The sequence below is a fragment of the Erpetoichthys calabaricus genome, chromosome 2 (genome assembly GCF_900747795.2).
Source record: "Erpetoichthys calabaricus chromosome 2, fErpCal1.3, whole genome shotgun sequence".
NCBI classification, from domain to species: Eukaryota; Metazoa; Chordata; class Cladistia; order Polypteriformes; family Polypteridae; genus Erpetoichthys; species Erpetoichthys calabaricus.
This window is the reverse complement of record NC_041395.2, coordinates 299487704-299559792: the sequence shown is the minus strand read 5'-3', so window position 1 is coordinate 299559792 and position 72089 is coordinate 299487704.

The following is a 72089-nucleotide window of genomic DNA, read 5'->3' as shown; positions in this document are numbered from 1 at the left end:
TTGACATGTAGTAAGTTCCTCATTAATGAATCATCAAATTAAAATGCTTATTACTGTTTGTATGGCTCTCATAGTAGTAGCAGAGCTCCTATTAATGTTACAACCTACAAAAAAACTAGTTTAAAAATCCTACAGTTATTTCCAAAAGAAAAAGGAAATTTACAGTGGACTGAGAAATTCTTCAGACCCCTTCACTATCTGCACACTTTATTGTGTTTTAGATTTATTTTAACTTAGCTGTCCCCCGGGGCTCTGCCCGAGAAGTAGTGAAACAGGACAAATTTTATAAATTAATAAACAAACAGGTATTGCAAGCTAAGTGGAGGCAAGGTACGCTCCAAAACGTGGAGAGAGGTAGACTGACTTGAACAGAGTCTGGCGCGTGAGTCAGGAGGGCCCTGCCTGGCTCCCAACTCCTGACGTCACACCTCCCCCTCCCCTCAGCCCGCAGCATCTGTCTTGGATTGGCAAGAATAAATCACTGAACTATAATACTTAGCATGATGAAAGAAGTCACAAAATCAACTAGAACGTTCAAGCAAGTTATAGAAAAAAACCTGATCTAAATCCGTTAGTAGTTCTCTTGTGAAAAGCGGACAGACATAGATTCAGATAGACAGGCAGACGTTGGATTTTATATACGAGGTGAGACACAAAAATAACCGGATTGGTAAAAAAAAATATTTATTGATGAACTACAGCATTCTAAACATTGTCACCTTCTATATACTCCCCTCTCCCGATCTCTACACCACTCCATACGTATCTTCCATTGATTGAAACAGTGCTGGAAGTCTTCTTGCTTGAGGCTCTTCAACAGGCTTGTCATTTCTGTCTTCACTTCAGGTCACTTTGATTTTCGGGAACAAGTAAAAATCAAAGGGAGCTAAATTGGGTGAATAAGGAGGACGATCAAGGACAGGAATGTTTTTGTCAGTCAAAGCATTGTGCACGGGAGCATTGTCTTGTCTTGTCTCACTGTTCGATTTTTTCACTTAACATTGTCGCAGCAACTTGTCTAGCGATTGTTGTGCAAATACTAACTTGGCTATTCACAGGATATACCTAGCTGGTCGGCGGTTTGAAAGGGCATGTAGGAGGGGAAATAGTTCTATGTTTCATGTCCAGCCAACCTCCAGATGGTTTTCCAGGATAGCCCCAAGCCCGGTCCAGTTATTTTTGTGTCTCACCTCGTATATATTATAATATGACGCTATATAGCGCCCGACCCGGCACAGACTGACGCAGAGGTACGTGTAAAATCACAAGTCTTTTTATTTTCTCTTCAGCCATGGGGCACGTCTTCCCCGTGTCCCACAGGCCCAACACAGTCCCAAAGCACTTACTCAACACAGCACAAACAAATCCTTCCTCTGGCACCACCACCACTCCTCCCAGGCAACCTTGTCCTCTTAATCCCGATTCTGGCTCCTGAGTGGTGGATGCTGGCCCTTTTTATAGCCCACTCGGAAGTGCTCCAGCTGCCTGATCACCTGTGGCTAATTGCACTTCCGGGTGGGGCAGCAGAGATATCCAGGTGGGTTCTGGGCTCCATACAGCACCCCCTGGAGGCCAACCCAGATCCCCACAGGGTTGTGGAGAACTCCATCTCCTATGAAACCCTGCGGGAAACTGAGGCACCATCGTCAGCCAGGGAGGCTGCCACCAAGCATCCCGGGGGAGGTAGTGAGATGCCTATGGCTGCTCCCCTGGAACATATGTAGAAGGGGCGTCCCGGCCAGGCATGGGATCCGGCCACCCTCTACAATATATATATATATATATATTTTATTAAAAATCAAAACCTGATATCCACTGTAGATGGTAAATAACTACAAGATCACTCATCTTGTTCATTCTGATGTTTGATTAGACTTCCTGACCGTGTCTGCATGGCTGCTTGGAGGAGTTGTCTATTTGGATTAAGGCATAGCTGTGCATAATAAAATGCTCACAGATTGTATTTGTAACCTTTGAATTAGCAGAGCATAATGGCACAGAAGGTAACTCAGCTGCCACACTGCTTCAAGGACTTGGGTTCAGATTCCAGCATGTCACAAGCTATGAGGAATTTTAACATTCTCCTCACATTTTATGTGTTTTACCCATATACTATGGATTCTTCTCAGATCTCAATGTGTGTGTAATTGTCAAGTTAATCAGAGGCTCTATGTCCATCTAATGGGTGTCTTTGTGCTATGCTTATTAAGAAAAAGGCTGAAAGAGGTTTCAGAGGCATCTTAAAGGGTAACTCAGTGGTTATGGACGAGAAGAGGACATCTTGAGTACGTTCCCCAGGAATAATTTATGGTTGGAATTACCGTCATATGTTTTGAACCAGTGTTACTGAGTGTGCATTGACATTGGAAGTGAGGTTCAATACAGCTTTTCTCACCAATGAGATTTCTTGGGCACTACAGTATGCTTTGTTTTTTGGTTAGAATCCTATCAGGACCAGTGGCAATGAGTATAAATTAATGGTGTCAGTGGGGTTAGTTGCAACTCTAGTTGTTAGATATAGTTGGTATTATTTAGAGTGTGTCAGTTTTGGGTATGGAGGTGTGTGTGTTTGGGACATCAGAGTACCTTCCTGAGCTTGACAGAGGTGTTGTGGGCCAAACTCAACGAAACACAGAGGTAGGAAAGTGCCCATTTGAAATTCTTGTGGTACAAGCAATCTTGTGATCTCATTCTTTCGGTCATTACCCACAACTTATGACCATATTGAGATTGTTGCTGTAGATCAACCAGTAAGCTGAGAGCTTTGTCTTTAGACTCAGCTACCACTTCACCATCATGGAGTGGTACGGTGTCTGCAGTACAGCTGGCATTTTCTCATGTTTCATTTTTTCATCCTGAGATATTTGAACTCCTCGAATAAGAGCAGTTCATGTGGAGAGAGCAGTCCACTCATGCACCTAACTCAACAAAACATAGAGGAAGGATGGTGCCCACTTAATAACCTCTTAGAAATAGTCAGAGCAGCACTAGTGATCTCATTCTTTATGACATTACCCACAACCTATGACCATATTGAACACAGGGATGTAGAGCATCCAGTAAACTGAGAGCTTTGTCTTTAGACTCAGATGCCAATTCAACACCATGGACAGGTCCAGTATCAGCAGTATAGCTGCCACCAAGATCTCATGTTTCATTCTTCCATCACTCATAAACAAGATTCCAAGACACTTGAGTCATCAAAAAAGAGCAGCTGTCACCCCACTCATGTGAAGAGAGCAGTCCACTCTTTTACAAGAAAGAACCATGACCTCTGACTTGGAGGTGCCGATCTTCACCCCTGCCGCTTCACACTTGACAGTGAATTGCTTGATTCACAGTCAGATGAGGCAAAGATGACAACATCAGCTGGTTAAAGCAATGATTCCACCCCTAGCTGCCCAAATGGACACCCTCAGATCCTTGGATATTCTGTCCATGATAACCTCAAACAAAAGCATTGACAAGACACGTTCCACAATGAATGACTTAACACCAAGCATTCATTCAAAGAAGGAGGCTCAAAAATAAGGTCACACATTCCAAACTTGGAGTTTTCAAAGAAAAAATGTGCATGGCTTTGGTTTAGGAGGGCATGGTTACATTGTTGAGCCTGACTCAGGTGTCATGGGCTTAATGCAATGAAACGCAGACAAAGGAAGATGCCCATTTGATAACCATTGAGAAAATACTCACTCTGTAAATTAATGAGGAGAAAGGTCATAATTCTCTTGGTACCATGTTTAGGAAGGTCTATGATGGCAATTCCTTATGTTCGCCCCTTGTGCAAAGGTATAAGGCATTGAGTAGCCCCCTGACTGTATGCATGAAGGAGTTAGTGTCATACCTTGTTTAATATAAAATGTTGTGTGATGGATGGTCCACTGTGAAGGATAGGACTGGTTTCTGCCTTCAAACCACAGAGAAACCCAATAAACTTGCAAAGTTATTAAAGAAATGTGATGTTGTTAGCTAACAATCATAAAGTAAACAATGATGATAAACAATAAAAATAGGAATTAGTGCAACAAAACTAAAATACCAGTGAGTCTGAGTGAGTACAGTGATAGACTGGTGCCTTGCCCAGAGATGATGCTTGCCTTGCATTGAATGCTGCTAGAGAAGCCTCTGCCATGGCCAAACAGCCGGATGGATGGGTGGATGGATAAAATCACACACAGCAAGTTCAATACTTTGACATGCAAGACTGAGTCTGGACATCCAGGAAACCTCAAAAGACCAAGATTACCTGTGACACAAGTGGCCCCTCTAACCTGTAGTTTTCCATACATCTTTGATCACCGTGAAGCACATCCTCATTTTCCTTTTTGATATAATCTTCTAATCTCTAAACAAATGGCCACAGCTTGTGCTTTTCTCACACACCAGAGTACACCGTTCTCTCTTTACTTCTGCATCTCTCATCAGCTCCATTCACTTCTCTCTAGAATAAATGATTCAATTAATCAAACTTTACATTTCAGGCACTGTGGGGAAGGGCGACTTGGTTCATTAGATGTTAAAATAAGAGACAAGTGGCATAAATAAATGAACATTTCTGTTCTCAAGCATTTAAAAGAATAACCTCAAGCTGCTGCAAAAAATTTGAAACTGTAGAAAATCAATGTTCATTACTTCAGCACTATGAATTCCTCACCAGTCACTGGAGTGCTGCTTAATTAAAAATCACAAAAATGGGCTCTGTTTTTGAAAAGTATTTTGGTAAAAAAGACATTTCGAAAGTAAAGACCAAGATCAAAAATACCTTGCGCATGCATTTTTTGCTAAATCAGAATTAAACAGCACATTTGTGTTTGTATTACTCAATAAAAATCATTTTCTTAATGGAGAGGGAGACCTACACTGTGATTAGCTTCGGTCTTGTGCCTGTTGATCTCTGGCCATTAATTGTAGGCTAAGAAAGGGTTAGGTGATCGCCACCAAGAGAATTACACCTCAGGAAAGATGCAGTACCAGTAGACTGAAATTACTGCTGTGAAGGGACCAACTTAGAAAATTGTTATCTTGATTTAGTAATGACCATTCTGAAATATATGTCTGGCAACATTCATGTATTGTTCTTTAGCATTACATTTTTTCTCAAAAAAACATGTAAAAGTGTTGCATTATATGGCTTGAAAAATGACATTTTTATTAAATCTCATCCTTCTTCTGTCATAAGTGTAAAAAGTATAATAATGATACAAATAATAATAATAATAAAACCATTGTCACACACGTGCTCATGGGAGACAGCTAAAGAGCCTGAAAGAGAGTAATCCCACGCCAGACCAGGGGGAGGTGGAGTGCGCTGACTTATTTTCTCACTTTCATGCAGACCGTTCACGGGAAATTCTGGCCCTGATGACGTCATTTCCAGTTCCGGCCCTTTTGAGGACATCACTTCCAGGTCTGGCCTCTTTGATGACATCATTTCTGGTCCCGAACCCATGGAGGAGGGCCCATACAGTTCTGGCCCCTTTGATGATGTCACGTCCGGGTCCGAGCCTATAGAGAGAAGAGCCTTCTGGTTCCGGACCCTTTTGATGACATCATATCCTGTTTTTGCCTTTAAAGCCGCCATCTCACCACCAGTAAATCAGTTCTGTGTTGGATTCTGAATTGTGCACATCAGTGCAAACTTACCATAATCCATTTGCAGCCAGGGAGAATACACGGGTGGCTGCCCCAAAACTTTTTATGACTTTGTGGACTATTTCTTGTGACACCATATATAGTATACTGTCAAAAGATGTCTTTTGTGTTGTATATCTTAGAATGTGAAAACTGCTTAGGTGTATGGTCATTTACCCGACACTGTTCAATATAACGGTTCATCTTAACAACAGTTCTTTCAGTTTCAATAGCTTCAAGTGGGAAGTAAGTGGATCTTGGCTGTCAACATTCACTTTTATTCCTGGCTGCCCCACAAGATCAAAACAAGGTGGTGCTGGTTTATTTGAAGCGGGGTCAAAAGAAATCCAAATACAAGCATCACTTTTATATTTATCAGAACCACTTTCAGTTTCACTGTCCATTTCAATTACACTGTATGAAGACAGATTCACTTCATCATCACTGCTGATGAGAGGCTTCTCAACATCAATGTCAAGAGAATGCAACACCTGGGATGCTGAAGTATGTTTCTTAGAAGACGCCATTATGAGGCTAGGAGAAGATGTGTCTACACCGTTGCCTGGGTTATGCGCAGGCCTGACACTTACATAAGACCCGCATATACAGTTGCCCGAGTAATGCTTGAGACTAACGCTGTTAGCACTTTTACAGCCCGAGTAATCCTCTACTTCTAATGCTTACACAAGATGTGTCTATACAGATTGGACAAGATCTTTAGGAGTTTGCAACCTGAAGGAATATAATGAATTGATGGGAGCAGACAACATCTTGTGAGTTTAGATGTAGTGCCACATTAAAAAAACTCTTGAGAAGGTCAAAATACATTCAAAAACTCACCAGTAGAAAATGGCTTATATGACATTTAGAGGTTCTGTCTCGATCTTAGATAGGGCAATCTCTGATGAGCTTTCTTCACTAGAGCAGCTGTTCACCTTTAGCTTTGCAGAGGAACCTAACATTCTTACACAGCCATTATGACATAACTAGTGATGAATTGATAGATATTAAATGGTAGGAGTTGTAGCAAGGTGCACAGTTGGTACTAGGATTGAAGGCTAAAGTAGATGCTACAAAAGCCTTTCAATGTCCTGACTGTAGGAAAAAGGAAGGCTCTGGCAGGAACAGTGCACAATTCAAGCCAACACTGCTGAAGTGGCAGGCCCTACATGCAAAGAAAGCACCCTGGAAGAAGTAGTAAAATAGAAGCAAGGGTATGCCAATAGAGTATATGGAGAAATCTATCAGAAATCTTTACTTCTTTGTGTAAGTTATTGCTTTATGAAAGTTCTTTCTTCTGTACCCCAACCCTGGATTTATCAAAACATCAATATTTGGTATTTTAATAGTGCTAAAAGTACCTGAGGGTTCACTTAAACAACAAACTGGACTGGTCTGACACCACTGTGGCATGTTACAAGAAGAGTCAGAACAGACTGTACCTCCTAAGGAGACTCCAGTCTTTTGTTGTATGTAGCAAGTTGCCGGAAATGTTGTAATAGTCCATAGTAGCCAGTGTGGCATTCTATGCCGAAGCCTCCTGGGGAGGCAACTTGAGTTCAAAAGAAGCACAATGCCTAAACAAATTTATTAGGAAAGCCTGCTCCATCACAGGGTGAACACTGGACACACTGGAAGCTGTTGTGGTAAAGAGGATGGTGGCAAGATTGGATATAATCGTGAAAAATGCCCTCCATCCCCTTCAGGAGGTGCTCTCTTGGAACACTCTAAGCCACAGGCTCATTCCACCACAGTATGGTAAGATGCATCTCTGGTGGTCTTTTTGCCTAATGCTATCGGGCAATTCAATGCTTCCTCCTTAAATTCCTTACTTAAATTCATTTTGAAATATCGGCACAATATACATTTATTTATTTGTCAATTGAGTAATTGATTAATTAGCTGTATTATTTGGCCTGTGAGCCTTATCCTTGTTTTTTATGTTTTTGCTGCTGTATGCATCTGAGTTTCCCCATGAGGTTAATAACATTGATCTAATCTAATCTAATCTAATCTAATCTAATCTAATCTAATCTAATCTAATCTAATCTAATCTAATCTAATCTAATCTAATCACATCACATAATGCATTCATTATCAAATCGCCTCAGTCAAGTTCATGACCATGGAGACAGAGCCCATCTTGCCAGGATCAGGTACAAAGTAAGAGCACATTTAGACATTTAGTCACAGGTTATGCTTATGCATGCACTCATTCTCACCAACCCAATGAGACTAACATGCACCTGACTTTTTCTTGAAGCCAGTATACCGCAGGGTGGGAGTTTGTGAATGTGTCGAGTGATATGCAGACATAATACCAAGTGTGTCCCCTACTTTGAGGGATTAGTTAATTTAAAGAGCATGTTGTTATGATGATGAATACTCTGGAGAAAGCCATATAGAGACTGGGAGAATGTTCAAATTCTACTCTGCTAGTAACAGAGTGAGGTAATTGAAACCAGGACACAGAATTTGTGAGGCAGCATCACTAACTACGCTGCTATCATACTGTGAATCAATTGAAATGAAATCTGAGCCTTCTTATTACATTAAAACTCCTAGTTCCCGGTTCCTATCCCTGGGCTAAGAGACGGAGCTGATCCTGGGTATCCTACTGTGGGAGACACTCACAAACACAGCCCTGCACCAATTTGTGCAAGGCAAAATTCAAAATTTATCAAGCAATTCAAGACTGTGTACATCCTTTGGGATGTGCAAGGCATCTGATGTACTTACATGTTCACATAACATGTAAAAGAGTGCACCATCACACACACACACACACTCACTTAACCAGCACATCTTTGAGCTGATGTAGCAAATCTGAGAATCCACAGAAAACCCACTCAAACACAGAAAGAACTCTCACACATACAGGGAGGGAACAAGCTGTAAAGTGAAGCCAAGACCCTGAAGCTTTGAGGTAGCACACAGGAGTTGGATTAACGCCAGCTGATGCCCTAAGTGCAGCCCACCAAAGGTGCCCCCTCGGCCCTGCCAACAGCTTAACTGACATTAAGACTCAATAAGTGCTGAAGGTGAAAAAGAGATTCAAAATTCTGTTACTTCCAGGCCAACCAGGCCAGAGCTGTCAACTATACTAAAAATAAATTTAAAAAATATTGAAGACTTAATAGCACCATAAGCACATTTTTAACTTATACTTTACTGTACTTAAAACTAGGCCAACAGAAAAAATACAATTTTTTCAGAAAGTTTTTAAAATAATTTTGCTTTTAATTACATTGCTCTAAGACAAAAATGAAAATACAAAAACTATTTTACTTGATCACTCTCCCAAAGAGAGTAAGGCAAAAAAAGGTCAGATATTATCTCTGCTCAAATTACATGATGTTGAGAGTGTACTTTTTAATTTTGAAAATTCTCTTTCTAGAGAAGTCAATGTTGGTGGCCAATCTAAAAAAAAAAAGATATTCTAACAGAGAAATATTATTTGTACAAAACAAAAATTCTTTTATTCCGCTGCTTTCTGCACTTTATTGCATTGTAGATTTAATTTTAAAATGTTTCTAAAGTGTTTTTTTTTTGTGGTATCATCAGATATCACATTAAATGTGACAAAACAGGCTGGATGCCTTGTCTCTGCTTAGTACAGAAGCAGATTAGCTTTGAGGACTTGATCAAAGACTTTGCAATTACAAAAAGGAGGAGAACGCTTTTAAAAGTATAAATAAGATTTTAAGTGGGCAAAAATAAGCATTATTTTGTATCTTTTGATCAGTGTATGTTGAAATGCTATATTCAGCCAATTCTGAAAGTAATCTGAATTTTCTGCCCACTTTATTGTCATGTAGATTTGCCATTTCTGTCCATCAATCTACACTAAATAACCCACAATGGCAAAATGAAAACATGTTTTCACTTTCAGAAAGGTTTGCAAATTTATTAAAAATCAAAAACTGAAATCTGTCATTTATTTAAGTATTCAGACTATTTATTGTGGCACTCTAAATTGTGGTCAGATGATTCCCATTTGCTTTAATTAAAATATTTAATTTAAAGTTGTGCCCAGCACTTGTGGTACACTGACTTGATTGGACATCATTTAGAGTGGCACAGACGTGTGTATGTAATGTCCAACAATACACAGTGCATGTCAGTAGAAAAGCCAAGCCATGAAGTCCATGGAACTCCATGTAGACCCCCGTGATCAAAATATGGTGAGGCATAGATCAGGGCAACCATTTCTAAAGCTTTGAGTGTTCCCAAGAGCACAGTGGTCTCAATGATGGTAAAGTGGAAGAAGTTTGGAACCACCAGTACTCTTATTAGAGTTGGCCGTCCAACCAAACTGAGTAACCAAAGAAGAAGAGATTCAGAAATCCACTAGTGAGATGGAGCAACCTCATCAGCATTTTATCAGCCCATTCGGAGTTTTCCAAACAGCATTTAAAGGACTCTGACAGGAAGAGGAAAAAAGTTGTCTAATCTTCAGAGACAAAAATTGAAGTATTTGGGCAGAACTCCATGCTCACCACATGCCTAATGTGAAGCATAGTTGTGGCAGCATCATGCTATAGGAGTGCTGCTCAGTGGTTGGGACAAGGAGACAGGTCAGAACAGAGGAAAGGGTAAACGCAGACAAGTTACAGAGAGATCCTTGAAGATCTGTAACATTAGACTGGGGAGTCGGTTTACCTTTCAGCATGACAATGACAAGAAGCATATAGCCAAGACAATGCTGGAATGGCTTTGGGAGAAGGTTCTGACTGTTCTTGAGTGGCCCAGCCAAAGCCCACACTTAAACGCTATAGGGAGAGACCTGAAGATGGCAGGTTACAGATTCTTTCCTTGCAACCTAGCAGAGCTTAAGAGGAACGTCCAGGAAGAATGGGATAAACTGCCCAAATCCAGGTGTGCCAAGCTAGTAGAGACTTACCTAAGAAGACTTGAAGGTGGAATTGCTGCCAAGGATCTTCTACAAAGTGCTGAATTAATGTTCTGAATACTTGCATGAATGAGAAAGAACAGTTGTTAAATTTCAGTAAATTTGCATAGCATATACAATGCATCCCACCTGTCTTGTCACACCTTCAAGCAAACTTTTAAACTTTAGTCCCTCACCATGGCAATGCTGATTTAAGTAAAACACATCAGATAAGGACAATTACAATAAATCTGACGTGAAGCAAAATGACATCTTTTATTGGCTAACTAAAAAGATTACAATATGCAAGCTTTCGAGGCAACTCGGGCCCCTATCTTAGGCAAGATGTAATAGGGGCCTGAGTTGCCTCGAAAGCTTGCATATTGTAATCTTTTTAGTTAGCCAATAAAAGATGTCATTTTGCTTGACTTCTTACTACATCCATAATGACTGACATGGTTCAACACCCTAGTAATAAATCTGACTAAAGTCAAGTGTGGTAGTGAAAAAGTTAAGGGCATGAGAGCTAGGGGGAAAAAACTCAATGGTACCCCACTTCCCTCAATACCCTAAACTTAATGGTTAATCCAGTGCTGTAAGCACTCACATCCCCTTTGAAGAAAGAAAAGAATCTTGACTTAATATAGCGCCTTTCATGGTGAATACCTTACATGCATAGTACAGACAGCGGAAAGACTGATACAACCACATGTTACTGGTTACTGATTTAATTGAGCTAAGTGACTGCTTGTGGCCCCCCAACTCACATAGAAAAGTTGTGATGGGCCCTAAAAATAGGTGTATGGGTTAGGGCCCTAAACATGGGCATGTTCAAGGGTGCAGAGACAGGTTAACAGACAATCTCAGAAGGGATCAGGCGTGGAGACTAAACATTCGTTCTTTTGGTTTCAAGACCACACTAATAAAAAACAAAAAACAATGAATTTTAATTATTCCTCCTAACAACCTAAACATTAAGTTTCTACTTTTGTAATGAGTTAATTCAGTTAATCATTCCAAATCCATGTACACCAATGCTGGGTGTCAGGTGGAGGGGGGAGTGGAATCTTTTTTCGGCATGAAGTAAACTTCCATCTATTTTTATTTTTTTTTTTTTAATTGTCTGAATTAATTAACACGTTTAACATCTCCATCCTAGATCTCACCCGGTTTAAACCACAGGAGGTCCATCATACAAAGAGGAAAGTAACTCAGTCCTGCCTGTAGAGGTTAATAGATTATAACGGTTTACTCAACAATCACATCCCGGCCCCCAAAACAATCCATAGAAAAAAATGAACCGGAACAAAGGTAATTTAAACGACTTCAAGGCAAAAAAGCCAAAACGCAGTGGGTGTCCTGAATTTCCTCTGTGATAGTACTCCGTAGTTTTCAAGCACATTATTGATTCTGATCTTCTTTACTGTTTTCCATGTACCTCTGGTTGCTATGGGCTGGCATACGCAGGGGTCCACAGTTCAGCCAAGCTTTCTTTATAAATAATTAAAGCTTAGGGGAATACAGCCATAAGCCATGCAGGGTAGAAAATTCTCATTCTGATCCCTTTATGTTGCTTTATACAAAATGCAATAAACTGTCCGTTCATAAGATTCATGTGCTGCTGAGGTGCCGCTCTCAGCCAAGTGGAATTGCACGTTTAAATCTTCATACTCATGCTACGTTGTCCTGTATTGCCATTATTTTCTCCAAACGCACAATGTATGGTATCTGTCTCCTGTCATGCAGTGGCTGGTTTGCCGGACAAGCTTGGAGATTTCATAGACAAATTCTCTCGGCATGGGATATAAATGAATGATTAATTTGGTCCTTTCGGCAGCGTGCTATTGGGGTGAACATTTCTCCTGCTGTCTTTAAAATTGCATTTAGCCCTGCTGCAGGCCAGCTAGGATTTCTACATTTTCTGGAGAGACAGATCCTTTTAAATTTCTTGTAAAAGAGAGCAGCCTGTTCCATTCTGTGCTAGGACAGCCAAATGACAATTATAACCAAGGATTGGGCAGAGATGTGCCAGGCCAGCAGGTATTATTAGATAGAACAGCTTTTTATTATTACTTTTAAATGTTTGGACACTTTTAGAATTCCATACAGTCAGTCCACACTTCCATCCGTGCATTTTTTTAATTTTATTGTTGTATTACATGGTTATGGACAGCTGGAGACTCACCTAGCAGCATCAGCTACAAGCCATGTAATGGCAGTTCATCACAGGGTGAACTCTCTTATCTGGAGCCATTTATACAGTAGTCAAGAAGTATATCTTTAGGATGTGGACGGTAAACTTACACACACACACAAAAGGCACATGCAAACTATACTGACAGGTACCAGGCTGGATTTGAGCCCAGTTAATGATTTTATGAGACAAAAGTCTTAATCCCTTGACCACCATGTTGCCCATATAATAGTCAATACCCTTCATAGTATCTTACAGTCATTACAAAGATATTTACTTATAACAAAAAAACTTACAAAGCTTTAACACGAATGTAAATAGTCATAGAAGGCTCATCACTGCCGACTTCACAACCCCGTCATGCAGCACGTTCATCGGCCATAGAAAGCTCATCACCATGACAATGAGTTCGCTCACAACCCCTCTGCACAACACGTCTGTCAGCTGAGGACTGATCGCCAACCGGCCATCTCCTGATCACTCTCAACAAAATCAGATTCTGAAAAATCAGAGTCCGACTCAGCGATAATGCGCAAAACACTGTCTGCTGAGTATTTTGTTTTCTGCATTCGATTCGTTCTCTTGTGAGATGTCGCCCTCTACCCATGGATGTCGACTTGTTGACGTTCACCCTCAACCCCTCCTGTCGACAAAAGTCGACATCCACCCTAAAAGAGTTAAGAGTTAAAGAGTTAAAGACTTAATGACCTGGCCCACTTTCTCTTTGTCCCCTTATCTCCAGGACGATCCGATCCCAGTCGCGGATCTACAGCTGCGGGACCAATTTGATGAGGAAGATTATCAGTACCTGAATTGAAAAAAGGAGCCGTGGCAGAATGACTAATGATTTTTGAAGTTTGTTGTGTTTTTGTGAAACGTGGCTAACAACTAACATCTGAGATGCTAACGTGGAGCTACCCGGGTTTAGCACATTTAGAGTGGACAGAGACGCAAATACCTGTGGAAAGCGGAAAGGAGGAGGACTCGCTCTCTATGTGAATACAAGGTGGTGCAACTCTGGATATGTAAACGTCAAAATCTCCATTTGCTGCAGGGACATCGAACTGTTGGCCGTAAGTCTGCGTCCCTATTACTTGCCCAGAGAGTTTTGACATGTCATTGTTGTTATTGTTTACATCCCTCCTTGGGTGGACGTGCAGATTGCGAGTGACGTCATCCATTCTGCTGTTGCTAATCTACAAACACAGCACCCCGAGGTGCTTGTGCTAACCTCTAGAGATTTTAACCATGTGACGCTGGACAAAACATTACCTGCCTTCTCCCAGTATGTGGATTATAACACCCGGGGAAATAGGACTATTGACCTACTGTATGAAAACGTTAAAGACGCATACAACATCACCCCACTGCCTGCACTTGGGATAGCAGATCATAACCTGGTTCTGCTTCAGCCTCACTACAAACCAAGAGTGAGGGAGCTACCTACAACCACACACTCATTCAGGAAGTGGTCCCCTGAGGCAGAGCAGGCTCTGAGAGACTGCTTTGGAACTACAGACTGGGATATCCTGCAGGGGTCACATAGTGAGAACATTGAGGAGGTTGTTGACTGCACTACTGACTAAATTAACTTCTGTATGGACATTGTAGTTCCAGTAAGAACTGTATGCTGCTATGCTAACAACAAGCCATGGATTACAAGTGACATCAAGGGCCTTTTGAACCAGAAGAAAAGAGCCTTTAAAGACGGTGATCAGCATGAGCTCAAGCGCATGCAGAAAGAACTCCGAGTCCAGCTCAGGGCAGCGAAGGAGCACTACAGGAGAAAACTGGAGCAGAAGTTGCAGAATAATAGCATGAAGGAAGTGTGGGATAGGATGAAGATCATCACTGGCTGCAGCTTGAAGAGGGGTGCCACCATCGAGACAGATGTGGAGAGAGCAAACCAGATGAACAACTTCTTTAACAGGTTTGACCACCCTAACCCACTCTTGCCTCGGAGTACTGCACCCTCCACCCATCCTTCTGCTGATACCAGCATAGGAAAGAGTTTCCCCCCACCCACAATTACAGCAGCCCAGGTAAGCAGAGAGCTGAGGAGACTTCGTGCCAGCAAAGCAGTGGGTCCAGATGGAGTATCGCCACAAATGCTGAAGGCCTGTGCATTGGAGCTGGGGAGTCCTCAACAGTACATCTTCAACCTGAGCCTGGAACAGGGGAGAGTCCCGAGGCTTTGAAAAACATCTTGCATCACCCCAGTCCCAAAGGTATCACATCCTAGTGAGCTGAATAACTTCAGGCCTGTCGCTCTGACGTCACATGTGATGAAGACCATGGAGCGGCTGCTGTTTCACCAGCTGAGGCCACAAGTCTGCCATTCCCTCAACCCTCTGCAGTTCACATCCCAGGAGAAGGTGGGAGCGGAGGATGCCATCATCTATATGCTACACCGATCCCTCTCCCACTTGGAGAGAGGCAGTGGTGCTATAAGAATTATGTTTCTGGACTTCTCTAGCGCCTTCAACACCATCCAACCTCTGCTCCTTAGGGACAAGCTGACAGAGATGGGAGTAGATTCATACCTGGTGGCATGGATTGTGGACTATTTTACAAACAGACCTCAGTATGTGCGTCTCGGGAACTGCAGGTCTGACATTGTGGTCAGCAACACAGGAGCACCGCAGGGGACTGTACTTTCTCCGGTCCTGTTCAGCCTATATACATCGAACTTACAATACAACCACGTGCAAAAGTTCGCTGACGACACTGCTATTGTGGGCTGCATCAGGAGTGGGCAGGAGGAGGAATATAGGAACCTAATCAAGGACTTTGTTAAACGGTGCGACTCAAACCACCTACAACTGAACACCAGCAAAACCAAGGAGCTGGTGGTGGATTTTAGGAGACCCAGACCCCTCATGGACCCCGTGATCATCAGAGGTGACTGTATGCAGAGGGTACAGACCTATAAATACCTGGGAGTGCAGCTGGATGATAAATTAGACTGGACTGCCAATACTGATGTTCTGTGCAAGAGAGGACAGAGCCAACTATACAGTACTTCCTTAGGAGGCTGGCGTCTTTCACCTTCTGCAATAAGATGCTGCAGATGTTCTATCAGACGTTTATGGTGAGCGCCCTCTTCTGCGCGGTGGTGTGCTGGGGAGACAGCATAAAGAAGAGGGACGCCTCACACCTAGACAAACTGGTGAAGGCAGGCTCTATTGTAGGCATAGAACTGGACAATTTGACATCTGTGGCAGAGCGATGGGTGCTGAGCAGGCTCCTGTTAATCATGGAGAATCCACTGCATCCACTGAACAGTATCATCTCCAGACAGAGGAGCAGCTTCAGCGACAGACTGCTGTCACTGTCCTGGTCCACTGACAGATTGAGGAGATCGTTCCTCCCCCACACTATGCGACTCTTCAATTCCACCTGGGGGGGGGGGGGTAAACGTTAACATTATACAAAGTTATTGTCTGTTATACCTGCATTTTTATCAGTCTTTAATTTAATATTGTTTTTTATCAATATGTTGCTGCTGGAGTATGTGAATTTCCCCTTGGGATTAATAAAGTATCTATCTATCTATCTATCTATCTATCTATCTATCTATCTATCTATCTATCTATCTATCTATCTATCTATCTATCTATCTATCTATCTATCTATCTATCTATCTATCTATCTATCTATCTATCTATCTATCTACCTACCTACCTACCTACCTACCTACCTACCTAATGAATTCACTACTTGTTTGCTGTGTTTGTCCATCATGGATTGGTAGCTCCTGCTTCAATAAATATGCTTGCTATTCCTGTTTGAAGTTGATTAATAAAATTGCTTGTACTGAAGCTTAAGACTGAGCCTCATTTTTTGGTTACAGGACAGTGACTCATGCGTCACTATATATATATATATATATATATATATATATATATATATATATATAAGTATTATATATACTGTATATACCGTATATAGTGTTAAAGATATGACAAACACCGATAAAGAGTTGGGTCACTACCTTGGTATAACTGAATGTCAAGCAACAACACAAAAAAAAAACCACCATGGAATAATAGCGGAATGGTCTTTGCAGACTGGAGCTAAATCTTGAACTGGGAGTAAGATGGTGGTTTTCCAGATTAAGAAGTCAGAAGGCAGGAAGGGGCAGGTCCAGGAGGATGAACAATGGACATTCCATCAGTGATGTAGTGGCTGTCAATCTTCCATTCTGCAGAGGGAGAAGAAGAGAAGGTATTAGCTCACAGTACCAATCCGTGGTCCAGTGGGTAATTGCCATCACCAAAGTCTTTAAGATGTCTCCAATGTGGACACGCGTGACAATAGATTATTTTTAATTCTGTTTTACAGGCTTATCCACTTGCTTTTCAGTTCCTGTGCTAACAATTATGCTTTCAACTAATATTAAAATCTCTCACAAATTATAAAGAAAGATTAAATGTACTCAATCCAAGTGAAGTGGAAACTTAGTAGTGTTAACAATAATTGGTTAATTGCATATGAATTTGAAATTAATCCAAAAACATCCCGAAAATTTTTTAACATGAAGATATAATACAACCTTAAATGAAAATACTAATTAAAGCAAATAGATTAAACTTATCTTTTCAGGGTATAATGTTTGCCTTTTTCTCTTTAAGCATTAGTTTGAATTACACGTCCAGTCCAGTTTTTCGGGAAGATCCATTGATTGAATTCTTAAATTGCCTTGAATTATACACATTCTTAAAATTATCAACTTAAAAAGGCATCGACTAATTGATAACATAAATACGTCAAATACAGTATATTACAATTTGAAAGGTAGCCTACTAAAACAAGAAGTCCTCCTCAATCAGCAGCAGTTTGCCAAGTGCCCTCATTATTCCCAAAGACCCTGTTAAGCAATCCAGCTAAATAAAAAGCAAGTGCTTTACAAACTAATGTATATATTGTCTTGTAAGGTACAATTACCTTAGCCTTAAAATGAAAATGCTGATTACTGAGCAGATCTTTGCCTCTGCAAGGCAAGCAAAATGTCACTGTTGGCTGTTAATGTACTACAGGAAGGAACAGCAATAAAAGTGCATCTGAATCAAATCTGTGATTTAGCAAGCTTCATTTGAGTCTGTCATCGCTTTGTTGTAACTCTACATTGACAATTACATAATTAGTCTGTGCTGCAGTGGGACAACTCTATTTGTATTTGAAAAGTATTATTTCATATTCACAATTGGATTAAACCATTTTGGTAAATAAATGAATGAATAATTAAAATCTTTTATATCCAAATTCCCATTATAAAACTAATCAGTTATGCATACATTTTTTATTTAAATGAAACATGTCAGTTTATTTGTAAAATGTAGAAATGCATTGACTTGATCAGTAATGAATTTGAAACCCTTTAATCAAATTGGATAATGCACATTTGTATTGTGGTGTAAATTATGTTTACTGGAATATGCTGTGTACATGAAGAAGGATAGGGCATCTCATAGATAGATAGATAGATAGATAGATAGATAGATAGATAGATAGATACTTTATTAATCCCCAATGGGAAATTCACATACTCCAGCAGCAGCATACTGATAAAAAACAATATTAATTAAATAGTGATAAAAAAAACACAGTGCAAGTTAAAACATGCAAGGTGGAGAGTGCGAGGCAGGTATAACAGTCAATAACTTTGAATAATGTTACTGTTTACCCTCCCCCACCCCCCCGGTGGAATTGAAGAGTCGCATAGTGTGGGGGAGGAACGATCTCCTCAGTCTGTCAGTGGAGCAGGACATTGACAGTAGTCTGTCACTGAAGCTGCTCTGTCTGGAGATGATACTGTTCAGTGGTTGCAGTGGATTCTTCATGATTGACAGGAGCCTGCTCAGCACCCGTCGCTCTGCCACAGATGTCAAACTGTCCAGCTCTCTGCCTACAATAGAACCTGCCTTCCTGCATGAGGCATCCCTCTTCTTTATGCTGCCTCCCCAGCACACCACCGCATAGAAGAGGGTGCTCGCCACAACCGTTTGATAGAACATCTGCAGCATCTTATTGCAGATGTTGAAAGACACCAGCCTCCTAAGGAAGTATAGTCAGCTCTGTCCTCTTGCACAGAGCATCAGTATTGGCAGTCCAGTCCAGTTTATCATCCAGCTGCACTCCCAGGTATTTATAGGTCTGCACCCTCTGCACACAGTCACCTCTGATGATCACAGGGTCCATGAGGGGCCTGGTCCTCCTAAAATCCACCACCAGCTCCTTGGTTTTGCTGGTGCTCAGTTGTAGGTGGTTTGAGTCACACTGTTTAACAAAGTCCTTGATTAGGCTCCTATACTTCTCCTCTTGCCCACTCCTGATGCAGCCCACGATAGCAGTGTCGTCAGCGAACTTGCACGTGGCAGGACTCCGAGTTGTATTGGAAGTCCGATGTATATAGACTGAACAGGACCGGAGAAAGTACAGTCCCCTGCGGCGCTCCTGTGCTGCTGACCACAATGTCAGACCTGCAGTTCCTGAGATGCACATACTGAGGTCTGTCTGCAAGATAGTTCATGATCCATGCCACCAGGTATGAATCTACTCCTATCTCTGTCAGCTTGTCCCTAAGGAGTAGAGGTTGGATGGTGTTGAAGGTGCCAGAGAAGTCCAGAAACATAATTCTTATAGCACCACTGCCTCTGTCAAGTGGGAGAGGGATCTGTGTAGCATGTAGATGATGGCATCCTCCACTCCCACCTTCTCCTGGTATGCGAACTGCAGAGGGTCGAGGGCGTGGCTGACCTGTGGCCTCAGGTGGTGAAGAGCAGCTGTCAGGGTGACAGGCCTGAAGTCATTCAGCTCATTAGAATGTGATACCTTTGGGACTAGGGTGATGCAAGGTGTTTTCCAAAGCCTCGGGACTCTCCCCTGTTCCAGGCTCAGTTTGAAGATATGCTTTAGAGGACTCCCCAGCTCCAACGCATAGGCCTTCAGCAGTCGTGGCAATACTCCATCTGGACCCACTGCTTTGCTGGCACAAAGTCTCCTCAGCTCTCTGCTTACCTGGGTGGCTGTAATTGTGGGTGGGGGAAAACTCTCTCCTATGCTGGTATCAGCAGAAGGATGGGTGGAGGATTCAGTACTCTGAGGCAAGAGTGGGTTCGGGTGGTCAAACCTGCTAAAGAAGTTGTTCATCAGGTTCGCTCTGTCCACGTCTCTCTCGATGGTGGCACCTCGCTTCAAGCTGCAGCCAGTGATGATCTTCATCCCATCCCACACTTCCTTCATGCTGTTATTCTTTAACTTTTGCTCCAGTTTTCTCCTGTACTTCTCTTTCGCCACCCTGAGCTGGACTTGGAGTTCTTTCTGCACGCGCTTGAGCTCATGCTGATCACCACCTTTAAAAGCCCTTTTCTTCTGGTTCAAAAGGCCCTTGATGTCACTTGTAATCCATGGTTTGTTGTTTGCATAGCAGCATACTGTTCTTACTGGAACTACAATGTCCATACAGAAGTTGATGTAGTCAGTAGTGCAGTCAACAACCTCCTCAATGTTCTCACTATATGACCCCTGCAGGATTTCCCAGTCTGTAGTTCCAAAGCAGTCTCTCAGAGCCTGCTCTGCCTCAGGGGACCACTTCCTGAATGAGCGTGTGGTTGTAGGTAGCTCCCTCACTCTTGGTTTGTAGTGAGGCTGAAGCAGAACCAGGTTGTGATCTGCTTTCCCAAGCGTAGGCAGTGGGGTGGCGCTGTATGTGTCTTTAACATTTGCATACAGTAGGTCAGTAATCCTTTTTCCCCGGGTGTTACAATCCACATACTGGGAGAAGGCAGGTAATGTTTGGTCCAGCATCACATGGTTAAAATCTCCAGAGATTAGCACAAGCTCCTCGGGGTGATGTGTTTGTAGTTTAGCAACAGCAAAGTGGATAATGTCACCTGCTCTCTCCACGTCCGCGCGAGGAGGGATGTAAACAATAAAAACAATGACGTGTCCAAACTCTCTGGACAAGTAATAGGGATGCAGATATACGGCCAACAGTTCACTGTCCCTGCAGCAAGTGGTGATTTTGACGTTTACATGTCCAGGGTTGCACCATCTTGTGTTCACATAGAGAGCGAGTCCTCCCCCATTTCCACTTCCTGCAGGTATTTGCATTTCTGTCCCCTCTAACTGTGCTAAACCTGGGTAGCTCCACGTTAGCATCTGGGATGTTAGTTATTAGCCATGTTTCACAAAAACACAACAAACTGCATTCTGTGTAGTTCCTGACGTTTTTCACCAGCGCAGCCAGTTCATCGATCTTATTTGGTAGTGAGTTCACATTTCCCATGATCACAGAAGGCACCGAAGGCTTGTATCGCCACGTTCTCGCTAGCCGCTTAGCCTTTAGCTTAGCACCGGCTCTGCTGCCATGATACCACCTTCTTACCTCGTCAGGTAAATAGGGAACCACACCGGCACGGGCATTTGTTCTCAGCGCTTGAAGTTGACTACCTGAATAGACGAGTCTTAGCATGTAAAAATCCATGTCCAAGTAGTAAAAAGTGTCCTGGAAACAAAAATGAGTCCACATAAAAGAAAGTGGTAGGAGTGATCAGAGAGATAGAGAAAAAGGTAGAAAGATAAAGAAGATAAAGTCCTATAAAGACAAATCCTACACGGAGCTGTTGTAAAGGCTGCCACTCACGGCAGCGCCTGAGTCATCAAAAAGATGATACAAACAAATGCTTGAAATATCACAATACAGTTTAAATCAAAAACACAAGGGTTAGGAACAGAGGGTAGGGGGATACATTTTCTGAACCTGCTTATTCCAAGTAATTAAATCAGGAACTGAAAGCCCATTCAAGTAGCACTGAGTGCAAGGCAGGAACCAACTCTGGCTGGATGTCATCCCACCCAAGCATTAGAGACAAGCTGAGCCTCCATGAAAAGAAAAACATATAAAATGTGGTTGCTAGCAGAATAGTCCTTTTTGATGTACAGGTGTAACAGAACTATATAGTACTAGGGGGATGTGTCCCCCAGACGCCTATGGCAGCCCAAACTCGCCTCGATAGCTCGCTTTGCTTTCTATCGGTCCACAGGTATATTCCAACACGATCAAAGATGGTCTGGAATAGCCAAGTCATAACCAGGATCTCAATGCCTTTTGAAATGGGCAAAAAAAACCAAAAAAGAATTCTAGGTTCAGCTAAGAGGTCTATTTATTTTTTCCAAACATGGCAATGTGTGACAGATATGGGGCACCACTGTGTCCCAAACCTTGGACACAACCAATACAAATAAAGTCACAATTTCAAAATAGAGATTTTTATTATCAAAATACCTCACAAAAGTTTCTTCTTAGTTTGCACAAACGCAATTCTAATCAAATTTCCTTCCTTCCTTCCTTCCTTCCTTCCTTCCTTCCTTCCTTCCTTCCTACTCTTCTCTCTCCATCCACCTTACTCCATTAATTGTTACCTACCATCCTCATGACTAGTTGGCTTCCTTGAAAGTCTTCCTGGAAGTCCGGTAAAACAGGGATTGTGAATCCTAGCAGCACCCCCTGGTGGAACCTATGGGGCCCAGCAGGGCTGTCTTATGGCACTACAATTTCCATCAGGCCCTGCAGGTGACCAAGTGGTTACTAAGGTGGATGGGGGCAGATAAACATTTCTGAAAACTGGAGCCACTGCTCCTTTGTTTTGTCTTCTCATCTGGGTAAGGGTCACATACCCATCCCGGATGTGTTGCCAGATAATCCTGCCCGGATTATCTTGCTCAGTCAAATTTTCATTGTTATTTTATCAAGCTCAAATTTTAATATAGTATGTCCATGTATTATTTTTAATGAAATTATTTCTATTAATTATTATTATTATTTTTATTATTATTTTAATATTATTAATTTAATTATGATTAACCCATTATTTTAATATGGCTTTTTACATAGCTACGTTTACTCCTAATGGACTATATGGGAATAGAATTATCATATTCTTCAGGGATCTGCAAACTTTATTAATCATTTGTCTTCTGTCTTTTCTGGTTCTTCTGTGGTGCCAGTCTGCGCTACCACCACTTGATCAGGGCACTGTACAACAATCTGTGATGACAGAATGAAGGAGGGTGCTCCTGCTATCCTGAGACTGACTTCATTGAATCCTCTCATGTAAATCCTGAAAACAAAGAGGAACGAATGAAGAACATTTATGTTAGGTGGAATGCCCAGCGGTAGCTCGGTGGTATTTTGGCCTTGGGACCCTGCAGATTTTGTTTTTTTTTTTCTGTTCTCCCAGCCATCTGACCTAATTACCGGACTCATTTTTAGAGGCCTAAATCATGTTATTCTATATAAGGGTGCTACTCCTCTATTTGATATTCATCTTGGTTTTTTTTAAGATCATATAGATTTACGTGTTTTTTTTCTATGTTACTTATTCTTTAATATTATTCCCTAATATTATTTGTTTTTCTTTTTGTGTAACTTTCTTATTGACATCTTGTAAAGTACTTTGAGCTAAATTGTTTGCATGAAAATGTTCTATATAAATAAATGTTGTTGTTAAAAATGTAAAAAATTAATGTGTACTTACTTTTTCACCTGACTGTATATGTCCTTTTAAGTATCTGTATGCATTATTCATTTTATTATACTGTGAATATTCATAAATGGTGGAGTAGCTGAATATACTCACAGCTATGATTACCAGAAATTACCTTTTATATACAATTGTCTGTTAAAAGATAAAGAGGGGTGACACGGTAGTGTAGTGGTAGCACTGCTGCCTCGCAGTTAGGAGACCCGGGTTCGCTTCCCGGTTCCTCCCTGTGTGGAGTTTGCATGTTCTCCCCGTGTCTGCGTGGGTTTCCTCCAGGAGCTCCGGTTTCCTCCCACAGTCCAAAGACATGCAAGTTAGGTGGATTGGTGATCCTAAATTGTCCCCACTGTGTGCTTGGTGTGTGGGTGTGTGTGTGTGTGTGCCCTGCGGTGGGCTGGCGCCCTGCCAGGGGTTTGTTTCCTGCCTTGCGCCCTGTGTTGGATGGTATTGGCTCCAGTAGACCCCCGTGACCCTGTAGTTAGGAAGATAAAGAGTTTGGAGATTTAAGTAGTAGGTGGAATGTGAAATGAAAAAGGGGAAAAAACAACTCTGATGGCTATCGGTATAGGTAGCATGGAAGATGATGACTGTCTTGTTGGATTTACAGTCTGCTAATTAATAAATGTGGCAGAGAACAAGTGGATTTCCCCCAAAGAGAATGAGAGGGTGGCCCTGCACTAATGCCTCCCCTAACACAGGACAATCACAGAATTCACTAAATGATGCCTTTTCTCATTTACTTGGGGCTTGGTTGTTGTTTTGCCATATAACAGTTTCAAGTATTGTTGGAGAAGCTAGCTAAACTTTCTAGTTAGAAGACCACCCTTCTGAAACACTCATATTATGAGTGTGTGCGGTAATGTTGTTGTGCATTTGCACAAGTGTGGTCATTGAAATAACATCTCATCGTGCTTAAGGTTATGCAAAAAATCCAGACAGGCACAATTGCTAATAATGATGTCTACTATGAATTGAATTTGAGATCAACTTAATGCTTCTAGAGGAACAGTGGCTGAAGAGGGAATGGGAGAGCAACCCATGCATCCCACGACTTAATGACATGTTGTACTCTAACAGACTCAGAGAATTAATTCTGTTAGAGAGCTCTGCTTGGGGTCTTAATTCAGTTATTTAAAATTCTCAAAGACATCGATATAGTAGGTCCAGCAGAAGCTTATCAACTTAAGGGTGAATTACATACTTGAGGAGAGCAATTGAAATTAAAGGTAACTAAAGTCAGAAAGCACTTTAGGCAAATAGATATGGGTATCTAGAAGAAACTTGAACCATGTAGTTGAAACTTAAACTTTGACAACCTTTAAGAGATATCTGGATGAGATATTGGGACAGGTTAGCTAAACAAATGATCTTGGTGGATTGAATGGTCTCCTTTTGTTTGTTGACTTTCTTATGTTCTTATGAAATAATGGTGGCATTAAATTTAAAGGAAAAGACACCCCAGCAAGTGTGACTAAGGCACCATAAGCATCATCTAGGGTTCTTGGGTGTGCAAGAAAAAATGCTTTTGCTTTTTATTATTGCAAGGCTGGTAGGCCTGACTGCTGTCACACACGTGCCCATGGGAGGCAGCTAAAGTGCTTGAATAGTGACAATTCCATATCTGACCAGGGGATGGCGAGGTGCACTGACTTTTTCTCTCAATCCTCTGCAGACCATTCACAGGAAATTCCACAGGGTTCCGGCACCTGTGATGACACCACTTCCTGCCCAGATGACATCACTTCCATAATTTCAGTTCCTATGCAGACCTTTAAAGCCGCCATCTTTGCCACATGTCATCAATTCTGTTTTGGACTTTGAACCGGACACAACTCCACAAAATCCAACCCTTTTGCAGCCAGGGCATGATATCCATGTGGCTGCCCCAAACCTTTTTATGTCTCCTGTCAATTTATGTGACACTGCCTTTAGTTAAAAGTTATACTTGAATAAAATTATGTCAAATATAGTTACATTTAAGATACATTCCTAAAGAACTGCTTGCTTGCATTCTAGCTGAAATAGATTGGGTTGCTACTGGGTGAATTTGGTCTGCTAAATCAAATAGATCAGCGCTGGGATAGAAGGTAAACAAGATGGTTCCTTATTTTATTTGAACAACCTGAACGAGACCCATTACCTGCATTGTGAGGGAGCGTCACTTACGGCACTACGATCATATGGCACAATTTACTGAGGGTAATCCGGCTTGCGGGATCCTCATTGTTGAGGACCTGAGTGGCTGGACCAGGCCAATGGGACATCCACGTAACATCTGGGTTCGGCAGATAGAGGGTCATTTAAAGAGGGTGGAACTGGACCACGTGTCTCCCTGTGGGGTTGCCAACCAGGGTCCCGAGGTGTTTTGTTGTGTGATGGGTGTGGCAACACGCTGTGCCAGTGCATGCTCCCCATCTTGACCTGACTTGACTTGGGGCCTCATGCATAACGCCATGCATAGAATTCACACTAAAACATGACGTAAGGACAAAAGCGGAAATGTGTGTATGCACAAAAAAATCTAGATGCATAAATCTGTGCGTTCGCCGACTTCCATGTTCTTCCGCTCCATAAATCCCTGTCAGCGTAAAAAGTAACGCACGTGCACACTCCTGCTGCCACTCCCCAAACTCCTCCCAGAATTACGCCTCTTTGAATATGCAAATCAATATTTGCCCTTAAGCTCAGCGTTCTGTGAGAAGGAAATGGCAAAAGCACGTGAGGAGATAAAAGACTTTTAGTGAATACCAAGTGGAGACAAGGAAAAATATACTATTTGTTGGTTTAAACAGTGGTATAAACAACAAAAGGAAGTTGATCAAGTGACATAGATTGTCGGAGAAACTCGAAAGCTCAAGTTCACAAAGTCGCACAGTGCCTGAAATAAAAAAGAAGTTGTCAGATATCAAAGTCGCTGTGAAAAGGCGAGTTGTAGCCCACCGTCTGAGTGTCATATGAAATCTTATTAGGGTACGGAAAAAAAAAATAGGCATACAGTGGGAAAAAAGCACGAAATGTCAACTTTAATCTCGAAATTTCTACTTTATTCACGTAGTTTATTTTGACGCTAAAGTAGAACATCATAAACTTCATCTTCTCTAATAAAGCAGTTACATCAATCTACCTCATATTGACTTGAACTTTATGTCTTCACAGGGGTCATTTGCCCCCAAGTTCTGGAGCAATGCTAACTAACAGTTGCAGAGACAACAGCAGATGCTTTTGAGTCTACAAGTTATTACAGGTTACTTGTAAAGGTGGCTGCCTATGATGATGTTGATAGCAAGATGATAATCTTACCAAAGCAGCTCCATAAATCATAAACATATGAGTTTAACTATGGTCGTGGAAATAAATTGATTAGCCTAATATAATCACAAAAAGTCCATGGTATCAAAGTATAATAATCGTCTTTTATCACTGACCCACAATTTCTGTTCATTGTGTTTATGCCATTGTATGCAGAGAATGCAATACCACCAAACGAGAAGTCAATCAGTGAGAATTTTTAGGAGGGTGCATGAGGAGTGTCACCAATCAGAACACACATGATAGTGAACAATGGAAGATATCAAGTTTTAACAACAAGCTTTAATGTAATTTCACCTGGGAAACTTTTATATTTTCAGTTTGAATTAAATCAGTCAATAGTGATGCATTCAAAGCATTAGAGGTAGCAGTTATGTTGTCATGATGGTCGTCTAGTCTTACTGTCTGAGTCTCCTGTGCTGCTCTGGTTGGAGGATTACTACCTGCAAGATGCTGAAAAATTAGTTCACATTTTTGTTTTTAGTCGACTAGATTACTGTAACACACTCCTCTCAGGACTACCCAAAAAGACATCAATCGACTGCAACTCGTGCAGAATGAAGCAGCCAGAATCTTAACTAGGAAAAGAAAATCCGAGCACATCTTTCCAGTTTTTATGTCTCTACACTGGTTACCTGTGCCATTTAGAACTGACTTTAAAAATACTGCTTATGGTTTACAAAGCCTTAAATAATCTTATTCCATACTATATTTCAGAATGCCACTCACCTTACACTCCAAATCATAACCTTAGATTCAAATGAGTGTCTACTTATAATTCCATGAGCTAAACGTAAAAGAAGTGGTGAGGCAGCCTTCTGCTATTATGCACCTAATATCTGGAATAATTTACCAATAGAAATTCGCCAGGTTAATATGGTGGAGCACTTTAAAAAAACTGCTAAAAACACATTATTTTAATATGGCTTCCTCATAGCTTTATATTAGTGTAACCCTGATATTCTATATATGCATTTAATTATATTTTTTCACGACTCCAAAATCCATACTAACCCCTACTTTCTTTGCTGTTCTTTTTCCGGTTTTCTGTGGCGGCGATCTGCGCTACCATCACCTGATCAGGGCACCATGCATTCTCTACATTGATGGATTGAAGGCCAGATGTCCACATGACCATCATCATCTAATTCTTCCACGTGAGGCCTGAAAACCATGAGGACTGATTAAGATCATTGATGTTAGGTAGAATGCCTAGTCTTGCAGCCTGGAACCCCTGCAGATTTTGTTTTTGTCTCCAGCCGTCTGGAGTTTTTTTTTTTGTTTTTTTTCTGTCCTCCCTGGGCATCGACCTTACTTTATTCTTTGTTACTTAGTATTGCCTAATCTTATTTTTGTATTTTTCTTTTTTCTTTCTTAATCTTGTAAAGCACTTTGAGCTACATCAATTGTATGAAAACATGATATATTAATAAATGTTGTTGAGGTTATTATTGTGATTGTTGTTTTTATTAATGAAAAATGAAGCACTAAAATACAGGGGGGTGAAATTGCATTACTCAAAAAGGGAAAGGGAAAAAAAACACAAGAATGTAAACCAAGACAGTGCTAAATTCACAAAGCCCAGCAAATACTTATGTAAAATAATCAATTAAATACTACAGCTAAAAATAAATAACTATGTGTATACAATTGGCTTTGTTATGTCATGTTACAGAAAACTTAGTAGCCTTATAGCCTGTAGAAAGAAGCTTTTGCGCATTCTGGCCGTTCTTGATTTTATTGAACGATATTTCCTACAAGATGGCAAGGGAGAGAACAGTCCATGAGAGGGGTGTGAGGAGTCTTTCACAATGCAGAGGACTTTCTTCTTGTATCAGTCCTTAAAAATGTCCTCAGTGGAGGGGAGAGAGAGACCCTGATAACCCTCTCTGCCATCCTCACCACACGTTGCAGAGTCTTCCTGTCAGATATCAATCCAAATATCAGAACATATTTCCTATAAATTAAAATTGAAAAAGAAAAACTCCAAAGTAGCCTACAATGCCATCAACATGTGCTCTATTGCTAGTGAAAGAGCAGGTTCTCCTGAAACATGTCAGAGATTTTAATACTTTGTTTAAATAAAGGCATTTCTCTTCTGCTGGGGAATAGTTTGATAGTAATGCTGAATATCTAAACTCAAGCAATAAGTGTTGCCAATGGTAGGCTACTTGAGTATGGTTCATTTGAATTATTATTATTTATATTATAGTTTCTATCACCCTACAATGTTTATGACAAGTTGACATGCCTGGAAATCACCTTCTTCTTGAAACAGAGCAAAATGCGGACCAACTCAATTCATTCACTGATCAGCAGCTCACATTGCAACTCTGCCTTGAAGACATTTGCAGAGAAGAATTCAAACATGGCAATCATTATAAACTTTAATTGTCCCTTATCTATTTTGCTTCTCTTCTTTCTGATGTTTTGCCAAGAGACTACCCTGCCCATAGGATGTGACACCATAGATTATGATAGTCTTTAATTCTAAGAATAATTAGATGCTTCTTATTTGGCTCTCCAGCATGTACTTATTATATTATTGAATTCCCAGGAGGAGGAAAACAGTCCACCTTGCCCTTGACTACCAGAATGGTGCCTTTGTCTGTGACGACTGGAAGCAAGTGCTTATTATATTATTGAGTGCCTAGTGGTTCATATTCTCCAGGAATGCCTTAACTGGAGTTTTTGTTTTCTTCTCCTCTTTCTTCAATTTGCCATATTTCAGTTACACTGCTACTGGAATTATATTGTCATGAAGAGGTAAAGGTTTGGCGGGTGGAAGGTTGTGGAGGGCAGTAATTCAGATGTTCCAGGGTTAAGCAGGTCCACATTTGTGGTGCCCCAGAAAATCTTCTACTCAGCAGTTGTGAGGTTCTCAAGTGCCAGTTTGTGGTGAAGCTTTTGACAACTTGAAGATTGTATTGTTTTTGTGCAATAAACCAATCAGTGTTGAACTAGGAGCTTTGCTCCCCTTTATACTAGAAATTTCTGGAATTTGTTAGTGTTTCTCCTGGAAGAGTCAAAGGAATACTTCCTCAAAGACTGATACAGAATAATAAGTAGAGCTAAAATATATGTTGTATATGCAATAGTATTTCATAAGCAGGTTATTAGTGCAAAGCTCATTAAATACACAGACTACAGTGACATGTTGAGTATTTGATTGAACTTCATTGCTGCTTACAGTGCTATACAAATACAAATTGAACTGAAGTGAAAATGTTAACCCAAGGTAGTAGCAGAAAGTTTAATCAATAGCAGTCCATTAAGATCTTCCCAAAAAGGGGGTCTGTCATCAGATGAAGGAGCACAAATCTCCTATCTATATGTCTAACATTGACATATACTAACAATCTGTCTGTCTGTTTGAGCATCCCATGAAAACCATCACACCTATTTCTGCAATACTTTGCATTTATTTACAGTATAGTCTAATTTCTGAAAGTAGGCTAATACAATTTTAGATTTTCTATGAATAAATATATAAAAAAATAAAATTGAGACAACCGCACTAAAAGTTGCAATTATTGCCAGAGGTAATATTAATTTAATCGCATTACATATCCACTTTTTGGCAGCACAAGGTCAATAGCAGGCCTTATTAAAATTGCTGAGAAGGAATGGCACGTTGTTTATTTAGAGTTTATCTTATTTCTTATTTTTATTGTTACACATACAGCATATTAAATGACATCTTTGTCTTTCTGTCTGTTCGAGTATCACACAAAAAACAAACACACTTATTTCTACAAAACTTTGCAGTTATTTCCAGTATAGTCTAACTTGGAATGTAGGCTTTTAGATTTTCTATGTATAAGCATCTAGGAAAAAAAGCAACTAAATGTCGTTATGATCGTTGGACCAGTGTGCCTTTTAACCTCAATATCTCCAGAACACATTGTGATGCTGATGTGATGTTTGCTTCAAATGAGTTAGAAATGATTTCATAACAAAACAACACCAATTTCAGGTATTTATGTTGACCATAAATCCGTTAAGGATTTTTAAATATTTCACCATGTTCAAAAAGAACAAGATTTTTACATTTGCCACTGAACTACTCTTTAACGTTTTATCATATTAAGAATATGTTCCATCTTATCTGAATGCTCACTTTATGACAAACAAAAATTGTTATATTCAAATTTTCTGAGCCTAATAATAAACGAGCAAATGACCCATTTGTGATGAGATCCATTCTTAAGCTGGAGTAACAAAAGTCTTATGAGACAGCGGGAGTGAAAGGGGGCGGACACTTTGTGGGGGTCCGCCTGGAGTGCTGCTCAGGGAGAAGGAGAGGGTTGTGTGCGCCGCTCGACCTTCATTTGTTTTTAATTGATCAGGCTGTATATTATGACTGTGGTGCACTCTACATCTTTCTGAACTACTGAGATAATTATTATTACTGTTTTATAAATTGTTTTTTGCTGCAAAATTACTTCTGTTTCTTTAAATCTTATAGTTAATTTCAGAGTAAAATTTTGCAAGGTCTTGATAAGCTCAAAAGAAGTTCATACTGAATAATATATAAAATTACCAAGTAAGGTCATAAGTGTCAGATCTATTTATTTATTTTAGGCATGTATCCAACATTTTATCACTCTTCCATGCAAGATAGATAGAACAGCTAGTTACACAAAAACATGTATTTTAACCAAGGTGATGTCCAGTATCAGGGTACATTACAACTGGTTACAAAACTTTTTTTAAGGTTGGGGAGCAAGCGGGTTAAGCGATTTGCTCAGAATCACACAATGAAACAAATGAAAGTATTGGACAAACATCCAGAGCCACTACGTCATAATGCCTAGGGTGTACTATTAGGGGTAAAATGGCACAAGAATAAAACAAAATGGAGCTGCCAATCTGCTGCTCGACACACATGAAATATCTGGGCTATATCCACACTACTATGTCTTCATTTAAGAATAGCATTTTTAAACTTAAATGATCTCTGTCCACACTACCATTTTCATGTTGTTCACAGGAGTATCTCCATCCAAACTGAAATGACTGAAAATACTTATGACATAGATGTTTGCCTACACTAGGCAGGCACACATAACAGGTAATAACACTGGGCATGGGATTAACAGGATTTGAAGTCGTTTGCCCTTTAATGCATGTTTGCAACATTCAGATTGTACAAAACATCGATGCATACAGGTAAGTGTAGCCGTGTCATAATGCAATGTAAAAAATAGTTAATTAGTCTTAAATATTTTGTTTTTATTTAGAGTGTGAACTTCACCAAAAGTTTGCAAATTGAAAATAGTAATGAAGTGAACAGGTGTGTGGTGTACAAAGTTCGTTTCTTAATGTGCCATGTCTCACATACGTCCTGAGCTCTTCCGCGCTTTATTTCAAAGCATAATGGATGCTTGAGATGAAACGGAAAGCAGCCATTGTATGCATTGTGCATTAATACTACCCCATTCTACTTTTGTATAAAGAAATAAATGGATTACTCTTCATGATGTCCATGGTTCTTCATTCGATTGAATTTTGATCACGGCCAAACAAAGTAGGTTACATAAGCAACAAAGTAAGCACCATGGAAAGCATGGTGGAATATGCTTTTCTTCCATGAAAAGTGACCAATCAGGAATTAGACATTTTAAGGAGCAGGATCCAATCAGGGAAGGGCATATAATAAGCATGAACAAATCAGAGTGCGATTAGAGTGTGTTTTAAAAGTTCATAGTGTCACTTATCCACATTACAATGCTGAACCAGTGTTTTCAGAGGTGTTCACATCTCTGGAGAGCATTTCAAAAGTCTCTGTTTTTGGTGATTAAAAATGCCAGGGTAAGTGTGGGTTAAAAGGAAAAAAACAAAGTCTGTATTTTTAAATGAAAGTGAAGTAGTGTGGATGTAGCCTTTTGTTAGAACTTGGTAGACCATACAGACTTGACACTGAGGGCACTCCTATCAGGAAATGAATTTGGGCCCAAACACAATTTGCTGATAATGCTCCCCGTGGTGCCAACTCTCCTTTACACTCTCACATTGATTTTTTATTTTACCACTTTAAAGTCAGCGTTTAAAGTCAGCTAATGTGAAACATAACAACAGTTTCAAACCACTTAATCTATCACTTTGGGACTGCAGGAATCAACCCCAAACTTTCAGTCTGTAACTGGACTCACATCTGCAAGTGTCTTCACTCACATGGGGTCACGCAGGAATCACCAAAATGACATAGAGCAGCAGTTTTCCAGCTTGCTTCTACAAACTGACCCCTGAAGCTGCCCAATTCTTTCTAAGTTCAATTTCGTATCTTTTCAGTTCTTACTAGATTCTTAGTTTAAATAGCTGAATTTTAAAAAAATGCTACAAAATAAACTGTTCAAAACAATTAAAGGAATACTTTGAAAACACATCAGATCTCAATGGGAAAAGATCCCTGCCGGATATCTGTCTCTATTGATATGGACTGGGTAATGTGTTAGGAATGAAAGGATGCCACATCATTTGATGGAAATGAAAATGATCAATCTACAGAGGGCTGAATTCAAAGACATCCCAAAAATCAAAGTGAAAAAATGATGCGGCAGACTAGTCCATTTTGCTGAAATTTCATTGCAGCAACTCCAAATTGTACTCAATAGTTTGTATGGCCCCCACGTGGTTGTATGCATTCCTGACAACGTCAGAGAATGCTCCTAATGAGACGACGGATGGTGTCCTGGAGAATCTCCTCCCAGATCTGGACCAGGGCATCACTGAGCTCCTGGACAGTCTGAGGTGCAACCTGGCAGCGTCGGATGGACCGAAACATAATGTCCCAGAGGTGTTCTATTGGATTTAGGTCAGGCAAGTGTGGGGGCCAGTCAATGGTATCAATTCCTTCATCCTCCAGGAAATGCCTGCATACTGTCGTCACATGAGGCCGGGCATTGTCGTGCACCAGGAGGAACCCAGGACCCACTGCACCAGCATAGGGTCTGACATTGGGTCCAAGGATTTCATCCCGATACCTAATGGCAGTGAAGGTGCTGTTGTCTAGCGTGTAGAGGTCTGTGCATCCCTCCATGGATTTGCCTCCCCAGACCTTCACTGACCCACCGCCAAACCGGTCATGATGAATGATGTTACAGGCAGCATAACGTTCTTCATGGCATCTCCAGACCCTTTCACGTCTGTCACATGTGCTCAGGGTGAACCTGCTCTCATCTATGAAAAGCACAGAGCGCCAGTGGTGGACCTGCCAATTGTGGTACTCTATGGCATATGCCAATCAAGCTCCACGGTGCTGAGCAGTGAGCACAGGGCCCACTAGAGGATGTCACCCTCATGAAGTCTGTTTCTAATTGTTTGGTCAGAGACATTCACACCAGTGGCCTGCTGGAGGTAATTTTGTAGGGCTCTGGCAGTGCTCATCCTGTTCCTCCTTGCCCAAAGGAGCAGATACCAGTGGGTCCTACTGATAGATTAAGGACCTTCTACGGCTCTGTCCAGCTTTCCTAGAGTAATTGCTTGTCTCCTGGAATCTCCTCCATGCCCTTGAGACTGTGCTGGGAGACACAGCAAACCTTCTGGCAATGCCATGTATCGATGTGCCATCCTGGAGAAGATGGACTACCTGTGTAACCTCTGTAAGGTCCAGGTATCGCCTCATGCTACCAGTAGTGACACTGACCATAGCCAAATGCAAAACTAGTGAAAGAACAGTCAGAAAAGATGAGGAGGGAAAAATGTCAGTGGCCTCCACCTGTTAAACTATTCATTCCTGTTTTGGGGGTTGTCTCATTGTTGCCCCTTTAATGCATCTGCTGTTAATTTCATGAACACCAAAGCATCTGAAACTGATTAACAACCCCCTCTGCTACTTAACTGACCAGATCAATAGCCCAGAAATTTCATTGACTTGATGCTATACTCTCATTAAAACGTGTTCCTTTAATTTTTTGAACAATATATAATTCACTCCCTGGATACATTTGGAAACATATTTTTTGACTTTTATTTTAAAATGCGGGAGTTTTAATTCTACTTTTATATCTTTTGCTCTCTTAATTGTAACCAAATAGTAGCAATTAAGAAAGCTTAAAAACACTGCAGATGACAAGCAATACTAATGTAAATTAGTTACTTCAAATCCAATTTAACCTATGTGATCGCTTACAAGCAAAAACTTGAATAAATTAAACTAATCAATACCTAATCTGCTCAAATCAGGATCACAAAGGCATTTCAAAATAAATAAGATGAAAGACCAGGGGGAAAAAAGTCCTTTTTTATTCTGACAGAAACTGACCAAATTTTGCTGAAAATGTCTACTAATAATAGAATCCACAGAATAACAGCACATTTGGTGGGAAACAAATTCCATTAAAAGAAGCATTTGGAAGGAATGAAAACCCACAGGCAGAGGGTCCTGCCAGTAGCCCGAGAAACAGTGATATAGAGACTTTCATAGTTATCAGCATCTACAGTACATAACATGTCCCAAGAAAAGACTGTAATACGCATAGCTGAATAATTATTCATTTAATGTTGTTATGTTGCTGTCATTAAAATGAAATAATTTCACTAAAAGGGGGATGAATTGGAATAGTGGCTCACTTTTTGTTACTCGTTATCAGGATACACCACTTGAGTGATGCATTTATAATAATATTATGCACATTGCAAATGCACATTAACTAATGATTGAAAGTAAAAATGAATGCCAAATGCACTGTAGGTAGCATTCAAATGGTATGAATACTGTGTGTAACATATCAAAGAAAATGGCTGTAATGCATTCTTTTTCTCTATTGTCCTCATAATCCTTCAAAAATTTTGAGAGCTTATCCTCAGCAGGAGTACAAAGCCCTGGGTTTCTTATGGTTGTTATGCCCTGATAACATGGAAATGGTAAAATTATTTTGATAATCTCCAAAAGACCTAATTTTTTCATTATTGTTTAAATCTGATTATTCTAATATGAGTTTCACACTGGGAGCATTAGGTGCAAGGTAGGAAACCTCTCTTAATAGTAAGCCAGTCTACGACATGGCACACTCAGGCACACCCAGGTTTGCAGCTCCTGGCAGCAATTGGGGCAACAGAGAACCCAAACCTGGAGGAACACAGGGCAGCTGTTCATTCAGCATATTTAAAGGCACCAATAAAGCTAATCTGCTTGAGTTTATGTTATAACAAGAAGAACAAACATGTGGCTATGGGGAGAAGATGCAAATTCCACATGGATGTTATAAACAGAGATAACAAAAGCTATGAAACAGCAGCACTGAACTATACTGTCACTACACAATCCACCTACTAAAGTAACTTCAATAGATTTAGCTTTGAAATTTCACTTCCAAATACAAGAAATACTTGTAATGTATGAATGAGTACTGTTCAGGGAATAATATATTGTTAAAGAGAGAACGGCAGTTTTTTAAAGAAGATGTGATCAAGACATTTCTGAGATGGAGGTGGAGCAAAGCCTGGAGATATCTGATGGTAAGAACAATGTTTGAACAGCTGTTAAGATATGACAGACGAAGTTCAAGCCTGGGTCAAGAATGACCCCAAGGCTTCTTTCAGTGTGTGACTGAAGCAATCAGCAGGCTGTAACACTTAAAGGAACAGAATCATACTTCTTTCAGTTGATTGAGAAAAGACTCTTTTTAGCTACAGTTATGTTGAACTTTTGAATTGCTCCTGTCACATACTGTATACTGTAGTTTCATTGCATTAAAATAGGCATTGACCTCGACCATCACTGGTGTGGACCTAGCAGTAATTTTTGAAGCACAAGCATAGACCTGAATGCTGTGTGTGTGAATGAAGTAACTTATAGGGAGAAAAGATTGTACAGTAGATTTTATTTGAGAACTTGAGCATGTGTACTGTACAAAGAGCGGTTAAACAAACCTTCTATGATGGATGAAAACTTTGGACGGCGTTTTCCCTTGCCCGGACGTGGGTCACCGGGGCCCCCCTCTAGAGCCAGGCCTGGAGGTTGGGCTCGATAGCGAGCGCCTGGTGGCCGGGCCTGCACCCATGGGGCTTGGCCGGGCACTGCCCGAAGAGGCAACGTGGGTCCCCCTTCCCATGGGCTCACCACCTATGGGAAGGGCCAAGGAGGTTGGGTGCAGTGTGAGTTGGGTGGTGGGCGAAGGCGGGGACCTTGGCGGTCCGATCCTCGGCTACAGAAGCTGGCTCGTGGGACGTGGAATGTCTGAAGGGGAAGGAGCCTGAGCTAGTTGCGCGAGGTCGAGAGGTTCCGGCTAGATATAGTCGGACTCACCTCGATGCACAGCTTGGACTCTGTAACCAATCTCCTTGAGAGAGGCTGGACTCTCTACCACTCTGGAGTTGCCCCTGGTGAGAGGTGCCGAGCGGGTGTGGGTATACTTATTGCCCCCTTGGAGCCTGTGGATATACTTATTACTTGGAGCCTGTTCATTGGGGTTTACCCCGGTGGACGAGAGGGTAGCCTCCCTCCGCCTTCGGGTGGGGGGACGGGTCCTAACTGTTGTTTGTGCGTATGCACCAAACAGCAGTTCGGAGTACCCACCCTTTTTGGAGTCCCTGGAGGGGGTGCTAGAGGGCATACCTTCTGGGGACTCCCTCGTACTGCTGAGAGACTTCAATGCTCACGTGGGCAATGACAGTGAGACCTGGAAGGGCGTGATTGGGAGGAATGGCCCCCCCCCGATCTGAACCCAAGTGGTGTTTTGTTATTGGACTTCTGTGCTCGTCACGGATTGTCCATAACGAACACCATGTTCAAGCATAGAGGTGTTCATATGTGCACTTGGCACCAGGACACCCTAGGCCTCAGTTCGATGATCGACTTTGTGGTCATGTCGTCGGACTTGCGGCCACATGTCTTGGACACTCGGGTGAAGAGAGGGGCGGACCTGTCAACTGATCACCACCTGATGGTGAGTTGGCTTCGATGGTGGGGGAGGATGCCGGTCAGGCCTGGTAGGCCCAAACGTGTTGGGAGGGTCTGCTGGGAACGTCTGGCAGAGCCCCCTGTCAGAAGTAGCTTCAACTCCCACCTCTGGCAGAACTTCGACCACCTCCCGAGGGAGGTGGAGGACATTGAGTCCGAATGGGCCATGTTCCGTGCCTCTATTGTTGAGGCAGCTGACCGGAGCTGTGGCTGTAAGGTGGTCGGTGCCTGTCGTGGCGTCAATCCCCGAACTCATTGGTGGACACCGGCGGTGAGGGATGCCGTCAAGCTGAAGAAGGAGTCCTACAGGACCTTTTTGTCCTGTGGGACTCTGGAGGCAGCTGATAGGTACCGGCAGGCCAAGCGGAATGCGGCTTTGGTGGTTGCTGAGGCAAAAACTCGGGTGTGGGAGGAGTTTGGGGAGGCCATGGAGAACGACTTTCGCATGGCTTCGAAGAGATTCTGGTCCACCGTCCAGCGTCTCAGGAGGGGAAGCAGTGCAGTGTCAACACTGTATATGGTGGGGATGGTGCACTGCTGACCTCGACTCAGGACGTTGTGGGTCGGTGGGGGGAATACTTCGAAGACCTCCTCAATCCCACTAACATGCCTTCCAACGAGGAAGCAGAGCCTGAGGACTCAGAGGTGGGCTCCCCCATCTCTGGGACTGAGGTCACTGAGGTGGTCAAAAAACTCCTTGGTGGCAGGGCCCCGGGGGTGCCACGGCCCACCTGCCAAGTTGTTTTGCCTGCCTAAGGTAAAGTCATCCCTGATGGAGGATCGCAGGAATCGTGGGGTAGAGGGGTCCTTTCATCAGATTGGCTGGCCCAGCGCTGTTTCAGCTGTGGAATGGCCAAATGGGGGAGGCAGCTTGATGGCTGCGGTCTCCAGAACTCTAAATAAAACTATATAATATTATGTGATATTATCTACTGTTAAATTCTGCTCCATATTTGTAAAATTTTTATTTTTATAATGTGTTGAGGATTTGTTCTGTTTTGTGTATTGTATTGTATTGACCCCCTTCTTTTTGACACCCACTGCACGCCCAACCTACCTAAAAAGGGGTCTCTCTTTGAACTGCCTTTCCCAAGGTTTCTTCCATTTTTTCCCTACAAGGGTTTTTTTGGGAGTTTTTCCTTGTCTTCTTAGAGAGTCAAGGCTGGGGGGCTGTCAAGAGGCAGGGCCTGTTAAAGCCCATTGCGGCACTTCTTGTATGATTTTGGGCTATACAGAAATAAATTGTATTGTATAGTATTGTATTGTATTTAATTGTATTGTATTGTATTGTATTGTATTGTATTGTATTGTATTGTATTGTATTGTATGGAAAATGCAAAGAAAAACAGAAAGCAGTGATTTCAAAATTCACTTTGACTTGTAATCCATCACAAACAGTATAAAGACTAGATATTGGTCAGCTTCACTTTTTCATAACTACTCATCCTATCTTGCCATTAATGGCCTGTAACACATTCCAAAAAAATAGATAAAATTCATTAGTTGTAACATCACATAATGTTCTGTTATGTTATTTTGTAATCAAAGATCATTTACTGGCATTTACTAGTCACTACATTCTATTTTTATTTTCCATACTGTCTCAAATTTTTCTGAATGGGGATTACACACAGCGTGGTACAGTTGTTCACTGAGGAAGGCCCATATCGTGTCTGGCTGTTGTCTATGTGGGGTTTGTACATTCACCTCAAGTATGCGTGGCTTTTATTCTGGGTTCTCTAAATTTCCTTCCATGTCCTCAGAGATGGACACCTAGGGTTAAATGACGAGTGTAAATTAGCTCCATTGTAGGGTGTGGGTGTGTGTGTGTGTGTGTGTGAGTGTGTGTGTGAGACTGGCATCCTGTCCATGGCTGCTTCCTGTCTTGCACCAGGTGGTGCTGGGATAGGCTCTGACCCCTGTAATTGTGATTTAGATTAGGCAGGTTTGAGAATAAAGAATAAAGGTTGGTTTATTCCCCAACATCCTTTCCACAGTTGCAAAAGCAGAAAACACAAGTTTTTCTCTCCAATATCCACAAAAATTCTCTCCTTCCAGCTCTTACCACCTCCCACCTCCAGTCGAGTGTTGCCCTTCTTCCTCCCAGCTCTGACTCGCCAGGCCAAGGGAGTGTGGTCCCTTTTATTAAGGACCCAGTAGTACTTCCGGTGCTAGGGACATTGCCCGATGGAAGCACTTCCAGGTCACATGGAAGTCCTTCACAGTAAGGAGCTTGTCTCCCTGTAGCGCCCTCTTGCAGCACCCAGTGACCCTAGCAGGGCTGCACTGCCAGACTACATCTCCCTGCATGCCCTGCTGGCTTTCCACTGGGCACTGATATCTGGGGCTGCTGCCATCTAGAGTGCTGGGGGAGTAAAAAACCCCTAGCGATATTTTTCTGTCTCAATGGGCTGTCCATCCATCCCTTCTGGCTCTTCCTTCTGAGTCTGCTCTCTTTCTTCTCCCTGGCCGAGATGCTTATTTGTCCATTAGGAGTCTCCCGTCAAGGCAAGGAACCTTCCCCTCTCATGGGCGGGATGACCATCAGCCCATGCGACATCTACAAGACTATTAACACTCTAACAGAGAAATAGCCAGATGACAGTGGAGGAGATGAAAGGGGGTCCATGAGCAGTTATAACAGGCAAAGTCTGAAGACCTAGACTGATCATCTGCCCTCCCCCTCCTAACCCTTGATGCAATGGACAAAAAGCATTCCGGTCAGCATAGTACTTTAAAACCTAATAAAAAAACATAAGGTAGCAATAACATTTTTAAACAAGCCACACTAATCAGACATTTTGGACAATGCAAGCTGAGTTTTAAGCTTTAGCCATATAGTTGAGGCCAAACCTGAAAACCCTCTGGTTGGTACTCAGTTGTTCACATCAATGAGCAGAAATTGCTCTAAAATGATGTTAGCAGTGGATCAACCAAATCCCAATAAAACAGACTGCAATTTTTCCCATCACAAAGTGTAGGATAATAAAGGTGCTCAAGAGTATTATTACTAACAGTGTATTTTCACGAGAACTGTGGAGAAGAAAAGGCAGGTCAACAGAGACCTTTAACTAGATAACAAACAAGCTGAAACTAAAAACAAAGACTGAGCAGAGGATCGTGTGAGGGAATTACAGAGCAGCCTGGCAACAGTGAATAACAAGGCTAAAATGAGACATTCGAGAACGATCAGAGAGATTAAACAGGCCGAAAGAAATAAAAAGGTTAGTTGCCAGTTTTCAGTAGTGTGAGCTGGCATTTAATATGATGGAGTTTAAATAAACTCTGCAGCACTTTCCGTTTATCTATAGAGTAAAATACTTCAGCGACTTAAATCCACCCCAAGCTATAAGGTAAGCTAGACAGCACCACGACTTGGACATACTCACTGGTTTATCCAATGTGAGATGCAAAAGAAGGAAGATTTTGAGGTTCAACCAGAATATTAACAGGACAAACTCTCTTGGACAAACTGGGCAGCCTGTAATATTTTTTAATATTGGATTTTTAAAAACAATTATTTAAGGTTACAGAAACGAGTGAAGTATGTTAGATGTCCCTTTCAAAGGAAGGCTCAAGATAAGGACAGTCTTACCTACAGGAGTATGCAGCTCTCTTTATCCATGTTATGGAAACTTTGTCTCTTTGGCTTACATCTTCATTTTTTAACAACACTCTACATGGATGATGGAGTTCAGAACAAACTGATCATTATTGTGTTATTCTCCTTTTTACTTTTTTGTGTAAGAGAGATATGTTGGCCAAAAATCAATCTGATAATACTGCATTTGTTTTACTTTGTACACAATACCAGAATCTGAATCGCATTTATTCTCCAGTACCTAATGTACAGGAATTTAACTTGGTAGCTTTGGAGCTGCTTATGCAACAAAAGAAGATAACATCACATATGAATAACATAAATAGCACTGGTTAAACAATACACATTATAAACAGTTGCAGAATAGTGCGGTTATAAAGGAGATGTGTACATGATGTGCAAATGAAAGCGTATGTGTGTGTGTGTGTAGTGTGTATGCATACACATACACATGTGTACTGTGGAATACCGGAGTGTACAGTTCCCCAAATCCAGACACAGACAGGCACAGAGGCACAAGTCCAAAGTCACACACATTTATTTCTCGTGTAGCAGCGCTTTTCCCTCACACCCCACACCACAGTACAGTATAGTACTGCACCAAATGGCACACAATGCTCAGTCCTTTCTTTCTTCTTCTTCTTTGTCTTCTTCTTCTTCTCTTTCTCTGCTGCCTCCACTCCTCTCCCAGGAAGCTTCGTCGTCTTCTTCTTCTTCCTCTTCCTGACTCTGGCCCTCAGACTGGAGTGAGGCGGCTCCTTTTTTTCAGCACCTGGGAGTGCTCCAGGTGGTTCATCAGGATTAGCTGAAATCACTCCCAGGTGTGGTGGAAATCCATTATATGGCTCTGCAGCCCCTCCTGGTGGCCTCCATGGAACCCAACGGGGCTGTACCAAACTCCAAATCCCAGCATGCCCTGCAGGAATCTGTGGTGCCACAGCTGCCCAGGGGGGGCTGCTCTCATGCTTCCTTGGGGAGGCAGTGCCTCACAGATGTTCTTTCCCCTGGTTCTTCCATCCAAGTGGTGTCCCGGCCAGGTAATGGCTGAGGCCACCAGTCACAGTACTTACACACACACACCCACACCTACATATATGAAAGAACACAGAAATAAGCATGGATAACAGGCTGAATTACTGGTTTTCGAAGCTATGGCTCTGGGAATGAAACCGTTCAGGTGTCTGTTACTTTTAGTTTTGATTGACCTAAAGCATTTATCAGAGGGGAGTTTTTGGAATAAGTGATGATTTGAGTGAGATAAGACAGTGGTGAACCTTTTGATATGGTTTATGGCATTAGGTGCATACAGGTCTGCAGCAGATGGAAGAGCACAGCCAAATCATTACCCACAGACCTCACACCACTGCCGTACCAAAACAGACAACAGTGGAAAATTGTTGGAAAACCCTTTCAGTTACGGCTTTGTGGAATTGTACTAGGAAAGGCTGAGAAATATTTAATTTCTTTAGTTGGCATAGAAAATACCTGTGATACTAAGCCTTCCTAGTGATGGTGTTAATATATCTAAGAGGGAGAGTGTTTGTGAAAGTTATTCCAAAAGTTTGTAGAATCATTTCATTTCTGGAAGGAGAGATTATAACTTCTGTCCATAAGACCAACTGCAATTGCATCCTCTGAGACGAAGCCAGAAAACAAGGAGGGATAATTTAAACACATTAATGTTAGGAAGAATGCCCAGTTGGGGCTGGGTGGTCTTTTGGCCTTGGAATCCCTGCAGATTTTTTTTTTTTTTTTCTCCAGCTTAACTAGAATTTTTGTTGTTTCTGTCTTTCCTCCCAGCCATCCGACCTTATCACGGGACTCATTTTTAGAGACTTACAGTACAATATTGTGTATAAGGACACCACCCTTTTACTAATTATATATTTATGTTTTGTGATGGGCAGATATGGCCACTACCTGGCTGGGACGCCAGCAGAGAGGAAGGACCAGGGGAGGGGGCATTGATGAAGCAATATCTCCCCTAGGACACTAGAGGGCAGCCCCCCTGGGCGGCTGTGGCACCACAGATTCCCGCAGGGCATGTCGGGAACTGGAGTTTGGTGAAGCCCTGTTGGGTTCCAGGAGGAGCTGTAGAGAACTGTAGAGGACGTCCAGTGCACCTGGGAGTGATTCCAGGTAACACTGATGAGCCACCTGGAAAACTCCCTGGATCTGAATAAGAGGAGCTGCCTCACTCCATTGAGGGGCCAGATTCGGGAGGAAGGAGTGGACAAAGCCTGAGGAAGAGTGGAGGCGGATGGACTGGCGGCAAGGAAGGGAACGGACTGTGTATTGCGGTGTTGGTAATTTGTAAATAAACACGGGTGTTGAATGAACCTCTGTCCTGCCTGTCTGTGTCTGGGGGTTAGGGTGGCAATATGCCGCCTAGTGGCTTACAGTTTATAAGATAGCATTAATTTATTTATTTATTTTTATTATTATTACCTAATGTTATTGATTATATGTTTTATTCTTTCCTTTTAAGTTTCTTTTTGACATCTTGTAAAGCACTTTGAGCTGTATTCTTTGCATAAAAATATAAGAAATAAATGTTGTTGTTGTTCTTTGCTGAAATGAATTATCATTTCCACTGCCTCGGTTGTAATGAGTCCAGGTTATTTGTAGCACACCAAGACACAAGACAAGTCATCTCATTTCTGTAAGATGCTTCATTGTACCTTATTTCCATCACAGACTAAATTGTTAATTAATTTTAATTAATTTAAATTCCTTTTGTAAATTATAGGAAAGCAGAATGTGGTTCCAATCCTTATCATAACCTGAATGACTGAAAAAGTAGCTTCAATAATCTGTTTTTAATTTATTTATTTTTTATTGTTTTAGATTTGTGAAATGACTGATACACAAGGTGGCTGTGTTAGTCTTACACAGTCAAGGAAGTGAACGTTAATCACAGGAGTTAATCCCTGGTTGACATGTTACCCCACTGCTTTCCCACTGAGGGCTGTAGGATTTGAAAGATCTGATTAGAAACGGGCCTTGAAGCAATAAACATTTCCTTTGCTGTGGACGATACACCAAACAAGGAATTTCCTTTTCCAGCTTTTCCCGAGGCTCCATTAATCTCAGCCTTCAAAACCAAACTATATTTGCTACTTTTGCTCATTCATTATGAACAATGGCATTCCCTAATGGTCACATGCCTGCTGCTGGTTTATGTAGTGATGCTGGATCTAATTGTTCCCACTGGCCCTAAGAATTCTTCTGCTAAACATAGCTGTCTTATACTGCACTTAAATATTCTATGATTACTGTTGGCTCCTGCCTTGTATCCAGTGCTGCCAGGATAGGATGTCCCCTCCTATACCCCTGAAGTGGATTTAAAGGGTTTGAGAATGTTATGTTAAATTTATAGTCTTGTAGATAGGTTGACATTTCTCTCTTTTGTAACTTTGTAATTATATATACACCAAATGCATGTATTTCTGTTCCATATGGAATCTTGTTGTTTTGTATCGAACACAATACAGCTTTCTTCTTTAACTTTGCAACATCGCATAAAACACTATGTTCTTTGTTTTTCAACTCTGTCATGTTGTATAACAATATATATTTTTCTTTTCCTTTTATAACTTTGTGGTATTGCACACCATTTTTTCTGTTGTAGTGTTCTAGTATTGCACATAATACAATAGTAGGGTGAATTGGGAAAGTATTCAGATCTTTTCACTTTTGTCTGGAGCTAAAATCATTTAAATTATATTTTTTCTGCACATCAAGTAACAGGATCAATACCTGAGAATGACAAAGCAAAAACAGGATTTTAAGACATTTTTGAAAATTTATTAAAATAATAAAATGAAATAATACACTGACACTGGTATTCAGGCCCTTCACTTTGTACTTTGTTGGCAGTAATGACAAGCTGGAGTCTTCTTGGGTTTGACATGTTGAGCTTCATCCATCTGGATCTGGGAATTTTCTGACATTCTTCCCTGCAGACTCTCTCAAGAACTGTCAGGTTGGATGGACACTATCAGTGGACAGCTATTTTTCGGTCACTCCAGAGATGTTCACTTGGCTTCAAGTCTAGGCTAGGCAAGTCAGGCACATTCACAGGGTTGTCCCAAAGCCACTCCTGTGTTGCGTTTGCTTTGCACTTAGTGTCATTGTCCTATCAGAGTGCTCTGAAATATTTTTTTTAACTTTGCTTTGTTGAGCTTTCCTTCAATCCCTGACTAGTCTCCTAGTCCCTGATGCTGAAAAGCAGACCCACAGCATGATGATGATACCAACACCATGTTTTACCACTGAAATGGTATCATGCAGGTGATGAGCAGTGCCCAGTTTTCTCTCTGTATGGTTTTTACCAGAGCTAAGAATCCTGAGAGTTCTTTAGGTGCCTTTTAGCAAACTCCAAGTAAGCTTCCATGTGTCATGGATTAGATTAGATAAACTTTATTAATCCCATGTGGTGAGAAGTCAAGCAAAATGACACCTTTTATTGGCTAACTAGAGAAAAGCCAAGCAAAATGACACCTTTTGTTGGCTAACTAAAAAGATTACAATATGCAAGCTTTCGAGGCAACTCAGGCCCCTTCTTCAGGCAATAAAAGGTGTCATTTTGCTTGGCTTTTCTCTACATTCATAATGGCTAACACGGTACAACACCCTAGTACTATTGGCTAACTAAAAAGATTACAATATGCAAGCTTTCGAGGCAACTCAGGGCCTTTCTTCAGGCAAGATGTAATACAGAAACTGGAGTTCCCTGTGTTTATATAGACACCAGGGGCCTTATGCATAACGCCGTGCATAGAATTCACACTAAAACATGGCGTAAGGACAAAAGCAGAAATGTGCGTACGCACAAAGAAATCCAGATACATAAATCTGTGCTTTCGCCAACTTCCACGTTCTTCCGCTCCATAAATCCCTGTCAGTGTTAAAAGTAACGTACGTGCACGCACCTGCTGTCCCACCCAAACTCCTCCCAGAATTATGCCTCGTTGAATATGCAAATCAATATAAATAGCTGTTAAGCTCAGCGTTCTGTGAAATGGCAATGGCAAAAGCATGGGGGAAAATAGAAGAATTTCAGCGAATACCAAGTGGAGGCAAGGAAAAACATACTATTTGTTGGTTTAAACTTTGGTATAAACAACAAAAGGAAGTTGATCGAGTGACATAGAGTGTCGGAGAAACTCGAAAGCTCAAGTTCACAAAGTCGCACAGTGCTCGAAATAAAAAAGAAGTTGTCAGATTTCAAAGTCGCCGTGAAAAGGCGAGTCATAGCCCACTGTCTGAGTGTCATAGGAAAGCTTATTAGGGTACAGAGAAAAGAAAAAAAAATAGGGACACAGCAAGAAAAAAGCATGAAATGTCAACTTTAATCTCGAAATTTCCACTTTAATCATGTAGTTTATTTTATCATTAAAGTAGAACATTATAAACTTCATCTTTAAATTGTTTAATTTACTAGTTTCTCAAATACCATCATAACTATAGTAGCATGTTGAATGCTTTGTTTTGTATGTGTTCTTCTATGTGGTCTATGTGTGTGAATCACTACGTGTTTCTTAAACAGGCTTTCTCTTCCTCTGAAAGGACACAGAATCCATTACATTGGTGATATTACAGTTGAATAATTAAAATACTGAGATATATGCTTTATATCATTTTCATGATGATAGGAGTTAAAACATGTTATTAAGCATGGGAACACGGTGGCGCAGTGATAGTGACAAGCTGGTGCCTCATCCAGAGATTGTTCATTCCTCACTCAAGATGCTTGTTTGCGCCGTGCGCGACCTTCGATGAAATAATTTATTGCAGCAGTATTGTCTCTTTCAAATGTACTAACCTCCAATTCCTGTCCTTCCTTTTCTTTCTCCAAGTAACCAATCGCCACACAATCAGCTCTGTAATAGACGTTAAGCCTTCTGTAGGCTTAGAACGCAGATTCTTAAAAACTTTTAAAGAACATTGAAATATCTTTGTAGTACATGTTTAATTATTCTATCCATCTATCCTTTCAGGGTCGCGCCAGTCCCAGCAAGAATACAGCACGAGGTAGGAACAATCCCTGAACAGGGCGCCAGCTCCTTGCTAGTGCTGCGACACCGTGTCCTCACATGTTTAATAATTCACAATATAGATTATTTAAATGATGTTAACATTTTATCTGTATAATGTAATAAACATATTTTGCTGCATTTCATCTTAAAAATGATATCGTCATCATATGTAAATACGCACTTTATAAAGTGCCGCAGGTTGTGCAATATTATAACTGTATTGCAAGTTTACAGTGAGGTAATTGTACTACAAGTAATAAGTACAAACAGTTCTACAAGGAGCAAATGATGGACTGATTGAGTGCATTTATAGTTCTTGGGATGAAACTGTTTCTGAACTGCGAGGTCCCTACAGGAAAGGGTCTAAAGGGTTTGCCGTTTGAAAGCAGTTCAATAGACAGCATGGCTGAGGCAGCGTGTGCTTGATGCTGTATACCAACACTAAAGCAGTTATGGTATTTGGAATAGTTTGGCAATTCCGTGGACCATTATACTGTTACAAGTTAATTACAATCAGATGCCTTAAACTAATTAACAATATGCGGTTAATTTTAGTGTATATGATAAAGCCGCGTCAGGGATGTGGATCTTAAAAAGAAAGGGAAGCCACACTGGAACAAAAGCACTGCTTTGATGCTGGCTGCTACCAGTTTGCAAAACCGAGCGGAGTCCTTGCGTACGCCAAGCATTTAGCTAGTGTGAAAATGTGCGTGGCTTTATGCCAAGTTTAGGTTTTATACATCACGATTTGAGCGTGGAAACGGGAGTACGCAATATTTTTGTGCGTACGCACTGTTTATACATGAGGCCCCAGGACAGATACAACATTGGAAAACATTTAGGTTAGACATCTTTAATGTAAAAAATTAATAGACCCCTTCAGGCTAAGATTCATTAAGTAAGGGAGGAGAACAATGTATGAGTCAATATCTTTGGATAAGATAACTGTCCATCAAAGTCTTTTGAGTTTCTGATGAGTTTTTCAATACAATGTGGGTCTGTAGACAGGTTGTCTGTGTAATCCTATGTGGAAATTCAGATGTATACAACAGCAGAATAATAACAATGATACAGACTAATAGGACAAATAATATGGCCAACCAATCAACTAATAAATAAATAAATGTATATTGTGCAGATTTTTCAAAATGAACTTAATGAGTACATTGGGAGGAAGCATTGTATTGCCTGACAGCTGTGAGCAGAAAAAAACCTCAGTGGCACTTCTCCACATACCATGGTGGAATGAGCCTGTTGCTAAAAGTCAAGAGTGGCATTTGAGGATAGCAAGTGGGGTGACCACCCCAGGCCTCACGCCTAAGGGGGCCCTGTTTTTGAGATACGTGTGTCCCGTTCGAGCGGATTTGTCAAGTTATATTCTCCAGTAAATATATATTTGAGGTGCTTCTAAGAGGATCCCTTTTAAAATCCCTCTTCAAGGTCAAATTCTGTACATGTACGTCTTTGAAAACATTCCATAGTTCTTCTTCTTTTTTTGTTCTTCTTTTTATTTCGCCTTATACAATTTCTTGTATTAGGAATTTGGTAGTTTTCGCATACCCCTTGGGGTCAGAGCGCAGGGTCAGCCATTGTACAGCGCCCCTGGAGCAATTACAGGTTAAGGGCCTTGCTCAATGGCCCAGCAGAGCAGTGGCCTTTTGGCAGTGACGGGGATTCGAACCAGCAACTTTCGGGATACTAGCGCAGCTCCTTAGCCACAGAGCCACCACTCCACCCATAAATCTTCATCACCCGAAAAGGGTTGCCAGTATAATCCCTTCCTAAAATAGGTATAGCCAGTTAGTCGCTGGGTTGGCTTCTCCTATCTATAGAAATACATTGCATCCAGATTACAGTAACAACAACAACAACATTTATTTATATAGCACATTTTCATATAAATAATATAGCTCAAAGTACTAGACTACGAAGATGTCATCAACGATTTTTCCAAGTGGAAGGCAAGAAAAGTGGATTTTCATCTCTGAACCTGGAAACTAGTAAGAGATTTCATGATACTTCTACGTTAATTTCACACTTCTGTCAAAACACTGAAACTCACATTTTATTTGTAGGCTGTAAAGATGTCCGAATATTAATGCACAAAAACATGTATCGCTAATGATAACCGGCTGACATGACATCAACGCGAGTTATGACATCCTGCATATTGAGACTCAGAGTATACTTGCAATTTGGGTACTTTTCTAGAAGAGGCCCTGCTAATTTCCACATGGCACAGCATTGCATTTCGCACTGTTGTGGTATTGTCATGAATTATGAATTGCACTTTTTTAATAGTTATACCTCTATATTTTGATAAAGTCTGCGTGTTATCTTGCAAAAATGTAGCTGAATACTGTAATGAGAAAATCTGGTGTATGTTAACATTATTTTTATTAAACTCACGTGCAAGTTTATACAGTCCACACATACCAGTAACAGCATTTGATGTAACCAGCCCCACGTGGGGTTGGTCAGCCCTAGGCCCCACACACCCCTAAGGCCGCCTCTGCTAAAAGTTCTCCAAGACAGCGCTTCCTGGAAGAGGTGGAGGGGATTTTTTATGATGGCATTCAGTTTTGCCACCATTCTCTTTTGTACAACAGTTTCCAGTATGTCCAGTGATTGCCTTGTTATGGAGCAGGCTTTCATGATACATTTCTTCAGGCATTGTGCTTCTTTTGAGCTCAGGTTGTTTCCCCAGGAGACTGAAGCATAGAACAACATACTGGCCAGTATGGGCTGAGAGAACATTTCTGGTAGCTTGCTGCATACATCATAAGATCTGAATCTGAAGCACAGTCTGAATCTGAAGCACAGTCTGCTCTGACCTCTACTTGTTCAGCGACACTGTGTTGTCAGACCAGTCCAGTTTGTTTTTTATGTGAATCCCCAGGTACTTGTAGCTTTGCACCACTTCCACATCCTCCCCCTGGATGGTAGCTGGTTGCAGAGGCTCCTTGACATGCCGCAAGTCCATTTCTCTAGTTGAGGGTTGAGTTGCAGGTTGTTGTCTTTTACTGAGGCGTGGCTTCTGTCTTACCACTTTATCATAAAGCCCAGACTGGTGGAATGTTGCAGTGATGGTTGTCCTTCTGGAAGCTTTTTCATCTCCAAATAGGTTCTCTGGAGCTCAGCTAGAGTGACAATTGGGTTCTTAGTTTCCTCTTGAATTATGAGCCCTTCTCCCCAGATCACTCAGTATGGCCTGGCGGCCAGCTCTAAAAGGATTTGTGGGGTGTTCAAAACTTCTTCCATTCAAGAAATATGGAAGCCACTATGCTCTTGGGAACCTGCAGATTTTTTAGTAGCCTTTCCTATATTAATGCCTTGACATTGTAGGGTCTCTAAGTTCATTCATCGATTATCCAACCCGCTATATCCTAATTACAGGGTCACGGGGGTCTGCTGGAGCCAATCCCAGCCAACACAGGGCACAAGGCAAGAAACAAACCCCGGGCAGGGTGCCAGCCCACTGCAGGGCACACATACACACACCCACACACCAAGCACACAGTAGGGACTATTTAGAAGGGTCTCTAAGTTCTGCAGTCAATTCCTTTGACCTTATTGCTTGGTTTTTGCTCAGCTGTAGGACCTTCAACAGACAGGCATGTGCCTTTTCTAATCGGGTCCATTCAATCAAACTGATCACAGGTCGACTCCAAACGGTGTAGAAATATCTCAGTGATGATTAATAGAATGATATGCACCTGAGCCAAATTTCAAATGCCATAGCAAAGGCTCCGAACACTGTGTCGATGGGATATTTCTGTTTTTCATTTTTAATAAATTTGCAAGGATTCCTGAAATGTTGCTTTCACTTATTTCTTTCTGGGTTTCTGAAAGGTGCTTGATTATGGAAAAATAAATTGAAATCATTTTAGCAAAAGGCTGCAACATAGCAAAATGTGAAAAAAGTGACAGGGGTCTACATATGTTCTGAATCCACTGTATTTTCCTTTTACAAAATTGTACTGCTGTATACAGCACTTTATATTTTGGCTTAGTAAGTTTAAAAGTTGCTGTTTATTTTTCTAAATTGCAGTGCTTTATGTAGTGCATTAGTATTAGGAGGAAACAGAGGATTATTAGCATAACACAGAACACAAGAAACTTTCACTTACAGCATGTTGCCACTCTCTGTTTCTATGATAAACCAGAATGAATTGCAATCTAATATAACCCTCTTTTTAAATGTTGTACTGCTTTATATAACACAATATATATTTTTCTTTTTTTTTTTTTTTACCCCAAAAAAGGTTTATTAAAATTTCAGATCCACTTTCTTCCAGTTCAACCTCATCACAGTCAGTAGAGTGAAAACCAGTGCAACCATCAACAAGGCAGCTGCAGCTCCCAGCACCAGGTATCCAGTGGGAAGAGAGGCTTCCTGCTCCAGCCTGGAGGTTTATATTTTTATTTTTATTTTATTAACTTGGGTATGTTTTATAAAGCAAAATATTGCATATACAGTACTTTGGTAACTTTATAGTTTTACATCTAACACACAATATTTATGCTTCTTGTTTATCTTCCTAGTGTTGTGCATAACCCAATATTCATTTTTCTTTTGTAACGTTTTTGCATGACATATAAAGAAATAATCATTAATCTTTTGTAACAAGTGTTGCATTTAAGATGATATAGCTTTCCTCTGTACGTCTGAAGGTTTGGCTATGAAACACAATTTCCATTCTTCATTTTTAACTGTTAATGTCACATATATGTATTCATATGTCATCTCTGTCTGATAAATTGGAAACTAGTACTATTGCATGTAATATCTTTTTCGCCCCAGTTTACAACACACTAGCTTATATTAACACAACACACCTTTCTTTTGTAAAACAGGACTGCTGTAATACATGGAATATTTCCCTTTTTATAATAGTTTAATATTAAAAAGCTTTATGCGGGTGTTGTTTCTATGACACCATTGCTTAAATATACAAGTCAATTGTTTTGTGGATCAGTCTGCACACGCTGCATTACATTGTTTCTCACTCCTTTTAACATGGTTTTATTGCTGGCTGGCATCCCGACTGGGGATGTGCTCTCCCACAATGAAAGGTGGTAGCAGCTCTCTGGTGGGTCTCCCACACACACACACACACACCCACAGGCCACCCCTACTGGGTTTCATGGCAGTGGGAGCTGTGAAGAGGAGGGTTCCTCAGTTCCGGGTGGTTCCACCTGACCCGGAAGTGCTGCCCAGACGCAGTGTGATAGCACCTGAAGTACTTCCAGGTCCTCCTCACTGGAGAAATTAGAATCAGGTGAAAGAGGATGAAGTTTACTGAGGAGGAGTGGTGGAGAGGGCAGAGACAGAGAGAAGGAAGAAAACTTTTTTGTGTAATTATGCTTGTGCAAGTTTTGGAGAAACTCATGAGAGGTATTTGGGAGCAATAAATCATTTGTTTGAACCCGGGATGTATGAAGTTGTGGTTGTGTTTGAGGTTTGGGATGATGCAACACCCCATACTGGTAACAATAGCATATTTTTATGTTGTGAAACTCTAGTAGTAGTATTTATAATATTGTCATATGTGCAGAAAATGTACTATTTAACACAAAGTTAATCTTTTTCTAGGATTCTACTACTATTGTTCAGTACATTTCCCTCTTTTTTAAATGCTCAAAATTATCATTGGTTTCTGATATGTTTAATTAAAATTTTTTATATTTTAGCAGAATTAGCACTTTTTAATATAAAAGAGATACTATGTAGGAAGTTTCAATTGATAACAATGCACACTTCCAGGATAAAAAGAAGGAAAAGTAAACATCAAAAGTTTAGTAATCTGGAAAAAAGACATTTCAATGGAATAAAGCAGCCACAAACGTCCCCCCACACCGTTCCCATTTGGAAGCGTCTTGCCATTTCCTGTTGAATTTGCTTTGTTTATTCTTAGTGAACGGCCCACGTTCAGTCCAGCCATGGGACCTTGAAGGACTTTGAGTAAACAAGTGCATAAGATCCAAAACATTCTTCTTTTCCAGCCATGAGAGGAACAGAGTTAAAAAAAAAAAAAATAAGGAGGGGAAGATTAATTTACTGCTTGAAAGCTTGTGCCTCCATTTCTCGTGGTCATCAGCCATATGCTAGCCAATCGAAGTCAAAGGTCCCTTCCTGTCAGTGAGAAAATTATCAGAAAACTGGTGGGAGAGGTTCTTGATATATCCCATTCAAGTGCACCAGGCTGTCAAGGCTTAAAAAATAATTATTTAAAGTTTTACTGAGTTAAAAATGTTAAGAATGTATTATTTTTGCATTTGAAAACATTTCTCATGTTTTCTTTAATTGCATGTAAAGCCTGAGCAGAATCATTTTAGTTAAATGTGTACCATATGGGGTTAAGGCCAAGTCTGGCCTTCCAAAGAACACAAGGTGCTGTGTATCTTTTTTTTTGGCAGTATCTAAAGTATTGCCAGACTAAAGCGGGGATTTTGATGGCATCCACTGAAATCTCTGTTGAATAGCAAGTGATATCTCATACTTGGAGATTTGCTGTCCTGGAAGCCTCTTATAACATTAACAGCAAGGTAAAGATTTGCAGTGTTTTACCTGCTCTTAAATGTCTTTTTTGAATTTGTATAATAAATCATCAAACCCCTGCATTTGTTATGCCGTAACTCTGATCACAGTGATTTCTTTAGTGTTAGAATTATAAAGAGAAAATGCTGGGTATACAACTGTTTCATATTCTCTTTGTGTGTAATGGAGCTGGATGATCATTTTATTAGCAACATATTGACATTCACACTGAAAAATGGATACCTCCCAAGATGAAGGAAAGATTCTTTTGCTTTAGCATACCAGTGTATCATTTTTGCACTTTTTGGAGTGTGGTGTCTGTCACTAGTTTACTTCAAGGTAGAAGGCGACTTGCATAGAGGATGGGCCTGAATCCCAACAGGTTGATTTTAAAAAGTAGAGCAGTTAAAAATAGCAAATAAAAATGGTCCATAAATAAAAATGGATTTGCCAAAAATATAGATTAAATACAAAAATAATATTCTATGTACCGTTTTATGCATTTTACACATCAATTTGTTTTTTTTAATTTTTGAAAAGACCACAACCACAGTGGTTTCATAAATTGCAGATGGAGTTTATGTATGCTAAAATTTTTGCCTCTTCAGGTGTACAAAGATGATAGCACTTGAAGTAACTATTCTTTTATTTTCCAAACATTAACTGAATATGAGACTGGGGATGATAATTTGACAGACCTCCTTGCATCTAATTGTAGAAATATTTGGATTTTCCAGAACTGGCGCCTTTTCCTTAAAGTTTGGCCAAAGTTGCAACTTGAGACTATCTATTCACCGCACTGCACAAATTTGGATTTGGTCCAGTTATATGTGCATGGATCACAACAATGCTATACCAGTCCAGAAGCATCTGTTTGTATTAACAACATTATTTCAGACTACTTCAAACTAGAACATGGTACTAGACAAGGATGCCCCATATCACCAATGGTCTTTGAAGTCGCATTTGAGCCATTAGCCATTCACTTTTTGGAATGTATAAGAAATAAAGGGGATTGAACAGAAAATATCACTATATGTGTATGACAAGGTATATATCAGACCCACAGACTTCTTGACACCATTGATCATAATATTCTTAAGAATCACCTTAGTCAATGGGTGGGCCTCTCTGGCAGTGTCTTAAATTGGTTTGAATCCTACCTGGCAGGGAGAAAATTCTTTGTTAGTTGTGGTAATTATAACTCAAGACACATGATATTCTATATGGTGTTCCACAAGGCTCTATCCTGGGTCCACTGCTCTTCTCAATCTACATGCTTCCATTAGGTCAGATTATCTCAGGGCACAACGTGAGCTACCACAGCTATGCTGATGACACACAGCTGTATTTATCAATAGCACCTGATGACCCCAAATCTCTTGATTCGCTAACACAATGTCTAACTTGTATCTCAGAATGGATGAATAGTAACTTTCTCAAATTAAATAAAGAAAAAAACGAAATCTTAGTGATTGGCAATAATGGATACAATGAGGCTATTAGAAATAAACTGGATGCATTAGGATTAAAAGTCAAATCGGAGGTAAAAAGCTTAGGGGTAACCGTTGATTGTAATCTGAATTTTAAATTGCATATTAATCAGATCACTAGGACAGCATTTTTTCACCTAAGAAACATAGCAAAAGTTAGACCTCTTATATCATCGAAAGATGCAGAGAAATTAGTTCATGAGTTTGTTTTCAGTCGGCTAGATTACTGTAACGCACTCCTCTCAGGACTACCCAAAAAAGACATCAATCGTTTGCAACTAGTGCAGAATGCAGCTGCTAGAATCCTTACCAGGAAAAGAAAATCCGAACACATTTCTCCAGTTTTGATGTCACTACACTGGTTACCTGTGTCATTCAGAATTGACTTTAAAATTCTGCTTATGGTTTATAAAGCTTTAAATAATCTCGCCCCGGCTTATATATCGGAATGTCTGACACCTTATATTCCAAATCGTAACCTCAGATCCTCAACTGAGTGTCTCCTTAGAATTCCAAGAGCAAAACTTAAAAGAAGTGGTGAGGCGGCCTTCTGCTGTTATGCACCTAAAATCTGGAATAGCCTGCCAGTAGGAATTCTCCAGGCTAATACAGTGGAGCACTTTAAAAAACTACTGAAAACACATTATTTTAACATGGCCTTCTCATAACTTCACTGTAATTTAATCCTGATACTCTGTATATCCAATTCATTATAATAACTATTCATTCAAAATCTGTACTAACCCCTACTCTCTCTTCTGTCTCCTTTTCCGGTGTCCTGTTGGTGGTGGCATGTGCCACCACCATCTACCCAAAGCACCATGATGTTCCAACAATGATGGATGGATTAAAAGCCAGAAGTCTGTATGACCATCAGCATCAAGTGGCTCCGTGAAAAACCCGAACTACAAAGAGGACTATTTCATTTATGTTAGGTAGAATGCCCAGAGGGGACTGGGCGGTCTCGTGGCCTGGAACCCCTACAGATTTTATTTTTTTCTCCAGCCTTCTGGAGTTTTTTTTTGTTTTTTCTGTCCACCCTGGCCATCGGACCTTACTCCTTTCTATGTTAATTAATGTTGTAATGAATGTATTTTAATTTCTTATTTTGTCTTTTATTTTTCTTCTCTTCATTATGTAAAGCACTTTGAGCTACTTTTTGTATGAAAATGTGCTATATAAATAAATGTTGTTGTTGTTGTTGTTGTTGTACCAGCAGTCTTCAATGCATTAGCAGAATTTCAAAAGATATCTGCACTCAGAATTAATTTGAATAAAAGTGTAATTTTTCCACTGAACTCTCTAGCAGGGAGAATCAATACTGTCAAGATGAACTTCCTCCCAAAGCTTCTATTTCTATTTCAGAGAATCCTCATATAAATTAACAAATTGCTATTTAAGAAATTAGACTCAATTATTACCTCAATTATTTGGAATTCAAAACATTCATTCATACACAGGGTGACTCTACAACGACCTAAAGCAGAAGGGGTCATGATGCTACCTAACTTTCAGTTTTATTTCTGAGCGGCAAATATACAAGCTATAAAGACCTGGGGCCTCATGCATAACGCCATGCGTAGAATTCACACTAAAACATGGCATACGGACAAAAGCGGAAATATGCATATGCACAAAAAAATCCAGATGCATTAATCTGTGCATTCACCAACTTCCACCTTCTTCCACTACATAAATCCTGGTCAGCATGAAAAGTAACGCACGTGCATGCGCCTGCTGCCACTCCCCAACTCCTCCCAGAATTACACCTCTTTGAATATGTAAATAAATATAAAGAGGCCTTAAGCCTAGCATTCTGTGAAAAGACACTGGCAAAAGCAAAGGGGAAAATAGAAGAATTTCAGTGAGTACCAAGCGGAGGCAAGGAAAAAACTTACTATTTGTTGGTTTAAACAGTGGTATAAACAACAAAAGGAAGTTGATCGAGTGACATAGTGTTGGAGAAACTCAAAAGCTCACGTTCACAAAGTCGCACAGTGCCCGAAATAAAAAAGTTGTCAGATATCAAAGTCACTGTGAAAAGGTGAGTTGTAACCCACCGTCTGAGTGTTATATGAAAGCTTATTAGGGTACAGAGAAAAGAAAAAAAAATAGGGACACAGTGGGGAAAAAAACTTGAAATATCAACTTTAATCTCGAAATTTCCAGTTTATTTTGTCATTAAAGTAGAACATCATAAACTTAATCTTAAAATCGTTTAATTTACTAGTTTCTCAAACACCATCATAACTAAAGTAGCACGTTAAATGCTTTGTTTTGTATGTGTTCTTCTATGTGCGTGAATCACTACATGCTTTTTAAACAGGCTTTCTCTTCCTCCAAGAGGACACAGAATCCATTACATTCATGATATTATAGCTCTCTGAATAATTTAAATACTGAGATGTATACTTGATATCATTTTCATGATGCTAGGAATTAAAGCATGTTATTAAACATGGAAACACGGTGGAGCAGTGAGAATGACGAGTTGGCGTCCCGTCCAGAGATGCTTCTTCATGTTCTGGATCAGAAGACTCGCGTAGCACTCCACAAGCTACCACTTGAACTGCCTCGGGTATATGCACATCACTGCAACTCCTCTGCCTTTTCTCACCACTGGAGCGCTCTCATTAGCACCCCCTCACAAGACTCAGTGTAAGCACCCTAAAATGAAACAAAATCTATAAATAATTACATACAAACAAGCATACAGATAAACAGCATTACCGTAGAATGATTTACACACTCCCCACCTCATAAAATTCTAGGTCGGGCAGGCGGGATCAAACATCAGCCTACTCCATGACTGTCCACACCTAGAATATACTGGCATAAAGAGTGGTACACCTAATTCTTTATCCTGCTACTTTGTCTTCACATTGCCCTCCCTTTCTTCAGTGGCCATTATTCATTTCTCTTATGCATTGTCCCAATGAGTTCACTGCACCCAGGATTCCCAAGAAGACTGGAAAATGAAGTGGGAACACATATTAATGTTTTGTTTTAATTAAACAAGGTAAAGCATTTTTTTGTATGCCTCCCTTGACAAGTTTTACCCCTTTTTCTCCATCTCACATTTGGTATATTCATCATTAAATAGATCCATCTCTCCAGATTCTGTTCCTGCAAAAAAATGAAAACAATGCATTGTACACTTTTACAAATAGGGCATAACAATTTCATAACTGATGAGTAATGCTTTGGAGAGCAAGCAACTAAAACGTCAGTGATCAGTTTAGGCAAAGTGAATGCATATTCTTCCAGATCTGAATTGCTTCTACACAACAGGATAAAGCTGCAAACAACAGTTGGGCCTGTGGTATACTTTTGAGGAGTGTTTTCAGGGAAGGTTTTCTGGGAAGGTACATGTAATTCTTCACTGGATATGATATCTGGCTGCACCTCTACAAAGCATTCAAGAATGAAACACCAGTAAGAAGAAGACAGTTGCCGTGAAGAAGAAATCAATGGTAGCTTATAATACTTGAACTCATCAATTTAACCTTGGCTTTATGTCACAATCAGACCAGACAGGATATTGGTGCTGGTTAGGGCATGTACATCTCTCTGTTAATATTTATTTAATTTATATTTTTCTGTTTTCTTCTGTTTACATTTTAAAACTTGAAATTAGAAGGCGTTGTTTAAGTTTTCCATATGAACCATTCCTAGTTGCCTGTGGCTGCTTTTAAATTGTCTTAATTTTTATTAACAAAATTATTAACTAACAAAACCTGAGAAACAATGTGTAGAAATTCTTTGTGGTATCCTGGTAATGACTTCCTCTCCTTTTAAGGGTTTTTTTTTCTGTTCTTTTATATTGATTTGCACTTTGACCTAAGTCACTTGGCCCCATCTTGGCATTGTGGACAACTTAGTGAGGAGTAACTACAAGAGGTCAGGCCAAATCCACCGAGACTGTCTCTTACATGACCAAGATCAAATAGAATAATGAGTGGGGTTTGGCCTGGCGATAATCAGACATTGCCACAACAGACATCAAAAAGCAAAACCATGCTCTCAAACAGCCCTGAAAGGACACTTACATATGCTAGACTACTTGATGAAATTTCTATATTCTAAAGGCTTGAGTTGAAAAACAAATGGGCACAGAAAGAACATGCAGAAACCATCCACGGTGCTAGGAGTCCAGTCCAGCTCCAAGCAATTCCTTAGGGGAAGATTTCATTATTACCCCTCTGCTTTACTCTCTTCACTGGATCCCGATTACAGCACAGGTCTCTTTATAGGTCTGCTGCTCAATAGCTCCAGTTTCTGGTCTCTCCTTTCATCAGCACAAAGAGTCTCTTTTGCTTTAGCCTGTCTTTCATCTGCCCTTTTTAGTCACACACAGCCATAGTTCCCAGGTCTCTCTCTCCAAGGTGTGGACTGAACTTCGCATGGCCACCTAATTTTCTCCCAGTCTTCCTCTTTAAGACACAGTTCAGTTATGTTGACTTCATTAATTGTTAATTTTTCATCAATTTTGAATTGTTTTCTCTGTTACTTGCTAACTTTGCACATTGTGATCCTTGAATTGCATGTATTATGGTGGGTATCACCTTTAATAAAGGCCTCTCTAAATAACAAATACTAATAAACAAATAATAATTTAGGGGTTAGTTCAAACCATTGTATAGCAATTACAGTTTTTGAATGCTCAGAAAGAGTCATTTCAGGACATCCATTTATATTCAGCTAGTACATTTGAGGAAATTGTTTCCAAACCTTGGTCAACTCCATGTCACTGACTATTCAGAAACAATGCTTTGTGTAGTGGTGCAGGCATTTTGCCAAGGTCACCTTTCATAATTAATCTTCCAGTGAGCAATGGTGACCTAGAAGTAAATCTGAAATAAATCATTTGAAAGTATATTTGTGTAAACTTTTGGAAGTGGGAAGTACAATAGCCTCTTTACAGTTTAGTGGCCCTGCAGACTCCAACACTCCACAGTCATTGACGCCATGTTTTGTGTACTATTTATAAATGATTTTACTGGCATGGTCACAAAAACGTTTAGTAGATATATGTGCATTGTTTCCCTGAAACTTGTTTACCTCATGTTTGTTGCAAACTTCACTTATTCTAATTTGCTTTGTGTTAATTTGCAATTGTCCAACAATAGTAGAATAGTGATAGAACTTTACATGTTATCTTTAAAACGGGCAGGCAGTGTGGTGTAGTGGTTAAGACTTCAAACCCTGTGGTTGTGAGTTCAAATCCCACTACTGTCACGGTGTGTCCCTGCGCAAGTCACTTGACCTACCTGTACTCCAACTGGAAAACCAAAAGAAATCAATTGTACTATAAATATTGTTAGTTGCCTTGGATAGGCGTCAGCCAAATAAGTAAATGTAAAACAGATGTTTTTATGAACATGTATATGTTGCAGTCTTGCTTCATTATTATATACTCTTGAAGATGTATTCCTTCCAAGCTCTTCTACAGAGAAGCAACCATACAAAATAAAATTAATTTACTGAGTTCAAACACAGATCAGTAGAAGCCTGAGTAAACATTTCTCACCAGTACATTCTGCAGCAGGTGCTTAAGCCAGGGTCTTGTATATACTTTTTGCAGTTAGCATTTTGCACAATTACTGTATGAATTAAATTCTTCATAGGAAATTTGTGCATATGAGCCTGGACTGGACTGCAAGTGTCTGCATCCTTGATTTTCTACAGAATGGTCATCAGACAATGCAGCAGAGTAGACTTGAGTCTCTGGCCCTTAGCATTGAGTTTCCTCAAAGGTAAATGTACTTTATGCATCTACTCTTTATCTATCATCAGTGATTGCAGGTTGCTGATGACGTTGTAACAGTTGACCTGTAAAAAGTGTGATGGCTACACTTCATCACCCATTAGGGAGATGGATGATGTTTTAAATGTTCGCCAGCATCGAACGTTATTGGTCCTTGACCTCTTTCCCCACTCCCACTAAACTCAAAACACTAATGGCAGAGCAGTCAATTTACTTATACTATCTACAGTATTAACAGAAACAAGAATACATACGTACATTTACAACAAAGTGAGAGTGTGCACTATTAGTGACCCCTTTCTGATTGGACACCCTGAACAAGCTACCAATTTTTTCTCCTGTATGGTCATGTATGGTCACCCTGGCCGACATGTGAACTCAGTCTAAAATCTGGATTAGACCTGTGATGGGCAGGAGAGAATGCTAAAATCGGCTTGTAATGATGTGTCAATTTGGGAAGTTCAAAAATGGAGTTACTTTCTGAATATGATGGTTTCAGTGTCAGTTAAAGAGTACACCTACCTTGTGAACTAAAACCTGGAGAACTGAACTTTTGAACTGTTATTTTTATCTTTAGGTCTGTGACAAATATAGAACATGATTATTGAACTGTTACTGTATGTTTTTGAAGTAACAGAGTGAAGGGAAGTGGTACAACACCACACCGGAAAGTCCAGTGTGGGACAAAATCAATGACTGGGAGAATCTGGGCACTAGGACACAAAACATTTTCTATATAAACAGAATGAAATTTGTAATAGGGTAGAATGAAAAGAGAAAGAACTGAATCTGTATCATCGCTGCTAATTTGTTGTAAGAATACAAATTTTCTGTTATTTACATTTTGCCTTTAATGTTTTAATTTTGAATTGTATTCTTGTACTTTAATCAATACGTTAAACGCTTTTAATATTCTTTTAGATAGATAGATAGATAGATACTTTATTAATCCCAATGGGAAATAGTCTAGATTCTTCAATCTTGTGGTCTCATAGGTTCAGGTAGGGGGGTGTCATCTTAGGCATTTCAAAGACTTAACACCTGGTGCTAAGACCAGAGATCTTAAAGGACCCCAACGTCACCGTTGCTTCTACATTTCCCACCCTTTAGCTTGGGATAGAGAGCCAGATAATCTGGATATCCATCCAGGCCCAGATCTAGACAACAGAGCATGCACAAAAACTGATGTTGATTGAAATAACCAAAGAAGGAGAAAAAACAGAATAATTAAATGCAATTTGATTGTATAAGGATTAATGTTCAGTTATATATTTTAATAAGGTTGACTTGATACAAGATAATAGGCAGCAGATTTTTAGAGCTTACTCAGTGCTATCCCCCCTTATAAAATAAGTTAAACTTACCTAGCAAGGTCAACCTGAGAACATCCGAGCCTTATGAAGAAGCCACAAAACCTTTTCTTCATGAATGTTCATTTATTAATTAATCTTCTAGGTGACCACCTCAGAATAGCAGACATCCCTGGGTGCATTTTGAGCTACATTATTTGTATAAAAACGTGCTATATAAATAAATGTTGTTGTTGTTTTACCTTTATTATTTGTTTTTATCATTAACCCCAATAGTTGCCCACTTGATTCTGCCTCTCCCAATTCTCATTCTCCTCTGTAAGAGGCTGTCAATCCATGTAGCTTTGCTACAGCACCACTCTGATAGACCTCATCTCAGTTGAGGATGAGATGGACAATCGGTTGGCAGTTTTTGACTTGGACAATAACAATCTGGAACCGAAAACTTTGAATACAGTACTGTGAAATTGCTAAATTTATTCATTCTGTAATTGAAACTCAAATACCTTAATGATAAATAATGTTGCTATCAATGAGGTGGGATCATTTAAATTTCTACAACAACATTTATTTATATAGCACATTTTCATACAAAATATGTAGCTCAACATGCTTTACAGGATAAAGAAAGAGAAAAAAGACAAAATATAAAAATAAAATTAGACAATACTAATTAACATAGAATAAAAGTAAGGTCAGATGGCCAGGGAGGACATAAAAAACAAAAAAAACTCCAGACGGTTGGAGAAAAAAACAAAATCTGCAGGGGTTTCAGGCCACAAGACCGCCCGGCCTCCTAGGCATTCCAACATAAATGATGTCAATCAGTCCTCATGGTTTTCAGGCTTCAAATGGAAGAATTTGATGATGATGGTCATGTGGACCTCTGGCGTTCAATCCATCAAAGTAGGAACATCACGGTGCTTTGATTGGGTGGAGGTTACACAGATCGCCACCACAGAAAACCGGGAAAAGAACAGCAGAGAAAGTAGGGGTTAGCACGGATTTCAGAGCCATCAAGAATGATAATGATAATTAAATGCATATACAGTATATCAGAGTTAAACTAAAATTAAGCTATGAGAAAGCCATATTAAAATAATGAGTTTTTAGCAGTTTTTTAAAGTGCTCCACCGTATTAGCCAGGTGAATTTCTGTTGGTAAGCTGGTTCTAGGAACCAGTATTAGTCGCAGGCTGAGCCTGATGGAAATACAACCTCTCTTATACAAAAACAAGCTGAAGAGCATCAGGTTTTTCATCAACTCAAAAGGTTCAGTTTGTCCAAATGAATGTTAAATGTGTGCGTCCCACAATTATGACAGCAAAAAAATGTGTTAACAGTAAAGTTAAACTGCTTAACAAAGTTAAGCAAATATTTTGAAATAATGTCTATTGTGCTCAACACTTTGAATTAAAATGTTGAAATAAAAAACACACAGAGAGCACAACATTGATTATGTGAAGAAATCACATATATTCACCCCGGTATCTGAAAGAAACCAGTGGGATAGACAGAGGAAAAACAATTGAAAATTCACATGCATTTTGAAGCCTAAACCACTCCACACCATTAAGTATTCTAAAGGGAGACACATGTCACTTAGATCACTTTTGTATTTATTTGTAATGCAAAGACCAAGAGAACATCAGTGTTGGAAAGTTACTGGCTTCCATAAAGCTGACCAATATCAGAGGGGCATTTACATTTAAAACTCTATGCTCCTTCAGCAGTTCTGAGGGCTCACATATTAAGTATTATTTAATAAACAGCAAGCATGAAATTACTATGTGGTGTTTAAATGCAAAATTACACATACTGTTTAAAATACTCCTTATAAGCATTCTAATTGTTTGATCAAATTCTATTCACCTCAAATGGCTAATGGGTGTAATTTTATCATTTTTAGCAATATGTGAAAACACTTGTAAAATGCAGTGTATTAAGGCCAAGCAAGTTCTAAGGGCTTTACTATACCCTTAATTGAAGGACTGAGGAAAGATGAGCCATCTTAGGACAAACAAAAGTGTTGTAGCCAGGCGGAAGTTAAAGCATGAATTAAAAACAAGACTAAATTAAGCACTAAATTAAAAGTTAGAAAAATGTTAGAAAAACAAAGCTACAAAGATCCCAGCACTGATCTGTTATTCTTTCTCTCTTACAATGTGAAATAATGGTTTGTTATTATTAAACAAATCTAAAGCTTGAGCACAATAAGTATGTTCTTTGTTATCTTTTATACTGATGGATCGGTGACATCTAATATCTAATTAATGGACAAAGATCGTTGGGCTCCATTTATGCTAATCAGCTTCGAGCCGCTCTGTTTTCTTGCCTGTTTAAACAAATCTTTGTGTCTTTATGTGTGCTCATTATGTAATCAGTAATTGGAAACATTTGTATTAATATGTACTTGTGAACTTGTTACAGTGCTTTGTGGTATACAAAAATGAACGGAACAGAATTGAATATCACATGTGCGGACATCAGCAATATATATTTTTGCAAACAATATGGTCACCTCCACAAAAGCAATATAGAGAAAGTCTGAATTAGCATAATTTGGGGTGTTAATAAGAAATGTAATGATTTATTTCACAAGGTACATAATAAATACAAATAGATGCATCAAATATTTGAAATATTAAAATTTCTGCTTCAATTTAAATATTTAAAATTTAAATATCCTCAACTATAATAGATTTCCACAGAGGGCTAGATCCCTAGTAAAGTGTCAAACCTCAAAAACACCATTATATTTGTGGCTCGTCCCTCTGTTCTAATGATCCTGCTCCAGCTGGTATGCATTCCGGGCTCATTAAGGCAGGAGCATATGACCCTAAGGATTCTTGTACTCGATTGTTAGTAGATCTGGTCCTTTACACCATTTGCTATGACACTCAAAATCTGGCTCAGGTACATCCCATTCTATTGCTCAGCATTGAGATGTTTCTACGCCTTGTTTAGACTCCACCTGTGGTCAGTTCTATTGATTGCTCGGGATTAGGAGAAGCACGCAGCTGACTATACAAGGTCCCACAGTTGAGCAAAAACCAGGCCATGAGGTTGAAGGAATTGTCTGCAGAGCTAAGATCCAGGATTGTGTTGAGGTGAAGATGTGGGGAAGGCTACAAAAATTCTTGCAGCATTGAAGCTTCCTACAAGTACATTGGCCTCCATAATTATTAAATGGTATAAGTATGGAGCAACCACAACTCTTTTCAGAGCTGACTGACCAGCCAAAGTGAGCAATTAATCGAGTAGGGCCTTGATGACCTGATGGTCACTAACCTTAAATAGTCTAAAAGGACTGCCCCCTATCCCCTCCCCATTCTTAAGTTTGAAATTTATCATTTTTACCTTCTGGGAGTGATTCTTAGATGGCTAGGATCACCAGTAAAGAAACAAATACCAAAAGTATTATCATATCTGTGATTAGCAACCTCGAAATTTCATAAAATGATACTTCACATACCTATATTATCGGTCCCTATTTTATTGAACTTTTGTTAAAAGGAATAATATTGACCCCTCTTATACCATTAGGGGGTGAACTCATGGGGTTAGTTGATGTGGCATGCTCAACTTCAAGTCCTTCTGATTATTTTTGATGACGACACCTAATAGTTTCCTTTTTATCGTAAGGGTGTAAATTTTTGTGCAAAATATGGTCCAAAAATGGCCTAAAATGAGGGTTTTTTGGGTTGAGGGGGCCAAAAATAGGGACAACCCCAAAACGCTTGATGTCTTGCAAAACTAGACAGCAAGACGAGTCAAATGGTATACCATAGGTTGGGATTTTCTTGTGCTAATGAGTCAGGAGGTGCAAAACAAAAAAAAAAAAACTGAAATGATTTCAAAGTATTCATAAGTAATTCTTATGAACACAGGATAAGACAGTCTAGAATGGTCACATGGTAAATTTATCAACATAATGTATATAAATTAATTAAAATTTAATGTATGTAAATTAAAATGACACTAATACAGCAGAAATATTTTGGAAGAAATTAATCAGTAATAGTGGTAAGGCCATGAAAATCAAAATGGATGGGCCAGGTAACAACAGTGTGGGTAAGCAATAAGCTGCTGTTCTGAGTGAGGAGGGTCCTCCTTGAAGTAATGAGCCACCCAGTTTAATGACGACTGAAGTAAGGACATAGCAGCTACATTACAGAGGGGCTTCACTTCTGAATAGGGAGGCCAGTCTTCTGAATATACTAGTAGTGCCCACACGCATTTGTTATACAATGCAGCTAACAATGTAGAGTTTTACACAAAGCTTTGTGATGTTACCTATTCTATTATGGAGCTGAAGTAATACATTATATATAGAGAATTTCATTCCTTTTACTCTGATATTTACAATCACATCATTGCATTAGTTCTAACAGCTCCTCACTGAAGATTCAATCAGACATTATGAATATCAAGCTACTATACAGTAGCTGAAGACTACATGATTTAAACCTAAATTCTCAGCTAATCGGTCACTAAATTGGGACTTGTTGGTGATCTCTTGCTAGAATTATATTGCCATGGTCGCACCTTGATATCTAGATCTAGTATGATGATGTCAGGTTCTGACAATAATTAACATACCTATTATGCTGCAATATTTACTTTTGCTTGATATTTGATCATATTATAACTAGGGGGCTCCACCCCCTGCTCGCTTCGCTCGCCAACCCCTGGCGTTGGGGCATGACAAAGAGTGAGATGTATGAATTAGATATAGAATAGTGTGCAGGTGTGGATGATGCATATAGAAAGCAAAAAATACAGTGTTTGGCACAGAGTAATGGTTTATTGGAATATTTCTTTGTACACAACATTAGTAGTAAAGATGGTGTCCTGTTGTTGAATGAGTCTTCCTTGGCATGGAGCATTTATAACTTTAACTTTAACGTCAGATGAACGTCGAACACGTGAGAAGGCAACATAAAGTTGTCCATGTCCAAAAATGGGCTCAGAGAGGTAGATGCCAACCTTGTCCATGGTTTGTCCTTGTGATTTGTTGATGGTCATGGCAAATGCAGGTTTAATGGGGAAGTGTCGGCGTTTCAATGTAAAAGGTAATTCTAGGTCAGAACTCGTAAGGTCAATTATAGGAATGAGAACAGTATTGTTAGCATGTGATCCTGTAAGAACTGTTGCTTGAATAACATTGTGTGTCATGGTGTTGACGACTAAACGTGTGCCATTGCATAAACCCTGTTTAGTGTTAAGGTTTCTTAATAGCATGATTATTGTTCCATTTTTAAGGTTAAGATTGTGTTGTGGTAATCCGGCTGGGTTAATAGTGTTCAAATATTCTAAGGGGAAATTTAGATGTTCATTGTCGTCATCAGAGTCAACTTTGTAAGAGCTTAGAAAGAGCTGTGCCTCTCCAGGAAGTAATGAAATGACCTGGTTATTAATGTGATCAACATTAATATTTTTTGGACATAATATACTGCGTTGTGTTAAAAGGGGCATTTGGTCTAATGAGACCGCTGTTCCAAATATCTCCGTAAGTAAGTCGTCGCAGATGAAGGGTTGAGGAATTGTAATAATATCTGGGTGAAGTCCAGGTCTCGCGCCTGTATATGTATTGTAGTTCGGTCTCGTGTTGTTTATATGACGTCGTCGCGTATTTTAAGGTGGACTGAACAATAGCTGAGCGCATTGTAAGTGGAGTAATAGTTAAGCACTGTCTAAAATCTCCTCCTAATAAAAGTACCTTTCCCGCAAAGGGAATATAATTATTCATCAACGTTTGTAGAAGTTTATCAATGGTGTTGAGTAAGTGACTGGATGCCATTGTACATTCATCTATAATTAATAGTGTGGCAAGACGGATGTCACGTGCATTGTTACTGTGCATTGTCATAGTGGATACCGATGTTTCTGTGATTGGGACCGGTATTTGGAATAAGGAGTGACATGTGTTTTTGGAGCCGAGACATTTTTTCTTCCGCGGTTTCAGAAGTGCTTTGTAGGTGCCGACGTGATTTGTGCATATTTGCGTTCTTGATTTGTTTCAGGGTGCACTGTTCCAATGCGATGTAATATTTGTCCACATATGCGAAAGCAGTATGGGTCATTGCCTTTTGGTGACCTGATATTTACTCCGGTAGATGCAAAATCAAATGAACTATTGTAGGATGTAATGCAGATGCGCCGCCGTGTATTTTGTTGTTTCATGCGGGTTCGTGTGTTTGGTCCCGCTATCTGAGCTGAATCGTTTTGTACCCGTGAGCGTGTATTCATGACTTGTTTGTTCCTTAGCATGCGAAATATGGATAAGTAATAAGGAGGATCGCACTCACTGTTAATATGGAGCCTTTTCTGCAGTTGAACGGTTAATAGTGCTTTATTGTAAGGAGATCCACCTATGCTGCCTAGTGTGAAGGTGTTGAGATGATGAATGTTTAATATGGACGGTTCCTTTAGAAATGTGGCTTTGGGTGTCACTTCTTATTGATGTTAGTGTGTTTGTGGGTCTGATTCGTCGTTGTTGTGAACGTTTCGTGTGCCATGTCTCGTCTCTAATGGGCCTGGCGTGGCGGTCACAGCTTCTTTTTTTTGGTGCGTTAGGAGCTTGTTAAATCCTCCTGTTTGTGTGGGTCCCGTTTCGTGTGAAATGGGATTCGTGTGGCGCTGTGTGCTTTTGCGGCGTCTGAGCTATGCGGGGTTTGCGGAGGATTGGTGGGGCGCGAGCGTCTTCTTTCTTTTTGTGTGCCAGGGGCTTGTTGAATCCTCCTCTTTGTGTGTGTCCCGTCCGTTGCTTGTAGGGTGGGTGGGGTGGTTTTGGGTTCTTTTTTTTTTGTGTGCCAGGGGCTTGTTGAATCGTCCTCTTTGTGTGTGTCCCGTCCGGTGCCTGAAGGGGGGGGCTTGGAGGTGGGCGCGAGCGGCTTCTTTTTTTTTGTGTGCTAGTTTTGTGTGCAATGGGTTTCGTGCGGCGCTGTGCGTCGCCTGCGTTTGACTCCTTTTTTCTGTGCTGACTCCTTTTTTCTGTGGTCGCGGGGCCTCATTTCTTTGACTCCTTTTTTCTGTGGTCGCGGCCGCCTCTCGCGGAGCCTCATTTCTTGGGGCGCCTGCGCAGTACGTCTTTTTGCGGCTACGGCCCATGGCCGGATGTCCCTGCGTCCATCCGGTTTAGCATTCTCGGTTAGTAATATGGATCTTTATTATTCTTCTTCATTATTCTTTAATATTCTTTATTATTATAAATAATGTTTATTATTCTTTAAGTTAGTTTAGTTCTCAGAATGGTGCACATCATTGCCATCCAAGCCCACTACACCATTTGCATACCAGTTGTGCACATGTGTTGGCTTAGCTAAGGTCGAACTCTGCGTTATTCTTTGTTAAAATGCAAGACAAAAATCCAAAAAGAGGGCTTTGTACCATTTAAATGAAATGTAACAATTATAAAGACATCTCTCAAAGACTGTCTTATTTCACCCTTTTATATTGTAATGAATGAACTACTTATTATAGTTTACTTACTTACTGTAAGTTTTCTAGCATTTAAAATTTGATCTGTCATCAAAATAAAAAAAGATCAGTAGAGTTCAATACACTCGTGTCGGATACCCTTTAACTGACTAAGGATATCGTGAAATGGATTGAAGCGTCTGTGTCTTACTGTGCCATTTTTTTCTTTTTAATTCTACAATGACTCTGTTATTTATGATCTGGCCATAGGCTTTAACATCCAACACACAGTATATTCAAACAAAAACTCTTGCAGCCGGCTTTCTCAATGCAATTTTCAACCACACTACAGGGCCTGTTTAGCTTCTAGCTTTTAACTAAAATATTACTTTGAGTGTCAATGTTGTCACTTCCCTATATAACAAAAGGATTTCTTTTTGGATGCTGGTGGCTCCTTAGGCATAATATTTAATTCATTTTCTTTTCTTCGATATCTGGTTTCTGTCGCATTTTCACCTATAATTTCCTAGAGCAGCTCACATGAAAATCTGTGACCTTAATTACTTGTAATTGCCCTCTTCTTTCAAACATGTGGCATTTAAGCTATTTAAGGCCACTCATCTCACTAACATAGCTTCACAGTAGCTCCTTGACAACACCATGTTAAGACTGGGCTATTAGCGTCATTTAAAAATAGTACAACAAATACAATATGTGTTGAGTTCAGCCCAAAATTTTTAAATTTTGACCCTTTTGGTCACCCACAAATACAAATCAGCAGGGCATGACCATTTTTTTAACACTCCATAAAGAAACAAATTGTTAAAAACATGAGAAAATAAATGTTTAACCTCAAAATGCTACAGTATATATAATTTTAAACTAACTGAGGAAAACAATCTTTCTTGCTGAAGAATACTGACAATAAGTAGAGATTTGTAAGTTTATTAAATCTATATTATTATTGTTATTTATTTTTAGATGTATGCATTACATTGGAAGAGGTATAATAAAACATTCTCATTTTTCTATTAGAATAAATATTTACAATCCAAAGTACAACCAAACCAGTAAATCAGTGAGCCAAAAAGCCTAAAACAATAGGAGTTGGCAGGAGCCCTGGAGACCTAATGCAGAATAACAATAATGAATTCTTAGCAGATTCTGAAGAAACCATCCTGGATGGTGTGCCAGTCCATCACAGGGCAATACTTGCCAAAGTTGGCATTTCCATATCACCTCTTGCATGTCTTTTTTTGGATGGGTTGATATGAGCAACCCTGAAATACCAGGGCAACAATGAGAAATTCCAACCCAGGACTCCATTACACATTTGTTTTGGCAGATGGCTCAAGGATTAATAATAATAATTCTTTGCATTTATATAGCACTTTTCTCACTACTCAAAGCGCTCAGCAATTGCAGGTTAAGGGCCTTGCTCAAGGGCTCAACAGAGCAGAGCCCCTATCGGCATTTACGGGATTCGAACTGGCAACCTTCCGATTGCCAGTGCAGATCCCTACCCTCACAGCCAGTTATTAGCAGAAAAAGCCTATACTTCAGCAGCAAGCTAATATTGAAACAAATGATTCTGTACGCTAATTTGATTGTTTCTTTAGGTTGTATTTTTAAATATTTTCTCAATTCTGTGTGAAACCTAACAACTGTAAGTTAGTAGGCTATGTAAACTTATAATTCAGGTGTTCAGAATTTTGCTTTGTGTAGATCTGGGGTGTCAAATAAATTTTTATTGAGGGGCAAAAATAACACTTTATATACCTGATAGAGTTTGGAATATATCAACAAACACTTATTGACTTATATTCAGAATATTCACTTATTCTGTTCATCACCATCATATACTCTCTCTCATGTCTGTCTTAAACCGTCTTCTCTATTTATCTCCTTTTCTTGGACATTGCGGTGGGTTAGGAAAGACACCAGAGGCCATGGCACCAAAATCAGCATTGAGTAGAAAAAATGGCATCAGTTCCAGGCCCAGCTCTAGTGTTTTGGCTGCCCTACATGAAGCTGTAAATGCCAACCATAGTTAATATATGACACCGAAGAAAACTAGCAGTTAGAGAAGTTTTTTTCTATGGCACCTCTGCACAAGAACCACCTTTTCCCACCCTCTCAAACATACGCAGTTTTTAATGCATTTGGGATTTAAATCACTTAGAGATCTATACATAGACAACGTCTTTGCATCCTACGAACAATTACACTTCAAATTCAACTTTCCAGCAACACATTTCTTTCACTACCTTCAAATCAGAAACTTTGTTAAACAGAACCTGCCCAATTTTCCTCACCTCCAACCTCCCTCTATGCTGTAAAAAATATTGCTCAGTTTGAAGGACTTCCTGGAATATATAAAACCATTTTACAGTCCCTCCCTTTCAAAGATCTAAGAGGACAGTGAGAAAAGGAT